At 48.2% G+C, this 57,572-nt stretch overlaps 1 protein-coding gene across 2 annotated transcripts; it reads right to left on the bottom strand.

Annotated features, from left to right (window-relative positions):
- Positions 1-20,398: 20,398 nt before the first annotated feature.
- SLC25A48 (solute carrier family 25 member 48) lies at positions 20,399-34,115 on the bottom strand (the record flags this gene model as incomplete). Of its 2 annotated transcripts, none has more annotated exons than XM_082490067.1 (7): positions 20,399-20,554; positions 24,805-24,938; positions 26,211-26,459; positions 27,656-27,944; positions 28,538-28,609; positions 32,071-32,114; positions 34,070-34,115. In XM_082490067.1, 7 exons carry the CDS (start codon positions 34,113-34,115, stop codon positions 20,399-20,401), a joined length of 990 nt encoding a protein of 329 aa, XP_082346193.1. The 2 variants fall into 2 exon arrangements, with proteins under 2 accessions (XP_082346193.1, XP_082346194.1); XM_082490068.1 differs by lacking the exon at positions 20,399-20,554 and adding an exon at positions 21,147-21,269 and having other exon boundaries at positions 27,692-27,944.
- Between the last annotated feature and the right edge of the window lie 23,457 nt (positions 34,116-57,572).

The raw sequence follows: 57,572 nt of genomic DNA, 5'->3' as shown, positions 1-57,572 counted from the left end.
TTAGCACAGCCAAGGTTGTTCCAAAACACAGGTATTTTCAAGTCACTGAATCACCTCTTGGGGACAGCAGGTGGCAAAGCTGGTCAGCACTGGTCAGGATCTTCTGGCCATCACTTCCCCGGAGGATTTTTGGACATTCTGTTGATATTACAGTCAGTCTGCTTGCCAAGAAGTTCAGTTACTTTGTTTGAGGCAGGAATTCTGTCTGTATTTTGACTCAGTACATTTTAAATGTCTCCATAAGGTATTTGTATTCAAGAGGATGACCTCTGCTAGGAACATGTCATTTTGATAAAATATCTCTAGTATCAAACAAGTATCAGACTAAGCTTCCGTAGGCCTCTGCCAACTCTACTTCCTGATGCAGCTCTCATGTATATGCTCAGACAGAGGTTTTTCCTCATTCATTTTTTCATAGTTCCTCTTCATTATATAAAAAAAGGAAATAAAAAGGGAGTAAGGTAGAATTCTCTGTTCATTTCTGTAGCTGGTATTGCGTTGGTCTCTGCAGCGGTAGTGCTGGCTGCAGAGCATTCCTGCTTCACCCACACTGCTCCACTTCCCTGGTGGTTTCCCCTCATGCAAGGGGATTTCTCCGTGTCATGGTTTAACCCCAATCAGCAACTAGGACCACGCAGCCTCTCTCCCTCACCCCTCCCTCCCAGAAGGGCAGAGAGAAGAGGGAGAAAAGGAGGGGAAAGGAAAAAAAAAAAAACACCTCATGGGTTGAGATAAAGATAGTTTAATAGAACAATAACAGAAAAGGAAAATTACACTAATAATAATAATGGTGAAAGAATATACAAGAGACAAATCATTCTCGCTGCCCGGTGAATTGGTTTCCCAGCCAGACCTGGGCAGAGATCATGGATCCTTCCCCCCCTCCCCAGCTAGCCCCCCATTTCTATACCAAGCATGACATCTATGGCATGGAATATTCCGTTGGCCATTCTACTGTTCTGTCTATTCTCCTTCTCAGCTTCTATGGGAAGCTGAAAAAAAGTCCTTGACTAGTATAAACATCACTTAGCAACAACTAAAACAATATGCTTTTTTGACATTCCTTTCATACCAAATCTGAAAACATGGCAACCACTAGAAGGAAAATTAACTCTGTCGCAGCTGAAACCAGGACACTCAGTTTACCACCTGGGAAACTCTGGTTCCCCCTATCCGGGTTGTTCCAATGCCCAAGCATTTTCTACCTTCTGGACCCCTCCAGGAGGCAATAAGCAGAGAAGAAAATTTTCATCGTATCTTCTGGTCTTTTAGTCTGTCCCAAGGTTTGATGCAAAGCTAAGCTGGTGCAGGGTGGCAAGAACATCTCCAACAGCAACACTGAGCAGCAGGTCCCACCGAACGCAAGAAGTCTGCTATGTTCCAGCCACTTTTTTTTCCCTCATCTTCCTGTCCCATGTAAACAGGAGCATTATATTGAAATATGCAGAATACGTGCTATATACACATAGCTTTTCCTAATTGCACATAGATCAGGAAGAGGATTATTGGAACGGTGAAAGCTGCAGAAAACTATCTTTTGCCTGCCCATCTCGTCCTCCATGGCCCATCAGTATCACAGAGGCTGCAAGGAGCAGGGAGACCGTACTTTAAAACACCTAAATTTCCCTTCCCCATTCCCCAAAACTGTTCCACAACTTTTGCTGCCTCAGTCAGCCACCAATGAAGGGGATCAGTGGGTCCTAAATGCCCGTTTTCTTAAATCACTGTGAGATGTGCTAAAGCAGCTAGTCCTCAGGGGTGCGTGCCTCTAAATAGCTGATGACCACCAAATGCATTTTTGCACTTTTCCTTCCTTGCAAAAATAGCCTTTGTTTCTCATTGCTCTATGTTGCTGAAAATACCCTGTGGGGATCTTTAAGTCTTCATGCTTTCCTTTCTGTCGTGTTTTAGTTAATAATTTGATGTCAGGTGTATGGGAGCACTGCAAAATGAGAGTGAGAAACTTTTTCTGCCACCGTGGAACAATCTTATATCTCAATGGCTGATTTATATCCTGCCTGAAGTCAGTGTCAGACAGAACATCTCTCTTCTCTCCCACAGGCTGCTTGCAAAGTCAGAAGTAGACTGATCGTTATCTGCATCTCTTAAGTCATGATTTCCCTCTTATTTTGCTTTTTTACAATTCCAATTTTGTGGGGAGTCAGGGGAAACTCCCCTCACTCCTGGGCTTTTTGTTGACCTATTACCCCTGGAAAATAGTTATTTAAGCTGAAAGTTATCAAATTAAAAACTAGCAATATGAACGCAATAAACAAATCAAGGGCATCTGTTTTCTTGTGAAGTCTCTTGATGATGCTGTTTCTGACACGAGTAAAAAGAAATCTCACTGATACTTTACAGGGAAAAATGTCTTTAGTTTCTTACTTACTGTCACTTTTTCTAGATTATAACCTGATACAAGCTTAGGATTGTTTCACATATTACTACACTACTAGATTGAAGATAGCAGAGACAATTCAGATGCATTGCTCATTTGTAAGCGTCTTTGATTTTTTAAAGCCAGTATGTGAATCAGGAAAAAAGCCACCGTGGCAATCTAGCTGTGTTAGCGAAGCATTTTGCCTTCTCTTTCCGGCCCTTTCACCCCTTTGGCTGCCTGAGCTGTGCTGCTGCTGAGCTATAATCCATTCCGCATCTCAGCAGGAAGAAGACAACATTTATCTTACATCTCCTAACAGCAGTGTGAACATTCAGGATTATTTACAGTTCATACAAGGCGACAAAAGGTTACTGTCTGAACTGGTGCTCGGGGTGCAACTTACACTACTGTGTCCGTGAAGATGCTCTAATTTGTAGATGACCGCGGGTGTTTCCATGAGAGATGCGCATAAAAGTGCTGGGAATTTTTAGCTCTAACTTTTGGACGTCTTCTAGTTGATTGAATCAAAAGTGGGAGACCAACAGAGAAGAAGAGAAGGGAGCTATGGGCAGGTATAGGCTTATCTGGAGGAGGAAGCAGACTGGAAATGGTAGTTACTTTGGCTGTGGCCTTCCCAGTAGCTCTGCCTGGTATTACGTGTGCCTCATTTGTGTCTTGGCCAAAAACTAGGACGGATGTTAAGCCCTGGTGTGTGTTGAGCTCTGCAAGCAAACGCTGTCGGTCTTCAAATAATTGTAAAATGCAGAGTGCTGGGGAGAAATGACTTTTCCATCTCATCAAGCTCTTGTTTCCTCACTTTTCTGTAAAACCAGAAGAGTGAGGCTTGTCCCTGTGCCTCAGGAGCGTGTTGTGAGGATTCGCCAGATAAGATCAGCTTTCTTACAGAAATATGTAAAACTGCTTTTAAATACCGCGTGTGATTTATGACTGGGAAGCATTTGAATGGCAGCCCAGGGCCTCTCCTTCCCATAGCGTGGCATATACCAGACTTTTCTTACGAGGGGGGTGCAAGAGACTCAGGAAAAAACAGGGACATACCAGATGCACCAGGGCAGTTATGGTCCCTCCAAAAATATCTTCTAAATCAGTGTTTGCCTATCCGTCATTGGAGACAGCTTCTTATAAGATCTTTGACATTGCTTAGGGCTTGGGCTTGTCCTGCAGCAGGTCATGGAGTTATGTAAAATGAGGGGTAGCGGGCTGGAGCACGGGAGCTTTGGCTCTGCTGCCGTTCTTCTGCCCTGATAAGTATCGTAGCAGAGACTCAAGTATATAAAGCTGTCCTAGTCAGGTATCCGAAGACAACACTAAAAGCTTTGTAATAGCCATGCTACTAAGTAGGTGCCCGAAGTAAGAAAATACTACTGCGGAACTGCAGATGTTGTGAATGGGTTTCTGGCTGAGCGCTGCCAGCAAATATCTTTCAAAGAAAGGGTTGTGTGCTGGCTGGCGTAGCAGGTTTGCGAGAATTCTTCCTCGCTGAAGAATAAAGTAGCTTCTCAAGTGTCTTTGGGTCACTTGTAACATACAATTTAACATTACTTCATGCTAATGTGGACAAATCATATGGTTGTGGTGATATGTGATATGGAATTGGCCTGCACGGTCCCAGCACTTGACTCGTGTGAGACAGACACTCCTGAAGAAAGAGGTGCTACGTACAGAGATAATGGCGTTGCTTTCTGGTTTGCAGAAAGCAGCCACTCCTGTCCTGCGTCTGCAGATATTGGGGGTTTCCGTCTCAGAAATCATAAAGCAAGCAGTGTTCAGAACCTGCTTTTCCTGACGTTAGTTGCAGAAACAAGGCAAGTGCGGAACTGTAACATTTGAAAACAAGCACGAGCCTTGCCATGAACACCTGGACAGGGTTGAGTGATTGGAAGAAGGGCTCTTTCCTAAAACCATGGTTGATTATTAATTCCCATTGGAAAGCTGTTCCACAATAAAATCTACTTGTGCAGACAAGTCATCTTGTATATCAAATTTCTGACCTTCTTCACCTCCTCTGTCCCCCCTGCCCTATGCCACATCCTCTCCATCAGAGAGCATAGTATGACACGTCCTGCTAGAGAGCTGCTAGAGAAAGATTATCTCGATTAGATAACAGAAAAAGGTATTTGTTACAGTAATTAACTAACTCAATGGATTAGTTTCGTCTGGCAGTTTCACAAACTTATTGCGAACCAAACTCAAGAGGAAGAGAAGGGACCTGGGGGCATCCGCGGGGTCCCGCATCTGCTCAGGGCTGGCCCAGGGCTGGCTGAAGGATGCTTGGTCCTGCCGAGAGACATCCAGCCCTGCCCACAGGGCTGCCCCGGGGCTTGCAAAACCTCGCAAAAACCCACGGAGAAGATCTGAATACGCCTGCGGGGAGGCAGGGGGCTAAACTACGCAAAGGTGGAGGACTGTCACGTTTCCTGGACTGCGGGTTGCAAGGGTTTGGGGGAGGTCACCAGTGCAAGCAAACGCTTGGCATCAGCTCACTGATGCAAGAGGTACGTCTACGATGACAGACGGCAGCGGAGGCACTTATTTCGGGTTGCACAATTCTGCACTGACTGCTTTTAGCACACAACGACCATTTCTGTCACACAGATTGCAAACCGAGGCATCAGATGAGGAGATATTTTGCAGATGCATCTTCTGCAGTATAGTAGGTTTGGCTGGTTTTTCAAATTCTCTGCAAGAGTTTCGTATTACTGTCTTGCAGAAGTGATTTGACTGGAAGCTGACGGACTACATCTGACTCTAGCCGGCTTATGTTGGGTACAACTGAATTTATGATGTGCATTTTGCTTGTGCTATGATTTCACAATTACTGTATCTATTTCATAAATCTAATGAAGTCGTTTGGGGAGTAAAAGTATTCGACAAAGAATTTTCTTTTTCCTTGCAGTTGCTGAAAGCACACAGTTCAGATCAGCTGTCTGCAGTCCTGGGAAATCTTTTGCTCGTCTATAAAAATGAATCAACGTATTTCAGATTTTACACTTGCTACAGATTATAACGAGACACAACGCGGGTGAACTGCACACATGAAGATATGAAAATCAAAGCATCGCGGAAACGCTGAGATAGCTTGGGCTTGCACTTGGAAAATATTAACAAGACTGAATATCAGTATTTTGTGAGGCAATATTTGGAAATTTGAGATCTGACATCATAGGTTCAATATGATCTATGGACTTTAATGAGCTTTTTTCTTCTGTCTAAGGCGAGGAGCACATGTAAGCGTTCTGCTGATTTGTCAGAAATGTGGATGATTTTTCTTCACGCTAGAATCCAAAAAGTGGTTATTTAGGAGAAAGCTGTCTGAGCTGAATTTGGAGTAGAAAACATAGGAAAATATCAAAATGTGAGAAAGATGAAATAGTTGTTTTATTGCTTGGTTTCATCTCCATAGGCATTACCACAGAAAATAGTCTTTTGTATTTTAGTATTTATTATCTTGTTATCATGTTTGAACCAGGTGGGAGAAACACACCAAGGAATGCATTTGATCGGATGTATATTACATAAGTTTGACTCCTTTTATATAGTTGTATATCAGATGCATTTTCTATAATCTAGTTCTCTCTATTCCCCTAAGTGTCTATTGCCATATGAATAGAAACCTTAAGAATAATAATGTAGTCGACGAGTATTTCCATCGCGCTTTTGATCCTAGAAACACATTCATCCCATCAATATCACACTTCATGCTGAAAAAAGAAAGGGAATTACATGCCTGTGCCTGTTCCTTGCAGTCTGAAAATTCCACCGTACTCCAGTAGAGGTGGTGAAGAAATGACATCGTTGGAGGTCTTTTAAGATCCTCCATCCAAAGGCCAGCCCTGTTACAACGCCTCATCTCTTTTGTTCCTCTCTGAGGCACAAAGAAGATGAAATGTGACCTTGTCTCACCAGGTTGGGATTTTCCCTTGTGTGAAGAGATCTAAGAAGCTACTGGTATGGCTGGAATAGGTGGCTGAGCTCAGCGTCTCCCCTTACATGGGTTTTTTCCCAGCAAAGCTCCCTTTTTGCCTCTTTTGTTTCTGTTGAGCTGAATGGAGAGGTGATAGAGAAGCATAGCTGAGCTCGTGGCGCTATAGACAGATCTTCAAAGCCAGTCTCAAGTACATCCCGAGGAAGAAACTTGTTCACAACATGTTCCAAATACACAGGCCCATTAAGTAATTTGTAATTAACCCTGGGTATGGTCTTGCTTTAGTATGTTAAGATGTTTGTGAATTCTCTACTACTGAATATTTAGAAGAAAAATAAAAAGTGGCTATGGGCAGGAAAATCTGCAGCCTCGCAAGAGAGAAGTGAAGTGACTTATGGTGTGTAGATATTATCAAAAAATAAAACCGATGCAGAAAGAAAACACAGAATTTCTGTTTGAATCTGAAGTCTACAAATATTTCTGGTGCTGTACGGTGGTTGTGGGGGGGGGCAGGTCAAGAAGAAGAGGTCAAGAAAATGTTAACCTATGGGAAAGAAAACCTTGGAGTCCTGTACCAACAATGTCCTGGGGACGGGAAGGGGAAGAGGCGCAAACTCAGGTTCGCAAGCACATGTGTGTTCTGCTGTGGCATCTCACGTGAGGGAAATTGTTGGACCAGAGCTTTGCAAAAACATTTTCACACCCACTGGTACAAACACAGGATGTTTCAAGCCTTTCAGCAAATATAAAACCTATGAAATGAAGACTCTTGAATACTTTTGGTGCTTATGTAAATTACAGTTTTATTGGTTTAGCAGTTGGTACTTCTACCATTTCTATTTCAGGTGGACAATAAATACAATAAATAACTTCTCTGTTCCCTCTTCTCATTGAAGAGTTTTGTTTTTTTAAAGCATTTTTAAATTTTTTGAGCTCTACGTTTATTGATTGCTTGATATGTTCTCAGGATTTTATTCAAAAATTCCTTCACGTTCCCCTTGGTCTTGTACTGGCATTCCTTCCCACGTGCCAGGCTCTGTGGTGCAAGAGAGAACAAAGGTTGGGTTACCAAAGATTTCATAAAAAAGAAATTATTTAGGTGAAACAGTTAAAATATACATTATTTGGAGCTAAGCAGGGATTTCAAAAACTATTCCTAAAGAACTGTTCCTTGAACAGTGAGTGTAAGGATGGCTTGTCATGGTGACTGAGGTGGTGACAGCTGGACTGTCATAAAGTATAGCTGAAGTAATTTAAAATAGGGGGTTTCAACGCAGGAAAGAGGGCGGACAGAGCAGTGTGAGAAGCTGGGTAAGAGGAGGGCAATGGCTCCGTTCGGTGTTGCAATGTCATTCTAACAATATTCCCCCTTGCAAGTTTGAAGCCAGCTTAAAGGAGGTCGAGAGACCGCCGCATCGGCATCCTCCGTGTCTCGTTGAGTTACACAACAGTTTTGCTCAGTACGTAAATAAAGGATGTTTCACTGCCTCAGAAAAGTCATCTGGGGATCCAGGAGCCTTCCTGAGCATCATCACAAGTCTGAAGATGCTGCAGGTCACAGCAGCATCTCATGCCCAAGTACCCTTGAAGAAAATGCAGCTTAGGTAGGATTAGGTCTCCTCTCCAGAGGAGAAGGATGCCTCTGCCCAGCCATGCTGCTTCTGCACCTCTGCTCTCTGGTTTTATGTCATTGCTATTTAGTGTAGAAGCACAGTTTGAGAAAGGAAAATAGAAAAGTGGTTTAAATAAGGCTCCTCTCCCAGACATCTGTGTTTACAGGTCCTCATGCTAAAGGGGTTTGGAGAGGTGAAAGGGCACAGGGGGGCAGGACCCATCTCCCTGCTTCTGCTCCCAAGGTTAATAGCTGTCCATTGCCTCACGCATGTTGCAGCTATCATATCTGGCTCCTGCACAAAACGAGTATTTAAAACAAACTTGAACTTAATCAAACACTTAGCTAGAAATATTTACATTACACGAAATCTTTTCTTTTGTAGAAGCTAGACAAAGATCTATAGAAAAGTAAGAAAAGTCTTACTTCACAGAGGTTTCTATCCCGTTGAGTCTGAAAGGTTAGATTAAGCCTCTCAATTACTGCTTTTGAAGATACGTTGTTTTTCAGCATGTGTTCGGTTCCTTCCACAAAGCATGCCAATTCGTGGCCAGGCTGTTAAACGAAGAAGGCATTAGAAAAAGCTAGAACGTGTTTTGTGTTTCTCTACAAAAAGAAGAAATACGTATTCCTCACCGTGGCAGCGTGTCACCATTACACATAGCATATTTTGCATTCTATTGAAAACTGATACAAGAACTAAGGGGGTGGAGGGTTGTAAAACACCGAATCATCGTGTATGCCATAATAACACCTGTCACATCTCTCAGAAAACCTCAAACCATAAAAGTAACCTCTTTCAAGTATAGATTCAGCTAATGCTGGGTGTCACCATATCTGTGGAGGCTTACAAAAATGAAATGGGTTTTGGATCCACCTAGAGCTGAGCGTGGGAGGCCGGACAACTCTGGCCCAGCTTCACTCGGTATCCAGGCACCTAACCATAGAACAAGGTCTCGCCGAGATTTTCAAAGGAGGAACCCGTATCTCTTGATTTGTAAGTCAAGCCCACAGAGGACTTTTGCCCGACTCTGGGCTTGGTTCTGATTGCACTGATAGCGGGAGGACTTCTCCTTCCCTCCCAACCGCTCTTCCTCACGGTCAGTTTTGCTGCTACTGGAGGATTAAAATCTTCCTCGTAACCGAAAGCAAAAGTTGCATAAGGAGCAAAGTGAACAAAGTTAAACTCAGTTAACACTGAACTTCTTTAACAACTACAGTAGCTTAAGTAAAAAATAGACTTACCTCAGCAATGGGAAGACACGAACATGACTGAAAATGAAAAGAGTGAGCATTAAAATCCAGCAGCGCGAGCACGCGACACACAAGCGCACTTCTCTTGAGTTTCATGACATTCTGAAAAGGATGTACTCACATTGCCAGCTGTCTCCCTACAGGGGCAACTTACAGAACTTTCCTCCTGAAAGAATAACAAGCGAGAAATGAGTATTTATTATCATCGACTTTACAAGCATGCAGTCTTACAGAATTAAGGTGCCAAACAGCCACTTACAAGGAGACGATTTGTATACCGGATAATTTCACGGACACTGCAATTCTGTGCTTGCACAGAGAGCAGCAAACAAGAGAAGAGTATGTATGACAGCATGCTGGCATTCGTGTGCAACTCGGTCTGATGGGTGACAGAAGAATAGGAGGACACTCCTTTTAATTGAGTCTTCACAAAATTCCCATTCTAATATGGAAAAACCCAATTATAAAACTGATACCAGGTGCCCACTATTTTTTCCCACTAGCTTGGACAGCATTTTAGAGAAATCAAACGTGGAATTGAGTCACCTACTGCAGTGACTTTTCTTTAGTACTGCGGAAATTCACAAATGCTCCTCAGAAGTGATTAATTTGAACATTATGATATCACACCCCAACAGGAAACAATGGTTAAAAATCTACGAAAGCATTTTTTTTTCAGATGTGGGTTTTGTCTCCTGTGCTTATGTAAATTACGGTTCCATGAAAGCGAAGAGACAATAATGTTCAGCATTGCCAAAGTTCCTGAGAAAGCGCACTGACAGGCTGCAAGCTGGTTTCCCCGTGGATTCACAGCAGGACCTTTCCCAAAGAAAGTCGGCGACGTCGCAGGGGTCGGTTGAGCAGACAGACAAACGGCCGGAGTTGTGGAGAGGTGCCTGGAGAAGTTGTCACGCCAAATTACCGCTGTTGCAGCCAGAGAGTGATCCCATAGTCTTCAATCCCACCTCTGCCCAGGGCAAGTGCACCAGGGTGCGGATAATGATCGGGCCCTCAGAGTGCCACCACTGACTGCAATGTCACATCCCACCCTCTCCCTTCTAAGCAGAAAGAAGTGGGTGCAAAAATAGTCCTAGGTGACCAAAAACGGTATTGGCTCAGAAATTCTCCCAGATGGACTCTCCAAATCAGGTTGAATGTCTGCTGCAGCTTTCTGTGGCCACAGAGGTTTCCTTTCTTCCAAGTTGCACACCTTGGCTGAGCAAGCAGTAGCCCTTCAGGTCTCCTTTAGATCCCCAGTGTTGCTTTTTAAGCTTCCCTCCTGTTATGCCTTAAATCCTGTTATGCCTCAAAAATCTTCTCCAAAAGATTGAGCTGGTCAGTCTGGCTGAAGGATGAGCACAATCTCTCTGGAAAATGTCCTGGAAAGAGAAAACATCGGGTTGCAATTTGCTGTTTTGCTTTTTTTCTCTATGGCATTTTCCCACTGGCGAGGGATTCATCTGGCCGAGCAGGGCTCCGCTGCCTGCCCGCACCCCCAGGGGAGCGGAGGAGGCTCTGCCCACTCCTCCTGCCCCTGCATCCTTGCATCCCTGCATCCTTGCACCCCTGCATCCCTGCGTCGCTGCGTCACGGCATCCCTGCATCCCTACATCCCCACACCCCTGCATCCCTACATCCCCGCACCCCTACATCCCCGCACCCCTGCATCCCTGCATCCCTGCACTCCTGCATCCCTGCATCCCTGCACCCCCGCATCCCTGCATCCCTGCATCCCTGCATCCCCGCATTCCCGCATTCCCGCATCCCTGCATCCCCGCCTGCACACCAAGCACCAGCTCCGGGCTGGGGCAGATGCTCCCTGCCTTTTCTTTGAAGTCTGTCCTTAGATGATTTAGTGTGGGAAGCGTACATCCCATTAGGCAGCTGCAGCTTTCGCCCAAGCCCCAGGGAATACCTAGAAAAAGCCAGAAGCCCTCCCTTGGCAAGCTAAAGCTGGGCAGCGGGCTACGCTATGGTCCACAGGCGCACAAAAGTGTATCACAGGGAGGGCTGGCGTTCATGAGCCGGGCGGTGGCATCTCTCGAGGCACTGGGCTTTTAGAGAAGGGCTAAAGTCATTGATTTGTGATCGAGAGCCTGTGATTCCTTGAAAAGCAGTAGAGAGGCTTCTGCGACAGGTACACCTCCCTTGAGGAAACAGCCTTTTGCTGAAGCAGAGCCATGGGCGTGCTGCGCTCTCTTTCTGCAGCCAGTAAAGCCCCACGGCAAGAGCTAGAACAATTAGTTCAAAGCATAAATCCCCAAAGGAAATAAACGATGTGCAATATTTGTGGGACACTCGGTTTCTTACATAGTTGAAAAAAGGATTTTACATGGTTTTAAAGGAAAGAATTCACAAGCGTCTTTGATTTAGCCAAGGTTGTGCAAGGAATATGGTAACAAGCCGTGAGGAGAGAGGGGCAAGCGGCTCTTCGTGACAGCCAGGAGTTTCTACTGCTTCTTGTTTTTAAGGAAAATATTTTCATTAGAAATCCCATTTTGCGCAGTAGCTGCTACGCGCTGTCTTTGCAAGGGTTTTACGGAATGGGATATACTTAGCAGGGTCTCTAGGGCCCCTTCGCCTAAGGAGTGATGTCTCGATGCGGCTGCCGTGCTCTGTAAGGGAAAGCGATTGGTGACATAAATTGTATGCAAAATACATAATTAGGACCTTTCCATTCATAAGATGTAATTACTTTCGCCAGACAGCGAGCAGATCAGATAACTTCTTCCCAGGCCAACTGCCCCAAAAGACAAGACCTTGATTTTCGTTACTCGCTGAAAATGAGAACGGCAGAGCTTCCAGAGCTGCTCCTGAGCTGCCCCCCGAGGCTGCGGGTCCCCCCCCGCAGTCTCTGTCTGCCAGCGGTGCCAGCGCTATCCCTACATCTTTGCATTTCTGTTTGGTTGCTCAGTGAGATCTCTTTCATGCTGTTCTTGCTCCAGGGCAAATAAGTCACCAGAAAAGCTCTGTTCAATTTACGGGGAATCTGCAATCACCAGAAGTCCAGCTGGCAGAGAAAGAACTTTCTGTGTATCGGTTAGAGCAGCAGTCAACTGGGCACACAAGCGCGTGGCACCAGTTACGACTTCTCTTTGGAGAGCTTAGGCTCTATTCTGGCATTTAGAGGCTGATTCAAAGACCGTAGAAATTAATATTTGCTGCCATCCCAGAAAAAAGACCACTTTTAAAATAAAATTTTTAAACATCAGTTTTGATATTTTAAAAGTTTTCATTTTGATGACCAGCTGTGGCAATGTATTTTCACAAATACGTTGTCACGTGTGTGTTAAATGCAATCAGCCGTTTATTTTTTGTTCTCGTGTCCAGGTATCTGATCTCCCTCTCTTCTGCTCCCTTAATCTCTTTTTGAGCAACACAGACCAAAATGCAGAGAGGAAATAGAGGTTTTTCTGACCAGTGCTCAAAAAAGCTGAAACAAGTTCATAATAAATTCAGTAGCCAAATTGCAGTAGGTTGGAAGGTGACGGCCTGAGTCAAACCCACAAGCCTCCAAAGGCTGGTTTTCAAAGTGGGGAGCCACCAGTGCTAAGTCTGGTCTTTCTGAAGCTTTTTCTTACGTTTTATGCTTTCTAGCTGGAAAAATCAGAACCAAAATGATGAACTGCAACCCAGGATTTTTAGGAAAGGTCACCGAGCCCAAGGGTACTGGGTTCATTAGCCCGTAGACACATCCCCTACGTTGCAATTGGGAAACCTGAGCGGGGAAACTCGCTGTGGTCAGCCTGGGGCAGGACGGCACGTTAGCAGATCACGTATCCCCACACTTCATATCGCTTCCCTACATCCTAAAGGATGCTGTGGACGAGCAGAGTAAGGAAGGGGCAGAGGGTACTGCCAGCAGCAGGGCGGCACCTCATCTGGGTGCTCCTGGTTCAAGGTCACAACTTCCCAGTAACGACTTCCCAGTAACGGGATTGTAAGATTTCAGCCCAGAACAGGTATTTGGAAAAGGTGAACACACAAAACTCTCCCAATATATTCTGTGCTGTCTTGCAGGCAGTTGCCTCTGGCTCCTTTGGGAATCCTCATCCCGTGTCCCGTTCATTTTTGGTTTATGTGTAAATACTTGGGGATATATTCTCTTTTAATCCACCTATTCTGATGAGATGTTGATTGACCAAAAATGCCGCACAAATGCCCAGTTTCCAAATAACTCTTTTAGCCTGATCAGCATGAACCTCCAGATCTTCTGGGTTCTCACAAGAGAACTTACATCCCACTGTAGTGTTTCCAAGAAACTCTGTACAGTCTGGGTTTTTTTAATGTAAAAAAAAGATTCCCTGTAGAAGAAAACCACTAAGATAACATACCAGCTTCTTTTGCATTTGCTGTGTACACTGATCAAGATGTGAGAGCTTGCAAAGATCGCAAATGCAAAGATGCTCTTGATAATTTCATTTTCCAGTGATAAGGTAGCTTGGAGTAATTTTTTTTTCCTTTCTTTTAGATAAAGATGACATATGCTCATGTAGAAATAGAGGAAAATAGGGTCATTCTAATTCCTCCACGAAAGGGTAAACCATTGCATAGTAATAGCAAGATTGCCTATGACAGAAAGGTGTAAAATCCAGATGAACTCGGGGAACGTTTCACGTGCTGGCTTGAAGAGGGCAGTGGCACCTCCTGATAGCTGCATGCTCTGCTCTGTCCTAGCAGCTGGACCACAGGACATCCCCAAACTTATGTCAGCTTCTGTAGATAATGGAGCCCCCGATACTTTCTGAATAGTTTTAAAAAATTTCAAACCATTTAAACTAACTCATCCAAACCAGTGGTGCTCAGGAGCTGTGAGATAGGGGAGCACACCTGAGAGCCAAAGCTTCCGAGCCGTGAGTCATCCTTGTTTCATGGAATAATACAGTCACCGGAGCTTTCCTGGGTTTTCTAGCAAGGGAGCCAAGCTTTCCATGCTGCAATGATGTTTAGCAAGAGCTTAGGGATCTTAAAAAAAAAAAAAAAAGCAAAAAGCCCTGGCAGCAACATGCCAGCCGTGCTGGGCATTGCATGTATTGCGAGTGCGCCTCACAACCGACAGCCGCCAGAAGTAAGCAGAGGACAACAGGAATTGTCCACAGAGGTCACCGGTTCTCTTGTATTTTAGGGTTTTGCTGATGCCATTGCTCTCACTTCAGCATCCCCTTCTGTGGGCCTGACCGCTTTCACACCAGGGAAGAAAACCATTGCAGAGCTCTCAGATCTTAAGTCCACTCACCCTTCCTTGCTCGTCCCACCGCGAGATGTCCCTGGGTGCTGGATGTCCCTCCCAGCGCAGCATGCAGAGGAAGGCTGAACATGTAGGACAGACAGACAGCACAAAACGTTCACCCCATGGCTGCCATACGCTGCATCGTAGCTCGCTTTCCGTGCTGGAAGCATTGAAAAACCACCTGCGGACTGCTCGATGGAAACACGGCGATCACAGTTTAATAACTAAATAAGCACAGATATTGGTTCACACCTATTTGCATGAGTAAGAACAGGCTGGCCCTCTTCCATAAGACTTGGCAGGATTTTCTATACTATGTGTGAAGTAGGCTATGTTAGTGCCAAAATGTTTTGAAACGGGGGGGGGGGGGGGAATAGCCCATGAGCCGATCCGATGGGTGGAGATGAGCTATGTAAGTGCTGGTGCTCTTACAGCAGGCGAGGCCATGGAGGTGCCAGTCTTCGAGCACCGAGCGTTGGCAGCAGAGCAGTCTCAGCCTGTGCATCCCCTGTTGCGAGTTTCTTGTTTCTCCAAGTCTTTCTCCCGGTGACTCAAGGTTACCCATTGCTTTCTCCAGCTCTCAAGAGGACCTTCTTATTCCTTTCGGAGACTTGGTGATCTACAGTCCAGCAGCCTTAGTATTTCACCTCTACTAAGAAAGGATTTCTTGACGTTTTCAGCATTTTCTGTCTTATAGGGAGACCTCATATGGGACCTCTGAGACTCCCTTAAAAAGATGTTCTCCTGCCGCATGTATGGCTCTTAGAAGGTTGGCTATTCCAGTAATACCTGACTGGAGCTGTCACGGGATCTACAGTTTAGGAAAACTGCTTTGACAATCAGTGTACTTAAATTCCCCCTATGGCTTCATTCCCTTTGGAGCCTATCTCGAAGAATAGTTTACATACAACTTATCTAAGTTGGCAGTGATCAGTCTATGCATCACTATAGGAGCATATATAGGCAGAAAAGGGCTGCAAAGAAAGGAAGCTGTTCTAATGTAATTTATATTCAGTTTAGCAACTTCAACTTCTTACTTCTCTCCTTGGATCTCACCATTTCTTCTGACTCTACACTCTGCCTTTGTCTTCACGGGTACCAGACAAGTGTTGACCTTCTTGGCTTGCATGAATGCAATCTCTAGGAGAGAAATCTCCACTCTAACAATCTCTACGACAAAACAAGGAACTTCAGATAAAACAAGGAGATATATATCTTCGTGTCTGCAAAGACATTACCTACTCCTCTGTCTTAGAGTACAACAGAAAAAGAGAAACTGAGACGGGGACTGTGATCTCGCCCTCCCGCGAGGTGTGGACGCGCCAGGCAGGGACTCACAAGGCGTGAGAAAATCTCAGCCTGGCCCGGAGCCACCAGAGGCAGGGCTTCAGCAGGCACTAAAATCGCTGGGGGCGAGCTCCTGTGCAGGACGTCAGCTGCACCCTGCTTGGGAGAAGCACACAAGGACATTATCGGTGCCCAGCAGCAGCAGGGATGCAGAAACAGGGAGGTGAGATGCCCCCCCCCGACCCTTGTACCACCTGGCTGATGGGCAGCCCCGGCGTGCTCCCTCCTCACGCCCCGTAGGCATCATGAAGCTTCTCCCAGCACCAAAGACCTTCCTCCAGGTCAGGGCTGTAGTCCAGTAAAATAGCTTTTCACTGGGAAATTGGGTCCCGGTGTGTGTTTTTTGGTTTTGGTTTGTTTTTCTTTCTTCTTACTGGGGAAATAAGCTGCTGTTACTTTTTTTTTTTTATCTTCCCTAGCACTAAACAGTGTATAAACTGGGAAAAACAGCTACGCAGCCAGCATCTCATTAAGTAATATGGGGTGTCGTAAGAGCTGGAACGCCATCAGTCACATGGAAGTCACGCAATTACAGACTCATTTGAGGCATGACAGGTCTGAGTATGCTTTCATGTTCCAGGCAAGAACAACACAGAAGTAGGTATCCCTGCTCCTTCTGCTCTCCTGTCTCATTTTTTACCAGTTTCAGGATTTACAGCATTTATCTTAGAAATGTGGGGCTCTGTGAACATCTATGAACAAGCTGTCGAGCAGATGGCGTCTCCCGCTCCACGTGCCACCGAGGGCAGGTCACTGCGGCCACGGCACTGACAGGGGAGCGGGTCCGTCTCCTGAATTCCGTTGTCACATGGGATTTTTCTTTTGTGTAATTCAGGGACAAAACCACCAACGTATGCAATCAGTGCCCCACGCAAAGGATTTGCGTCAGCTGTAGGTATGGCTGTTTGCCTGCCGGGCAGGGCACTGCTGTTTTAAATTCCCATCTGCAGGTCCCCGAAGAGGATTCCTTAGAGATCCTAATTTCTATCAATGGATAATGAGATTCATATTATCTCTAAAAATGAATGCATTTGATATGTCATAAAGAAAATCATTGACAAGACACAGACCTGTCAAGTCTCAGCATGCATGAATTGTAATTGCCATCCCTCGTCTTCGAGACATGGGACTGTCCCCCCCACGGTGTCGCTCAACCCCACCACCAGACATCTTCCCTTGGTGGCACAGCCAGGCACTCACTATGTCAAAAGCAAGACTAAATTATTTATTGGGCTCCCCTGTGTGCAGGGATCCACCGTAACCCATCACAGTGATGGGTACAAACGTACCGTGAAGTGCTGTGCCTCAAACGCTGCTTGTCCCAACCCTGCTGTGCCTGACCCATCTCCTGCCCAGTGGCCAGGGCTGCTGTCACCCTCAAACGCACAGACTCACAGCACCCCAGACTGGTGGGGGCTGGAAGGGCCCTCTGGAGCTCCCCCAGTGCCACCCCCCGCCAGAGCAGGGGCACCTCCAGCAGTGGCACAGGACACCTCCAGGCGGGTTTGGAATGGCTCCAGAGGGGGAGACTCCCCCCCCCTCTCTGGGCAGCTGTGCCAGTGCTCTGCCGCCCACACAGGAGAGAAGTCCCTCCTCAGGTTGAGATGTGACTTCCTATGTTTAAGTCTGTGCCCGTTCCCTCGTCCTGTCATGGGGCACCACTGAAAACAGACTGTTCCCATCCCCCCGGCACCCGCCCTTTAAGGATTTATAAGCAGTGATAAGATCCCCCCTCAGTCTTCTCCAGACTAAAAAGCCCCACATCCCTCAGCCTTTCCTCATGAGAGATGCTCCAGTCCCCTCATCATCTTTGTAGCCTTTTGCTGGACCCTCTCCAGCAGTTCCCTGTCCTTCTTGACCCGGGGACCCCTGACCTGAACACAGTGCTCCAGATGTGGCCTCACCAGGGCAGAGCATGGTGGTGTGGGGGGGATGACCTCCCTTGACATGCGAGCCACACTCTTCTTGATGCACCCGAGAATGCCATTGGCCTTCTTGGCCACCAGGGCACATTGCTGGCTCATGGGCATCCTGTTGTCCCCCAGGACTCCCAGGTCCCTTTCCACAGAGCTGCTCTCCAGCAGGTCAGCCCCCAACTTGTACTGTTGCGTGGGGTTATTCCTCCCCGGGTGCAGTACCCCACACTTGCCCTTGTTGAATTTCATTAGGTTCCTCTCCGCCCAACTCTCCAGGTCCGGGTCACACTGTATGGCGGCACAACCCTCATGCTCCAGCCCGGTGTTGCTTCGCCTGGCTCGTGGTTTGTCTGTGAACGCTAACGGGGTGATGCATTGATTAACCAGGGCTTGTTTCCCACGCTGCCGGGCTGGGGAAGCCATTGGGAGAGCAGGACCACCCCAAAAATCACCTGTGGGCTGCCTGGTGTGGGGCTGCCCTGTTGGGAAGGGACCGTGTGCTGTGCTGGCAGCAAACCTGGGCTCGGGGTTGGATGGAGGAAGGCAGAAAGGGATCGCCTGGCAGCTGGAGCAAGCAGTGCAGCGAGCGGCTCAGGGCCGTGCCCTACCAGGGGGGAGAATGCCATCATGTGGCCAAAGCCTTTTATTCACATCCCACTGGCTTTGCATATTTTTTTCGATTAAAAACTTTCCGCCCTCTGCTGCCTTTCAACGCCGGGTCGTCCGCAGTTCTCCCTGACAGCTCCTTCTAGCTGGTGTGTGTTCCGCGAGAGTTTTGTCCCAGTAAATCCCTCAAAATTGGTTTAATGGGATGAAGAATACCAGGGAAAATCACCGCGTGACTCCAACCTGGGTCTCAGGGCTTTATGCTTGGTGGGGGGGGCACTGAACACACCAAACCTGGGCACTGTGAGGGCAGGATCATTCAGATACACAGCTTGTTGTGAACCTCGTCAGTTTAATTAATTCATGGTCCATTTTACATAATGCGATCAGATAAGCAACCCATTTATTTGCACTGAAAAACCACTCTCCCCGAGTATTATACCTGGAGATGTATGATGTTACCCATCTAGAGAACATGTTTTAAGTATAGGCATTAAAATAGGCAACATGGAAAGGATGAATCCTTAAATGCAGCCAGCAACAAATACTTGTGTGAAGGCTCATCAATTTTATCCATATTGTTTATCAAAAACAGTTCCCCGTGTTTTTGCCAAGCTCGAAGACACCGTGAGCCTCCTCACCTGCAAGTCCTGAGATGAAGCAACACCAGCTGTTTCTCCCACTTTTTTAAGGCTGGTTTAGGGGAAAGCCACACTTCTGTTTTTAATTTGGGCCCCAGCGAAGAGGAGCCCAAGGATGGGGACCCCATTTCTGAGTACCACTCCAGACCTGAGGTTTTAGGCACTTTCTGCAGAGGTCTCCATGTCTTGTCACCAATTCCTCCATTCATCCAGGGAAGAAGACATAGGAGTTTCTCTTTCCTTCTCCTCCTTTTGTGGAGGAAAGCTGGACAGGTGCTCCAGGTTGTCTTCAGAAACCTTTATTGAGGGCATCTGCTAAAACTGCCATTGCTGGGCTTTTTCCTCAGAGCTCTTCTTCTCCAGAGGAAGATGCAGGGAACTGGACATTTCCCAGAGGACAGTGTTGTCCCAGACTGTTCCCCCATGCCGCATGTCCCTCTGCATGCGAGGCTCTTACCCCGCAGCCTCTCCTGCCAGTGCCAGCAGAGTCCTCGTGTCCCAACAAAGCTGGTTCTTCTTGGTTTTTGGCATCAGAAGCTCCATGCTTAGAAAATAAAGCATGGAGATACTTAACAGCAGTAGTCATGATGTAAAAGATCTTGGAATAATTGAAAGGCTGAGGTAGACCAAAGAGAGACCTGGGTCTGCGCCAGTCATCTCAGTGGGATTGCAGCAAAGAGCTGGAAGTCTGAAGTTGGCCCATGTATTTTAGAGAATAGTTTGGGATAAACTCTGCATCCCTTAAAGAGACTTCCTCTGGTGGTGGTCTCTCAAGGCTGCAAAGTGACGTCTGCAGGATTTGGCAGTTGGCAAGTTGGACTGTCACATCAGGGGAACCAGATAGACAAGATACCTCTAGCAGGTCCCTGGAGGGCTACACAAGGTGAGTTAGGTAAATTAGTAGGCAGCCATCTATATGAAATGCTGACTTGTTCTATTGTTTCCTGAAGAAAAAGAGCAGCTTAGTCTCTGAATTTAACATCCTCTTGTTTCCCAATTTAATTTATACTTTGGGTAACTGAAGTTGTTGAAGCCCTTCATATTTTTTTCATGATAATGTGTTAAATTGTCGCAAACTGGAGAGTTTGGTGATGTAAAACACGAGTATCCGTTTGTACGGGTGAAGTCACCCATTTCTTTGATCCAGAAAGCAAGCTAGGATTCGGTGACACAAAAAGCACTTGTGCACCCATCACAGCTCCCCCTTTCCTCGCTCACAAAAAAGACGAGCATTATCCCCAGTGTTGTACACAAGGCATCCCTCAGGGGATGTCGGTTGGGCTGGTTTTGGGTGTATCCCACTGGTGTGGGTAAGGGAAGTAGGTTGTTCTCTCGGCTCAATGGGAAAAATGGCATCGGTGAAAAGGCCCAAGACCAACATGGGAATTATTAAGGTGCTCTTAGACAACAGAGTGAAAGATTTGAGAAGAAAGCGGTCTTTGGATTTGATTGAGCTGGTGCAGTTTTCAGAGTCCTCCAGGGACTAAGTCCACGGCAGACAAGAAAGGAGATGGCACAGGTGCAGGACAGGAGTCTTCAGTGAGAGCAGCTGAGCCCTCACCAACACCATGCTGCTGATTTGGCTCGGGAAAGCAGGAGACACTCAGGTCTTCTTGGCAACACTTTTGAAATAAGAAAGAAGGGGGTTTATAACGTACGGCAGAAAACAGCAAAGACTGCGAAGAATAATCTTGAGTATTTAACTGCTAAAAAAGTTTCTGTAATCAGGTATTTTTAACGCTGCTCCTTTATGCAACCCTAGGTTTATGGGGGAAAGAGTGAAACTGTGAGTTGATAGTCAAGACATTTTGAAAGGGCTTAATTTCAGGTCTGTGCGGATGGAGCAAAGGAGGAAAGGATATTGTGCAGGGACTTCAGTGAGAATGATACTTCCAAACTTAGGCAATGTTAGAGAATGTTCTTCTTTCAGATTTTCTTTTCTGATTCACACTCATTAAAGCAATCACAGCAATCAGAATGGGTTGTAATGCAATTCCAGGAGATCTGGAATGAAACCAAAATCCATCGACACATCTATTGTCCGCTCTGAATCCCACAGACCCAAATTTGAAAAGCGTTCGACTATTCAAATGTAGGTGCACATGTAAGTTATGTGACTTGCAGAGGATCTATACAATTGCAACTCCATTTGTTTCAAAGATTAATTCTCTAGTTTTAATAAAGCTAGAGGGTCTTTATGCGCTGACCTGGAAGTTAAGGATTGGTCTCAGTTTGGTCTCTTTTCATTGCTTTGAGGGAAAGTTCATAGCCAAGAAACATGGCTGAACTCATTGGGAATCCTCGCACTGCATTGACCGTGGTGCCCCTAAAAAAGACCTGTTGGGGATGGAGAAAGGTTAGAGCATAGGAATATACTGGCTATTTTAAGAAGAAGAAGAAAACATTGAGCGAAGTCATGGTGGGATTCTGAAGAACCAAATCTTGGGTTTGCTCAGGAGATAAGCTCTCACTGCTGGTCTTTGCTGAAGACTGCGCTGGAGAACAGAAACGCAATGGCAAAAGTCACTGGTTTGGTATCATTGGGCTCCATGCTCCCTGTGGAACCCCTCTCTGTCCGCCAGCAGGAGCTACAAGAGGTAGAGGGTAAAAAATGACCTCATGCCACTGGTGTAGAGCAGAAAGCAGGAAACCTAAAACATCTTCCAATGTTGTCCTACTTAGCTACAGTCCCTCCTTCCCCTTACATACATAAGCACGCAGGGGTCATGCAAACCCCAAGGGTACAAGAAGAAAGCTGTTGCTTTCATGCAGCAAACACTCTGACTCCCGGGGCTGGGTCTTTGGGCACAGAAGGCGTTTGGGAAGCGGAGAGGGAGCGGTGTGGCTGGGAGCCAGCCCAGCCGATGCGGGTGCTGTGCCACGCAGACTACTTTGCAGCTTTCACCTTTGAGCATAGAAACAATTTCTCAAGCAGCAGAAAACGAGACTTACTCTGCACCTTGCTGAGAACCAGCTCTTGCCACTGGCTTTGGGAAAAATATTTGATAGAAGCTGATATTTTCACATGTGGGTTCCTAAGGTCAAGCTTAGTTTCCTAAGGTCATCCCAGTGTTTTCTTTCATTAAGATAATAAATATGAATATAAACAGCCAGACTTCCCCATTCTGCTCAATATATATATTTTTTGAAAGATACTGGCACTTACAAGACCCTGCGTTTTTTAAGTGCTTGAATCATGGAATCATAGAACGGTTTGGGTTGGAAGGGACCTTGAAGATTATCTCATTCCACCCCCCTGCCCTGGGCAGGGACACCTCCCCCCAGCCAGGTTGCTCCAAGCCCCGTCCAACCTGGCCTTGAACACATCCGGGGATGGGGCAGCCACAGCTTCTCGGGGCAACCTGCGCCAGGGGCTCACTGTCCTCACAGGGAAAAAATTCTTCCTCATGTCTAATCTAAATCTACCTTCTTCCAGTTTGAAGCCATTCACCCTCGTCCTACCACTCCATGCCCTTGTAAAGAGTCCCTCTCCATCTTTCCTGTAGGCCCTGTTTAGGTACTGGAAGGCCACTATAAGGTCTCCCCGGAGCCTTCTCTTCTCCAGGCTGAAGAACCTTAACTCTCTCAGCCTGTCCTCATGGGAGAGGCGCTCCAGCCCTCTCATCATCAGTGGTAAATGTGCTTTCTAGAAAGTGGAGAAGGGGCCCTTGTCACTCCTGGCGTTGCCTTGTCTCCTTTTGAAAATCCCCCTCGTTACAAACACTATTGCCTGGTAGGTGCAAGGGTGTGCACAAATCACTCACTCTGGGTGAGCCTGTTTACAAAAAGATGATCGCAGGGAGTATCTCTGCTCGCCTGTTTCTCACAAAACCACTCCGTCAAGCACCCAGGCTAATCGCTGCGGTCACTAATCTAAACACCAGAAGTTCAGAATAGACGTGAAAAGTAACATCAGCAAAGCAAGCCCCCTTCCAGGCTCGACAAAGGCAAAACTCCCACGGCTACTGTAAGGAAGCATGGAAGAAGGAAGAAGCCCATAAATATCTTACTAGTATTTCCCCGGACATACTGAGCTCTGCTAAACACAACAGTACCTTCTATCCAATAAATCCAGCGCATGGTGCTGACTTGTACCAGACAGAATCAAAACATCTTCACATCATTTAGGATAGAGTTTGCAACGGGAAATTGCAGTATTGGGATATTTTGGATATTACTCAATTTATTTGGATCTTTTATTTTGTTAAGAATGATAGAATTTTCTGGGAGGAAATTCAAATTTTTGCAGTATCCATAAAGTAACACAGGAGAGCCAAGATAAATAATAATGAAGATTTATGAAGAAAAGCCCAGAGGCATAATTTTTTCTCATCAGAATGAACACACCTGACTATGGAGAAAGACAAGGGCTATATTTACATTTTTTTGTGTGTGCCAGGCAATTATTTTCAACACTGTGAATGCTCTTCCTCTGTCTCAGAATGAAAATATCCAGACCCGAAAACGGGTTTGCCATTTATCAGTTCTGTGTCTCCTAACATATAGAAAGATTTTCCTTGTGAGAGAAGGATCTGGTCTTATCGTCAGCTATTACTCAATCCTATTGCCAGCTTTGGTCCGGGCATGAGAGCAGAAAAACTACAAGCAGCTCAGACCTCAACCAAAAAAAATTAAGTGCCTGAACTAGTTGTTAATATTCAGGTGGGATAAGGGTGGGAGAGGGTGAGGATGAGGATGGAGAGAGAAGGGAAAGCACATGGAAATTCCCTTTTCAGCCATCCTGTGTTTTACTGTGAAACTACGTGCCAAACTGAACGCGCAGGGCAGGCAGCCTGCGCGGAGCCTGGGGCACCCTGACCCTCCGCCGACCACCCGAGCACCGTCTTCAGCATCCCTCCCGCTACCTGTGCTTCATACGAGAGGGATTTTCTTCTCTCAATGGCAAAACCCAAACCAGACTGCCGGCTGCTGTCACAGCTGCTGTAATATGGTGGCATGTTGGCAAATATTTAAATCACATTGACTTGGGATTTTGCAGATTATTTTCCTTTTTGTAACTTGTTACTTTTCCCTGGGAATGTGAAAATTAACACTTTGGAGCTAAAAGCCCGCATGATGTTTTGATGACAACTTAAATACAGATTTATTTCAATATGAGAAGACATCGCTTCTCATAACCATGCATTGGGAGTGCAATAAAGCCGCAAACCCCACTTCTCTGCCACTCACACTCAACTGAGGCAAAGTTTGCAGGCAGAGCAAACAACTTTTATGACACTAATAGACAAAGTCAGAAAGAGGAGATAAGGGGGTTTTTTTTGGCATACAGCCCTTCTTCGCATTCGACGCCAAAGCAATTCTGATTTAAGAGCATTTTCAATCGATCGGCTCTATCTCGGAGGAAAATGAGGGTGAGCAGTGCGAACTGCAGCATCAGTTCCACCAAAGCGTTGCCCAAGGTGACCAAACGCATCTTGGGTGCCAGCGCGGTCCCGCTGGAATCAATTCCCACCGACGTCGGTGTCAATGGGAAACATTTGACCTCTGCATTTTGTCGAAGCAATCACAGAGGCAAGATTTTCTCCCTGGAATTTATGATAAATCAAATCACCTCCACAATTAAATGCACTCACACGAAGTGTCATTTGAAGTTAATTACAGCAGCAGACCGTGACCCCCAGTCATTCATTTTTCCATTGCTGTAAGGCGCATTGTTACTCTCACTATTATGATTCAGAAAGAATCCGCACTATAATCACCTACTGTCATTGTTATAATTTAGCAGTGTATTTAGTATACTTTAGCTTTAGCTGTCTCTCAACCCTGCAGATATAGGTTTGTAACAGCCATTGGATTTCCCAATTGACGATTAAATGCCTAATGCCCAGATTTTACTTCAAATATCACTTACTTTCAGGCCCTCGTTCTGGTAGCTCTGCAAGATACAGTCAAGGGTCCCTTTGTACTTGTTTAAATAAACTCCATCTGCCTGAAGTCGACTTTTCACAACATCCATTGGAGTAGCAGTCCCCCAGGAAATGGCTCCTAGAAAAATGCAGAAGTATTTGAACAATTTCTTCTCTCTATTTCCTTGACCGTAGGTCAGTGAACTCAGAAATTCACCTCTCCTCTACCACATCACGTTCACGGCATTTTCGTTTCAGGGCATTCACGCTGCTCAGGCACAGGAACGGTATTTCTGGGAGCGAAGTTCCCTGTTTCTGGAAGAAGCATTGAGATTTCGGGGGTTATGCTGGGAGTCACATGCAGATGGCCCAGGAGGTGCTCCCCCAGGAGCAAACACATCTTCTGCCGTGCCTCTGGTGGAGCGTGGACGTGCCGTGGGAAGAGCCCACACTGCAGGGAGCTGCTGGTTGGGGCAATTTCAGAAAAAAAAAAAAAAACAAAAAACAACAAACGGAGTCCTCAGATAATACTGTTGAAAAGCAAAGTTTGAGCTGAGAATGCAAATAAGAGGCTGGTCCATCTCATGTAACCAGGATTAGGCTCCACGCAGCTGAGGTACATCATCACTCCTGTAAAGAAACTATTTACATTGATTAGCCTGCAGCTGAGCGGGATGTTTTGCCTCTCAGAAAAGGTCAGCGTCTGACCGAAATACATGGCCCAGTTGGACAGACAAGAGCTTGTTTGGGCCTACGTGAGTGTGGGGGCATACCAGAGAAGCTGTTCAGATGGGCCAGGGCTCTGTTTATTTGCAGGAGAAACGGAGAGGGCATTTTGTAATCATTACCTGAGCTAAAGATTGAGCTGCGTTTAGGGGTCTGCGATTTAGAAGTGGCCAAGAAATGGGGAGAGGGTGTAGGGGTGACCTTACAGATGTAAGCGCGGTGGGGAATGCACGTGCCACCCTTACTGGAAGGTGTACACGGGGGAGAAAAAAAAAAAAAAATAAGGAAAAGATGAATAGCAGTCAACTCTGCTTCTGCTACGTGCCGGGAGGGGGCACACCCTCCTGGTGGGCAGCCAACAGGTTGAAGTCCTCTTCTGGAGGCATCTTGGCTGCTGTATGTCATTGGCAACGTGATACGCAGGCTGCCGTGGGACATCCGAAGAGATGAAGGCACCGGCTGTTTTCCCTCTTGCTGACACTGAGCCTGAGGAAGATCTGATAACGTGACTTCCATAAAGTCTGTCGAGTCATAAAGCGCAGCTGCGGTGCCAGGGGACCTGGCCCCAGGGGAGGAAGGTCGTTCAGCCCCATGTCCTCTCCTGGTGACCAGAAGGATGCGGAGCCACCCCCGGGAACCTTCCTGTCCTTGTTTTAGCAATGTTGTGGGAAAAATAGGGGCTTACCTGCTAAACCCCCCGCCAGCCAGATGGAGGAGGGACTAGGGGAAATGCCTCCATCAGAGGAAATCCAGCCACAGAAAAACGTGTACGGGATGAAATAGAGGCAGTACCCAGGAACATCCCTCAGCAGCATTGCTCCCACGCCTCGGTAGATTCCTGCTATCCCCTCTTTCTGTAGGACCGTCCTAAAGCAGTGAATCGGGCCTCGGTACACAGGAAATCCGGGAACCGTGGGCTTCACTTTAATGTTGGCTGCAAAAAAATATAACAACTGTTATAATAGCTATATTGCTACAAAACTCCTCTCAAAAGCCCACTGGCATCCAACAGAAACCGCTGCCACCCATTTTCTTTTGCTGGGATCAAGATGTAGCGTGGCAAGAAAGGTTTTTAGAAAGAAGACTTAGGTCCATTTTTAAAAGACATTTAGATACTTCAGGACTGATTTTTCGTAGATACTCTGCATGCTTCCCAATATGTGCCGAGTAGGATTTCCAAATGAACTTCCAAATGAAATCCATGCGCCCAAATTTCATGGATTTTTAACCACATCTGGTGCCAAGCTGCATCGTTGAAAGCCCTGACATCTTCAGAGTCTGGCCCTTCTGGTGCAGAGGACCGAGCTGCTTTTGGAAAGGGCATTAGGTTGCTAAGCTGCCTGGAAGCTTTTAAAAATGGACATAATGTTATTTTATCAGAGCAATACAGAAACGGCAATATTCCACAGTTAAACACCACAACTGTCATTATGAGAAAGGTGTTAGTGAAACTGCTGACATCCAAGCTATTGAGCTCTGAAGCTGCGCCGCCTCTTCCTCGGGCTGTGCGGGGGCTCTGGTGGGGTTCGCTCCCCGCTGGCAGCCTGCGATGAAACTCAGCCGCCGCCTCCAGCAGAAGCAGCTCCTTCTGCCTACATCTTCTGGAGAGGTTACAGCTGCCCACTGCCACCCTGCCGGTGTCCCCTCCTGACTCGCCTTGCCTGCGCCTGCGTACCTGTAACCCTGCCCCAAATAAGCCAGCGGTTTTCCAATGTGCATGTGAAATTTTGGGGGCTTATGAGCAAATATACGTGGGACTGAGCGTGCAGCAGCAGATGGGGAGCTGGCATTACCTCTGGCAGCTGTGGTGCTGCTGGTGGGATCTCCAGGGGACCCGACAGCCCGGGGACTCGCTGTTCCTGCCCCACGGCCGCGTAGGGAAGGCGGCTCCTGCGGCTCCTGGTCCCGAGCAGACCTGCCCCTGTGTTCATTATAGATCCCAATCAGCTGGAAATGCCAGCGGAGATCCGATCAATGTCATTGGTAAAAACCCTCCCCTTGAGCTGCGCAGGATGGGGTCCACCCTGAGGCTGAAGGAAGCACCTTTAGCTCAACGGCGGTGGCACAGGGCAGCAGAGAGCTGGGCCTTGAAGCAAAGTTGTCCTAAAGCTCTTGGTGAACACCGAGGACAGGCAGAGAAAGGAAAAAGAAACTCTTGCTTCCTACCTTCAATGTACGGCTCCGTTTGCATCTGCAGCCTGATCTTTACCAGGTCCACAGGAGTGCCGATGCCCACAGAGATGAACCCTGCCACCATGCTGGCCAGAGCCACGTCGGCGAGCACCGGCGCACGGGCCGGGTCTCCGTGGCGGAGCTGGCTGAGGAGCCGCTGCGTGTTGCTGAAGACGCCGAACACCACGGAGCTGTAGACGGCAATGCTGGCCAGCGGGAAGGACATGCCTTTGAAGAAGCCGGCCACCTACCCAGGGGAGGGAGCAGGAGTTAAGGGAGCAAACAGCACTGAGCAGCGTAAACCCCAACTTGTCCGTCCCGCCAGAAATGTCATTACGCGTCGCAGGTGTCTCCTGGAACCAACTGTTTGCACCTCAAACCAGGACAACACGCTAATTAATTCCTACTGCTAAAGGTTTGTAAAAATTGTGCAGAATCCGGGATATGCTGAAAGCACAGGAACCCAGGTGCAAGTCCCTCTCACGGCAGCTTCTGTCCTGGCATCACCAAAGTCAGCAAAATACCTCCAGCAGAGCTTTGCCAGTGGGTACGGGCAAAGCAGCCGCTGTGGACATAACACCCTGACGCTTGCGGAGACACGGGCAGTGTCATTTATCGCTCCCTGCCGGGGATCTGTCTTTTCCCTATGGGAGTAACCAAGAGAGTTACCTTAGAGTTAAGCAGGAGAAGGCTATAGGGATCTGCAGGCTCAACTGCACCAGCTTTATTGGTCTTCATATGTGCGGTGTCAACAGCGATTTTGTATAATCCTGTATGTATTTATCTATTTATCTATTTGCATTTTCTACCAGCGCATTTTAGGTGAGATAAAGTACTTACAGACTCATTTCTGTACACAGTGAGAACACAGTTGAGTGTGTTTCCATACCCTTGTCCCGCTTGCAAACGGGTCTGCAAAAGACATTCATAAAAGGCAATTAAAACCCGATGCTTCCAGCCCAGTGAAAGCTCTTGCTACGTAAACAATGTGTACTTGGCTTTGAGAACGGATCCTTCCTTAGTTGTAAAGAAAACAGAGCAATAAAACAAGATATATGTGCATCCACCCCCCTCGAACTTTGCCAGAAGCAGGGCTAAAGGGGATCTCAGAGGTCTGAAGCTTTTTTGCAACATCTGGAATCGATGACTATCAAATTGCTCTCGAATCCAGAGCAGCTACCCCGGCCCGCCACAGCGCTCGCATTGGCAAGGTCCTGATTCCTGTGGAAATCGGAGAGTGATGTGGTCTCCTCCATTTGGGGACTCTCAGTGGAGGTTGGGATGTGTCGCTGAAGGAGGAAGGAAGACATAGCCATGCTAAATGGAGCCAAAAGAATTGAGTTCCGTCTCAGAAATTCTCCATGCTTCACTCAAAATTACGTTTTTTGCATCATGTCCAACAAAGACATTTTGTTTCTGGAAAGCAATGGTTACACGCCTTCCAAAAAATGCCTACAACAGCTGTAAGAAACGGCGTGTAAATCACGACAAAGCTGTATGATTCAACACGCTTTCCCCTTCTCACACACATATATATAGGCACACATATATTTAGATCATCTTTCATTCAAACTGCTGACAAGTTTGCAATAAAAAAAGTCCTAAAAAGTGATGGATTTGGGGGGCTTAGAGGTGTGTGAGGAAATGGAAACCCTGTTTGGTTCGCAGGACCTGGGGCTTCAGCAATTAGTCTTGGCTGAGGCTGGAGCTCATTTTTTATAGGAAGACGCTCACATGTGCTCTATGGGGGACATTTTTAGGGAATGGGGACATTTCTGGTCAGAACCAGATCCAGATCCAGATCCAGATCCAGATCCAGATCCATTGCCGCTAGCAGGAATGACAAAACAAAGCCTGGAGGGAACAGTGCCAGCCTGTGCTGGAGGGACAGTGCCCGGTCCCCTCCAGTGGCTCAGCCCTGACTTACACCAGGGTGAAGTGGGAACGTTATTTGGGAATTTAAAGCCCAAAGGAATGAGTGTCCTCTGGAGTTCGTGCCTGGGGAGACCTTCTGGACAGCAAAGAGCAGGGTTGAAGGACACCATCGCTTGGCCTGGAGCCCCGCAAGAGCCTCCCCGGTGGGGTGCCACGGCGGAACCCTGTCCGGGGAGAGAGAAGGAACGAAGCCGGGGCTCTCCCCTCGCCCCGGGGCTGCTCCGTGCAGCCGTCTGCCCGCGGGCGCCGCTCCGCGCCTGGCCAGAGGCCACCAAGAAGGCGGCAGCGAAAGCCGAACGAATATTTACCGAGCCCTTATAAACAAGCCGGTACATGAAGATGATGGCTGCGGCTCATGCAGGACACGTTGCGCAACGCGGGCAGGCCGGGGCCGGGGGCGCAGACCTGTGTGTGCTGTGACTCACGCCGGGGGTAGCAGGGACGGGGAGATGGGGGGACCAGCTGCACCCTGGGCAGCTCGGGACAGGGTGACCGCGGTGCACAGCCCTGCGTTCCCTCCTGGCTTCGCTTGCACGCTTAGTCCAGACATTTCCATTTCACCTCCGTGGGCTTGTTTTTTTTTCTTTTACACAGTAACCAGGTGTTTAGAAGTTCAAGTTAATACATTTTTTGAGTAACTGAGGGCAACTGGGTGTCCCCACGCGCTGCTCCTCAGACATATGCCCCTTAGCTAAGCTGTTAACGCCCAGTGCTGAAATCCCTGCTGGCATCTCTGTCAAACGCAGCTGGGAGCAGTATGGATATTCCTCAGGAAACCTCCTTTCTGTTACATTTTAATTAGACGGGGTCCTTAGGTGACACCCAGAAACTGAAGAAAGTCCTGGGGAAATGAATGCAGTGTGGAGGCTGACAAGTGAGTAAATGTAAAACTCTCTACAGTTTTGCAAGTCTGTGGAAAAACAGCTGCTTGGGTTTGATGGAAGCTGTGATGCTGGGAAGGGCCCAGCTGAAGGAGGAGACCTGCTCGATGGCAACCACGGTGCAGATACCACAGACCCCATCCAACCTTTCCTTCAAGTCTTGGCCTCTCCTCCAGGTGGGGAAGGACCCGCCGTCCCCCAAAGGCTGCGAATGCCGCTGAGCTTAGTGCCATGTAAAAACTCTCCTTTCCGCTTTCCCTTCCGCTAAATTTGGAAAGATAACAAGTCTGCCTACTTGGTATTCCCAGGCCACGTCCAAAGCCAAGGGCAACAGAGGGGTCAGCCTGACAGTTGTCTTTCTTAGCACCGAAGGATGGGCTCGCTCCTTCTTGGCACCCAGAAACTCAATGCTTCCCAGCAGGATCCTCTCTCAGTTGTTGCTAAACTCCCCCAAACCTGGCAACGATGCCCTGACGGCCAGCCTGAGATGGGGATTGCCTTGGCAACCCTGGGCAGATCCTGCCTGCGCTGTCCCTGCCCATCGCTGGGGTGGTGCGGGCAGCACCCATCTCTGGGTTGGGTCCACACCCATCCTCACACGGCGATGCTCCTGGCGCTGATCTCACCCAAGCAGCTCCCTAAGGATAAGGCGGGCAGGCCGTCTCCTGATCCCAGGAGAGCCGGCTGTGGGCAAGGGGATGGCTGTGATGGCTGGGGAAGGGATGCGACGTTGGCCACGCTGGACCCTGCCTCCTCCCCATCGCCCTCCAAGGGTCTCTAAGGTGCAAAGAAGACCACTGGCTCTTGGGTCAGTCTCATCTGACAGCCCCACCTGACTGAACCCTGGCTTGAACCACGTCAGAGGACATGGGCCGAGCAGTCGAAGCAATGAAAGCTGCCCAGGGATGCCTCACATGCTGTACGAAAGGAGAAAGGCAAAAGAACAGGATCTTCCTCTGTATCTCTGCATTAGTAGGGATGGTCGGCTCGGCTGGGTCAGGCTGTGTTGGTGTGTGCATGGGCTTGTCTGCATCACACTAGCAAATATCTTCTTACATCTCTAAATCCTTCCCTCTGCCGAGTAATTGTCTTGCGGGAATAGTAAATATCGCGTCTCATAGCCCTGGGATAACCATTTCAGCACTCTGCCCTTCCAGCATTGCCGACACTAGGAAAACACGTAAAAATATGCCTGCAGCAAAACAAATACAGTTCCCCCGTTGCCCTTTGAATACTTGTCTGTGGCAAAGTTCAATAAAACATTGGCAGAACTGTTTGGTAAAGCACACATTAAGTAAGGCCAGGTTTAATTTTCAGCATTAATCCTCACTGGAGGAACTCACACGTATCAGCCAGTTCTTTTAGTTTCTCGTTCGAAATGAGCGTTGGAGAGGAACAAAGGCTAAAGTCTACGAAAACATTTCTACCCAGGCTAAATTCCCCCTTGGGGTGGCGGGGGAAGTGAAGGTCTTTTGAAGCGTCATCTCGAGAGAAGCCACCTCCCCGTTGGTGGCATTTTTGGGTGGTGACGTGAGAGCATGGTTCAAAGTGTTTTACCTTGATCGTGTCCAGGGGGTGGCCCACAACCACGCTGGCAGCTCCTGGGGATGAAAGCAAAGTATTACATGATACATTGAAGAAGCTTTTGTGACGGGACAGGAAGCGATGGTTTTATAGGGGAGGAGGAGATATTTCCACCAAAACAGCCATACTGGGCCAGAGCAGCGCCCAGCGCAGTGCCCTCTCTCTGACAACAGGCAAAAGCTGGGCAGAAACACTCGCGCATATTCCCCCAAATACTCTGCTGGACTCTATCAACTTTACATCTCAAAGGCATCCAAGCAAGAGGAGGAGGTGGGGAATTCGTATGTCCTGTCCATGAACATCCCCCCTCGCACTCTTGTAAGCTCATGCAAATATTTAGCTTCAAAACGGTGAGATTCAGGTTAGACACGAGGAAACGCTTTCTGCTGGCTCGGATAGCAAGCCAACTGCTGATGGGGACTGCAAACTCTTGTCCTTAACTGTTTTAAGAGCAGTTTATAGAATTATCTGTCAGGGATGATTCATGTATCAATTTCTACAGTCCCATCCAGCCTCATTCCCCATGGTTCTCCAGGAGAAACTGGCCCATTCCCACACGCTGTCCTGCCCACCTCCCCATGCCGCTCACTGCCAGGAGCCCCCACGGTGGGGCAGAGCACAGCTTGGTGTCCCCCTTCTCTGGGAGGACGGAGCAACCCATGTGCCATGGCCAGGATATGGGTTTGTGTGCTCATAGCAAACAGCACTGGCAGTTTTCAGGGTGTTTGTGGAGATGGTGGGTAGTTTGTGCTGCTTCCACATCTGCAAGTCTCCATGTAAATCAGTGTCCCCAAGCGCTGTAGAGACCACATGAAATTTCTCACTCGTAATGGATGGGGACTGAAAAGAGCATCACATCCTTGGTCAACCCATGATGACTTTACTCAAAAATGCATTATAAAATGTCCTCTCTCCTCCTGGACCTTAACCTGAGATCACCCATGGTCTAGTGCTATGCATGAAAACTGGCCGCTGCCACCGACACTGGGAGCTGGTGGTCGCTCACCCCCTCCACGTCCTGTCCCACTCCTGTCCCACCGCACGTCCTGCCCACCCTGTGCGGCAATAGCAGCGGGACAGATTGTGTGCTGCACGGCCTCTGCAGGCTGCAAACATCCAAAAATCAGCTGCATGCATAACCTTTTGGCAGAGGTTCTGGGTTTTTTTAAGAGTCAGCCAACCTATTAACCTCAGCTGGCCGGTTCGGATCCGTGAGCCATCTCACATCCGTATCCTGAGCCTGGTAGCTCTGGTCTGTGGTGGCCGGTGCTGCAATTGTCCCTCTGCCCGGCCGCTCCTGCAGCCCGTCCGGGGAGCGGGGCAGCTTAGCCGTGCCCCTTATCAGCTGTTAAACCCAGTGGGAACTTCCAGTTCTGGATGACATCCTACATTACGGGCGCCTCTATAGATCCTCGCGTTTCCTTTTCTTTCTGTTATCTGTTTTCCCGGTGTTTGCCCTCAGCATTTCCAGCGGGCGGGATCGATACCCCTGTCTGCCAGCACCGCCGCCCTCTTCGCCGTATCGCGATCGAAGAGGGGTCAAAGCCAGGCGGTGCCTCCCCCCCCGGGGGTGTGTGGCGGCTGGGCGACCCCGGGTTGGCTACTGCCAGCCCCGGCTGCTCGCCCCCGAGCCCGGCGGCGCTTCCAGCCCCGAGAGCCGGCGGGGACCGGGGGCGTAGGGGGTGGCTGTGGCAGCCGCCCCCTCCCCACCTCCCCGGGCGCGGGGCAGCATCACACGTACTGACATTTCAATTTTAAGTATCCCGCCCCGTGGAAATGGGATTAAACTGCACTTCTGAGCTAAAGCAAAGCAAAGCGCAGCACGAACCCTCTGGTACGAGCGCGCCGGTCGGAGGCACAGACCGTGGGTGACACGGGGGATTTTATTCCCACGCACGCTCCTGTCCCTGTCCCTGTCCCCGCTTCCCCTGTCTTCCACCCCCCACACCCCCGAGCCCACGGCGCCACTTACCGCCCACCCAGCCCGCCGCGAAGTCCTGCAGCTGGAAGCTGCCCATTCTGCGCCGCCGAGCCCGGCCCGCCGGCGGGGTGAGGGGTCCCCGCCGGGAAGGGGGTCCCCTCCGGGCAGGGGGTCACTCCGCACAGGGGTCCTCACCGGGAAGGGGGTCCCCTCCGGGCACGGCGTCTCCGCCGCACAGGGTGTCCCACCGGACAGGGAATCCCCACCGGCCACAGGGGGTCCCCGCCGGCCACAGGGGGTCCCCTCCGGACAGGGGGTCCCCAGCGGCCACAGGGGGTCCCCTCCGGTCCGCGGTCCCCGCGGCAGCCCGGCGCGCGCCGCCGAGTGTCTCCCAGCCGGAGTGACATCACGCGCCGGGCCTTAAAGGCGCCGCACCGGGTCCGGCGGTGGGGAGACACCCCGGGGGGGGGGGGGGGGGAGGCGGTGGCGGTGTTTCTGATGATTCCGACCGTCAGGTAACGGGGGTCGGGCCGTGCTCCTTTTTGCGCTGGGGCTGGTGGCAGCGAGGAGACGGAAAAGCAGCATCGGGGGTTTCCGTAGGATGGGGGAAAATCAGGGATTATTGGGGAAGTATGCTGTAAATTCTTAAATTGAAGATATAAATCCAGAGATAAAAAGCGTAACTCGCACAGCCTTACTCAACTGGAAAACATCTCTGTTTGCTTCACAGAAATCACACTGCCTTGTCTCTTCAGGAAATACTCCCAACGATTATCTTTTCAGGAGATACCCCCAATATCTGTATTATCTTTTCAGGAGAAGTCCCAATTTTCTGTATTTTGGCAAGCAGTGAACAATTGCTCCCTACCCCCTTCCTTCTCTGTAGCATTCACAATTTTCTCATACCTCTGTCACCTGCTTCTCCCTCAGCCCTGCCTTTCCCAGAGTCAAGAGCCCGGCTCGATTTAATTCCCCTTTCATGCAAGATACTCCTTTTCACCCTCCTCTGTCATTTATTTTAAAAGTCTTTGAACTGGGCAGCCAGAGCCACAAGTGATAGGAACAAATCAGGCATTCAGCAGCGTAAAGGCATTTTCTGTTTTGATCCCAAACCTTTTTTTCTGGCAATTCCTAACATGCCTTTCTGATTGATGCCAAAGACTGGGCTCTCTTTGCCGAATGGTAAATACCTGATTTTGAGCTCAGCCTGGCTGTTGTGCCTCCTGTGTGGCACTTTCAATTAGCAAAATCTAATGTTTCGCCCCTGAATGCCATGCGGGCATGCAACAGCAGGACATCCTTCTGGTCCTCAAGCAGATCACTGATACCCTCGTGCTCACCGACTCCATCACAAAACTCCTCTTGAGCTTCAGGGGCACAACTTTGCTCTGCAGAAGATGCTTTGGCCCTTCACAACTGATCGCATACGTCTGTCACATCTGGCTGTGGTTTACTGCAGCCCAAAGTGAATTTTGTTCCACAGAGGTCAGATTTCTGCAGATAGCAGTTCCTTGGATCAGTTTTGGAGGCTTTCTAAAAAGATTGGCACCAGGTTTGTGCTGCATTGCCTTCCTGGAATACCAGATTGGGGTTTGTTGAAATGTATTTTATCTGTATATTCTGGTAACTACAGAAAATGTTGATAGTTCATAAACAAGAAATCCTGAACACCAAAATACTGGCTGAAAATATAAATATTTAAAAGTTTTTTCTTAATCAGTATTTTAATTTCCATTGATGAATTAATATTTTCCACAAAAAGAGACATAATTATTCAAGCTGACCTTAAAACAATGTCCCCTTATGTGCATGCACATATACACAAGAAACCTTATCGCTGAGTTGGCTGAAGGGAGCTTTTGTCTAGAAACTGCTTATAGAAATGTGATATTAGGTGCATAGTTATCAGTTCCGATAATCTACACCTGAAACTTTAGATTTTTCAATGTATATAACAACGCATGTTCTGCATGAGGAGGATTTTCCTCAAGCACCAGGTCTCAAATGGTGCAGAGTGGGTGTCAGGGGTCTGTGGTCCTGGATAAATGTTGTAGACAACATGTAGGGCACAAGCACTGTGGAAACCTGTCGGTTATTTGTTTGCTCAAATAAATTTGGTTTCTTCGTTTTAGAAGAAATGTGATTCCATGTATACAGTAATACAGAAAGAGCAATACAGAAATATGCATCTTTCATGCACATATTCTTGCAAAGCCAGAAGAAAAAGCTGGCTGAATGAGGTAATTATTCAGATAACAGCCTTAATCATAGGAATTCTCTTTAACTGTGAGTAACACATTTCCACGCCAAATTCAGAACATCTGCTGACTCGGGGAGAACACTGGAAATGGTCTTTGTGTAATGTTGAACCAAGAGTTCAACAGGTTATGGAGCCTTTATTGTAAACAACTCCTAGCCTAGAAGAGGAAGGTAGAGACGCTGGGATGGACGCAGAAGGTGAACCGAGATGCTCTTGCCGCCGTACCTGTGGACACACTCACCCCAGCAGCGGGCAGGGGTGCAGGACGCTTACGGCTCTTGCCCCCGGCTGCTGTTAGCGATACCCACGACAAATCAGCCCCAGACCTGTGCGCAGGCGCGGAGGGGTTAATATTCGCGTGGCCCCTCAGTGCCCTGCTGCTCTCTGGTGGGTGAGGGGGTGTTTTGCCCCTAAAGAGAAGTGGCCGCAACTCAGAAGGAGAGTTTATCATAACTGTCAGCTACGGATGGCGAGGAGAGGAGCCGTCCCCACGCAGACTGCGGCACCTCTCGGCGGTTTGTGCACAAGTAATCCCGTGCCGCCGCTGGTCCGTCTGCTGGCGTTTTGCCAAGCGGCTCTTAACGCTGGAGTGAACTGGGACCGCTTAAAGCTAAGCAGAACTCCCCTGCTTTGGACGGTGGCGCGAGCTGGGGCATCTTTGCACTCAAACAGACTTTCCAGCCTGCTGCTGAGTCCTGCCGGCGGGCTGAGAAGCTCGTGGCTCTTATCTTCAGCCAGCAGCATGGGATACGCTGCTGTTTGTTGAGACCTGCGCATACACCTCCGTCTCCCAGCTGACGGAGGATCTCCTTTTACTGATAACAGGCAGCAGTGCCGTACGGAGAACCGGGAAGGCATCTATCCATTCTGCCGCTCTGAATCCCACCCTGGGCTTGTGGCCGCTCACAACAAGCGCTGGTCGGCGGGAGCTGAGCGTGGTTTAGATTAGGGATGAGGAATCCTCTTCCTCCTGCCAAGAGGGGGAACAGGGAGATTGTGTCATCCTCAGCACTCCTGATTCGCCTCCTCCTCAACTACAAACCCATGGTTTTTCCACCGTACCGCACTCTTTTGACCAGCTTTCATTCTTTCCACAACAGTTTATAATGCTACTGATAAAAGGGAAGAAGTTTCCCACCCCCTTACCAGGGGCCGGGTATTTTCTCTGGGCGAGCACTGCAAGGCAGGGACTGGGGCAGACTCGGTAACTCGTGGTAGATTCACACTTAACGGCTCTGGGAACTAAAGAAACGACTCAACAGGGACAGAGTATGTTAGAGGTGAAAGGGGATTATACATTTCTTGTCCAACCGTGAAAGATTTCTGGGCTATGATGCATTTCACTGGAAATACAGCTGATCCAGGGATGAATCCCCTTTAAATATTAACCTATTAATAACATATAATGGCTTAAACTGCTGAGCAATGTACAAGTAAAATAACATTAAACCTCACTGCTGCGTCCAAAGTCACTGGTCATCAGCGTCTCGTGCTTGGTGTCTCTTTGAGGGGCTCGGTCCCATGAGCAGAGGCCAGAAAATGAAAAAGCCTGAAGCAATGTGCGAGCAGTGATAAGAAGACAACTTCCCGGGCTCCAGCAATCAGACAGATCCAGGCAGCTGGAAGACATCTCAAAGGCCACAGAGTAGAACTAGTTATCCCCTCCAGGAGCTACCGAACAAGCTCCTTTCTGTGGGCAGCGAGACGTGAGTGATTTCTCTGCAGAAATGTGCGTGGGAGATGGATTAGGGACTATGAAGACACCAGAAAGAAGCATGGAGGGACCCGCTATCAATGGCTGCAAAGCTTTTCTCTGCCCTTCCTTGCCCTGGAGCTGGGTAGGATTCACTGGAGAAATAGCGTTCCAGGAAGGAATTGGCAGTGAGGGGAATCCTCCGGTCTTTCCATCAGCCATTTGCTTATGCTATTATGTAGGGAACACCTCTGACAAAGCTGAAGTAGCTGATGTCCCATGAGAAGATGTGTCTGCAGACCTACAGGCAAGACTCCGCTGATGAAATGCTGGAGCAGACCTCCTGGGACAGGCTGCCCTCAGCCTAGAGGGACCAGGAGATTTCCCAGTTACATCCAACGCATCTTTCCAGTTCACAGCCTGGCTGAGCACCAGCCAGCGGTCAGGGCAATGTCCTACGAGCAGCTCCCTAGCACCATCCAACATCTTCACTTGACGGCCGCAGACAGCCCTCTCTGACGTTTCTGAGGTCTTCCTCTGCCACAATTTCTGGAGAGCAAGAGAAGCAGCAGCATCTGGAGCCTGGCGGGCTGCAGCCACCCCCCCAGCCGGGCAAGGCTGACGCTCCCACAAGCCGAGGAGGATCTGGCTGAGATGAGCCGGCTCGGAAAGGACGTGCTTGAAGCTGAGAGCAGAGCAATGCTGCAACGGGCGGCTACAGTATGGAAGAAAAGGCATTTTTCTCTGTCCTGTTGGGAGGAGACAGCCAGCTGTGACTCACGCTCCCTGCTCCCATCCCCCAGGTTCATTTTCCACACAGCAGCCATTGATAAGACCGTGAAAGAGCAGGAAGTTTCTCTGGCAGAGGCGGCTGGACGGGCAACGTGTGGTTATACTGCTAATGAGCCTAAGTGGAGCACTTTGCTCAAAGGCATGAACGAGTTTCCAGGCTTTGACTGTATCATCAACAGCCGCTCGCTGGCGGTGCTCGAACTCAGCCCCACCACACTTCATGGTACTTTCACCCGCACCACCATTATATTGACAGAGAAGAGAGCGAGCTGCCGAAGAGGAGATCAAGGGACGGGTTGATGTTCAACCAGAGCAGAATTTTACAGCGCAGGCTGTGCTGCGTGCAGTAGCAACGTGACGGTCGTGGGAAAAATACTTTCCCAGGTCTCTCTAGGAAACGTTGACTCCCGTGACTTGCTCTCCTACACGTCAGACCCTCCACGCTCTCACGGAGGGAACTGGAGCACGTAGAAAGAGGGGTTGAGCAGGGAGGAGTTTTTCTCCAAGGTTAGAGACAGGAATGTCTCTGGAGGTGACAAGCAAGTTGGAAGCTTGGGGAGCTTCATGCTCCATCAGCCAAGCGTCTGCAACAGCCACCCCAAAGTACTTTCACTGCAAATAGCTGTAGGAGAGATCATGCATTCGCTGCCCTCCGGCCTGCCGGTGGCTGCGAGGCAAAGTCCCGCCCAGGCTGCCCAAACTCTCTTTCTAAACCCCAAAATACTTCAAATGTGACCATGACATGCTACCCCCCTGACAGTGAGCTCCTGATGGACAAAAGTCCCTGTAAAATGCCCTTGGAAGTTCACCAGGCTCTCTATGTTTTCATTTCTTGGATGAGGGTTAATGTTTCAAGCAGAAAGAACAAGTAATTTTGCTCAAACACATGAATGAGAAAATCTGAGCCTCGGCCAGTTTTTATTGGAAAACAACAGCAGAAACATGGAAGAAAGCTTTGAAAGAAGTGTGTGGCCTTAAGAGGTGTTTGTCAGTTTTGATGGTTGTCCTGTCCTCTCTGACGGTGGAGGGGAGCTGAGAGGACTGGAGCCAAAGCAGAGCCTGTGCGAGCGGGCAGGAGCAGAAGCGAAGGGGAAGAAGAGGAGATGGAGGCAGGCACAGGTCTGCAGGGCTGAGAAGGTCCCGGAGAAAGGGATGGTGGTGGAGAGGAATCTTCTCAACATTTGGGACAGGATTTGTCCCTTTGAACTTTACGTTTCCCTCCTGCAGTTGTCTGCCTGAGGTGGGCATCTCAGCAGCCTTTAGGCATCTAAGATGAGCTGTGGCTTGTGATCCAGTGGGAACCTAAGCTCAGGTGTACACATTTCCACTACAGAAATCCACATTTAGGTAAAATAATTCCCCCTCTTGGCTTTCAGGTCTTGCGTCAAGTCAGACACCAGAGGCTCAGCAGATGAGAGGAGCTCCGTTTGAGCTCCAACTTCATGCAATCAAACCCCCCCTGCTTATATGCATATGCTGAATCGCATGTCTGTAACAGCAGCACATGTCTACGCAGTTCCTCACACAAACCCCACTGGCAATTGCAAATTAGAAGAAAAACATTCTTTTCAGCTTGTGGGAGCTGGATATCTAACTCTCCAGAAACATAAATGGCAGTTTGGAGCCCCGCTTTTGTAAATTGCCTTGAAAACCTCAGTAACTGTCAGTAATTAAACTACTTAGTCCTAAAATTTAGTTTAAATGAGGTTTTGTGTGTCCGTGTCTGGTTGTCTCCAGCTAAATAGTTTCCTCCATGTTTACCCCTCCAAATATCTTTCCACCCTTTTTTCTATTATTCTCGTGCAGGAAAGGGATTTTGTTATGTTGCCAGGCGCCGCTGGGATGGGGTAGAAGCTCATCGTCCTCGGGGAAAGAGGGACGGCCTAATTTCAGAAGGTGAACACTCCTATTCGAATGGAAACATCTCTGCAATCAATATCAGGAAGAATAATGGCAAACAAGACAGTTAAATTGAGATCTTCGAAGTTGCATATACTAATCAGAGCGCTTGAAAGCTGCAGGAAAATTTACGTGAGAGAAGCAAGCACCACTTCTTTGTGGGCACCGATTTGATTAAACAAGCACAGTGAGACAGTTTCTCATTTGTGTTAGCGGAGAAACATCCTTTGTTCGTGTTCAGTCCCACTGACTCCCTGCTCACAATGTCCTATTTAAGCTCCATTAATTCACTGTGGAGTCTATAGGAAGAATTCGCCTTCATCCTTGCTGGAAGGACTCGCAGCATCACTGCTAGTGAAAGGAAAAAAATCAAGACAGCAGCTGGGAAGGGCTCGGCTATGAAAAATGCAGCAGAGTGAAAATTGGAAAATGAGGAGCGGAGCCTGGAGTCTGCTGGAGAAATCCTGGTGGTTGTGCCTGAGCCAGAAATTCACTCTTTGTGAACCTCTTCGTGACAATTATGTGACTTTTTAAGTCAGGACTCCAAGAAGGTCCCTCTGGAGGTTCCTCAAAGGCTAGTAAGGCAGGGAAGACTATTGCGCCTTTCGCTGGGACTGGATGCATCCTTGTGCATTTTGGCTCCAAGATGAGAAACGCCTTAAACACTAACTCCTGCCTGTGACCCCTTCCCTGCGGCCACGCGTGGGACCTGCCCCGGTGCTCGGTGGCAGGCTGTGGGACTAAGTAAGAGCTGCCCATCTCCAGCTGCCTGGAGAAACAGGGGAAGCAAATACGCTGGAGCAAAGAGCCGACCCTTCTGCTGAGCGTTAACAAAGTGAAGCTACAACAAGTATTTCAAAGAAAAAACCAAAGTCAAGGTAATGCTGGCAAATCCAATTGCTCATTGCCTATGGTCACATTTGCATCCAGGCAGGTGGGTCTCAGCAGCCTGAAGGGGACCATGAAGGGTCACCTCCCCGTGCGACAGCATCTCACACTGCTTTTTGGTGTTGCCGTGGGACGTGGGGCTGTCCCAGCACTTGTCTCCCCACGCTGGGGTCCACATGTGTCAGGTCGATGGGCTTTGTGTGGATGCTTTTCCCTCTGGAAGTGCATGGTTCAGAGCCCAGATGTGGTCCAAATAGTGCTTTTGCGGCATCTGTCCAAAGCTCAAGGAAATGCTCATTCTTCAAAATGCATTATTGTTGCAAACGGCTCATTACTGTGAATCCTTGCTGTCATTCCAGAGTCCCCATCGGTGTGACCGCTACCAAAAGAAAGTTATACACAAAAATCTTCAGGTCCAGCCTGGACCAGCATTAAGAGTTTCTCTCCAGTTTGCCCAGCGGATATGTATCGCTGTTGCAATGCTGACTAAATAGCTAATTGCGTGGATCGACACCTTTCCTCCAAAACCTGGGGAAGCAACAGAAACAATTTACTGCAGCGTGTGTCCCCCAGCGGCAAGAGCTGCGGCTTTGTACCTGGAGGAAGCCAGACCCAAAGGAGGAATTTCCACCTGAAACAGCAGCTGATGATTTGATAATATTTGGGCAGACAGTGCCACCAAAAGGAAACGTGATAAATTACCCAGCCAAAAAAAAAAAAAAAAAGCCATTTGTCGGTGCTTTTTGAGCAGTTGCTATGACTACCCTCCCTCCACAGAGCCCTGCTTTGGTGCCCCATCAGCTCCTCAGACGGTGCTTTGGTGCATCCATCGGAAACACAGGCAGCCCTCCTAAGGCTCCGGGGTTGAGAAATTAATGGTTTTGGTCGTTCAAACTAAGGGAGAGTGTCTTTTTAGCATAGCAGCTAAAGGGTTTTCCAGCCCTACGCAGCACAATCTTATAAAATTCCTCAAATACTAAATTGCAACACACGGAGCAATCTTCTTCTTTGTTAGTTTTTAGATAACATATTCCCCTATATCCTACAAAACAACACTTCTGCTGCTGCTGATTAACTGGAATACTTTTCTCATTTTTATTTTTATTTTTTTCAAAGCAGGCACTACCAAAAAGGAATTAAACATGTTAGAGTTTGTCTGGATCGTTAAAGTACGTGTTGCCATAGCTGACTTTGTTCTGGGATCCGACTATGGCCACAGCCGCTGGAGCATCGCAGTCTCATCACGGATGAGACCCAGCCCGGACCTGCCGGACAGGGACGGGGGACTCCACATCTGATGCGCTTTACGCCAAGCTGATATCTTAACTGCGAGTTTCTCCTAAGTTAATGAGAAGCCAAAATAACGGTCTCCATTTATAAGGGAAGATGGATTAAAACGCTTCTCCCAGGCGGGGTTCTCCCGGCTTTCGCTGGTGTGGCGTGGCTGCAGAGGGTGCTGTTAACCTGCGTACACCAGCACTGAGCCGGGGTCTCCACCGAGCGGGACAGACCCCGCGGGCTGCTGCAGGTGGTGTGTGCATTCAGGGGGAATATTAAAGAATTTTCCTGTTTGGATGTCAATTCAGGCTCTGCACAGACCTGTCTGCTACAACCCCACCTGAAGACTTTAATTTAATATGACAGAGAAAGGCTGGGTCCTGTTGGCACGTCCCATCCAGCTGCTTTGAGTTTGTATCTTGGAAAAAAAATCATTTTTCCTCTGCTTTGATAAAATTAGCATAGCAAGATCTTGCAGTTCCCCGCTGGGTCTCGGCACGCCCCGGGTGTCCAACGCTGCGTTTGAGGGGGACAAAGCCAGTGAAGGGGGTTCGGTGAGACCAGGCTCATTGCTTGGAGCCGAGCAGAAAGCATCAATGAGCTTCGCACAAGTTGTATTCTCTCTGCTGGTGGGGGAGGGCATATATCCACATTTCTTTTTAACCTAATGATGAGAAAACCACGGCTTGGCCTCCCTGAACTGCTGAAGTATAAAAATAGTCCTTTACCACCATCCGAAGGGTCCTTGTCCCTTCCCAACATTTGAAATTCATTACCAATGACAACGCAGTTGGTATTTATTTTACCCATCTGAAAATGCCCCGTCTGCTCGCGGGGGACGAGCTGGGCACAGTTGGGCTGCGTCAGTCCTGTCCTCGGGGCTGAGAGTCAGAGCTTTCCTACAGCATCACATCTCAGGAGGCAGTAAAAAGTATTTCACTCCGTCGGTATGATCCAAAGCTTCATTTTCTGTTTTTAAAGGCAGCATCTTGCCCTAACTAATGATAAAACCAGGCTGTGCTGCCACTGCCAAACACTGCCTTCTGCCCTTTCCTTTGATATTCCCTAATTCGGAGGAGACTGCCGCTGGGAGGAGAGCGTGCTGCAGGTTTCGCTGTGGTGCTTGCGGGACGGACAGGGATGGGGACATGGATAAGGGAGGCAGGTGATGGTGGGGGCTGCGAGCACTCTCCGGCCACCAAACGTCCTGCAGGAGCTTTCGCAGGACTCGGCATCTGAGATCATTTTTTCATGATGGCTTTTAAATCCATTTCATTTCAACGTTAAATGCATATGCCTCGCTCATCATCAGCTACGCAATGGTTTAAAAAGCTGGTTTTCTCTCTTAAAAACCCTGCCATGCTTTTGCTCCTGGCTGCTCTTGGGTTTCCTCTGATCCTGCGGCTCTAGCGAAGGTGGCTGTGTCTCTCCCATGCCTCCGCTCTGATGCGGACCACCCTGAGGACCATGATTTTCAGCATTTGGCTCACCACCTATGCAATTATTTTCCATTCAGTGAGTACAGGCAGGTGCCAGCTAGCAGATGCAGCCGACAGACTGGTCTTAACGAGCCAAGGGTGGCGAGTACCCTTTCGAGTTGGGACTGTGACATTTTTACATATGGAATATTGTTACCTTCTCTCAGGTTTTGTTTTGTTTGGTTTGTTGTGGTTTTTTTGTTTGGTTTTTGGTTTTGTTTTTTTTTTTTTAATAATAGTTTCAGCATCATTTCTCTGGCTTTCTGCCTATCTCAGTCAGGAATAGCAATATCAGAGGAGGCTGTCCAAAGCTGAGTGAATTTTTGTTATTGCTGCTGCGTGAGGATGGGGAGAGGAATAGGCACCGAGAGTGAGGATCCTGCCAAGGGCAGGCTGGGGCTGTGCTGTTTCCAGCCTCAGCATCCCTCAGACAGGGCACGTGGTACCCAGCCCGCTCAGCCCTGCCTCTCAAACCCCAGGCATCTGGATTTTAAAAAGGCAGAGAAGAAAGGCAAGAAGGGAAAAAAATGCTCCCAGTGAGGGACTTACACAAAACATCAGAAGAGGAGTTCCTAAATTATCCCAAGATCATCCCACTCCATCCACTATTGCTGCTCAGTGGAAAAACGGTGAAAAATCATACAAAAAATACTAGTCCAGAACTGCTGCACATGAGGGCAAACAGAAACTTTCAGCTTGTTTTATTACCCCATCGCCGCTTGCTGCTGCACGATGTTTTCTTTAGGCTGCGGGACCCAAACCTCAAAGCTGCACCTGTAGGCACCGTGTCTGGGTGTGCTTTGCCTTCATCCCTGTCACTCCTGAGGTGTCCCGGCTCCATCAGCAGAGCTACTCCGGCAGCAAAGGACCTGGGGAGCCTGGAGGGAAATAACTGCAAGCCCCGAAGCTGCTCAGGTCCACTTATAACACAGTTAAATGCAATTAGTGCAATTAGCAGCATTAATGCCATTAGCTCACACACAGGCTGGGGCTGGGATTGAGCCACCCGAGCTGCTGCTGCTCCCCACCAGCTCACCTCCAGCATGGACCTGCAGCCGCGCTCCCTGCCTGGGTTATCGCCTTTCCTTTTCCTTGGTTGTTTTGTTTTGGTTTGGTTTTTTTTTTTTTTATATTTTATTAAACTTTAGAGTTCCTTGATGGTCCCTAAGTAGCGTCATCCTAGTTTCTGTCCCTTCATTCCCCCATGAGACAGCAGCAGTGATTGCTGAAAAACCCCCAAACATTTATGGTTTTCTACCCAACTCTTTCCTTACTGGTGATTCAAGAGCGCTGTGGTTTCCCTTTGGCTCCTCTTGAGTTTTCAGTAGTTCCTTCTCCTGTCCGTTTTCTGTGATAACTCAGTCTGAGAAACATCTGCACCCCGTAAGGAGCAGCTTTGGGTACATAAAGCAGAATACAAAGGGTAAAAAAAAATGTTTGATGGCCGAGTCACGCTCTCCTCCAGGAAGCAATCTGGCAATCGGCACAGGGTCCCCGGGGCATCCAAGCTGAAAAACAGGCTCGACCCTTATTTCTAGCACACCACTGAAGCTACTCACTCTGTTTAAATACTAGAGCTGCCATGAATCGTACCTCGAGCGTGAAGAAGCTGATGTCTTCTGTGTCACCTGGCAGCGCCACCTTCCTTTTTAGTAAAAATGACCCGGTGCAGCGCTGTTGTAGTGTCACCACCCGGAGAGAGGGGCTTTGTACCCACTTTCTGGCTGCTACAGCAATCGGCTTTGCTTGATGTTTTCTCAAAAGCCGGAACAAGGAGACGCTGGAAATCTGACTCACCGTCAAGGGCCTTCAGGTAGATGTGATTTTGGTAAATTGGGGGCTATTTGGCAAATTACCCATCAGACAGCAGTGATTTGCCAGCTGTGCTTCATGGTTAATGTTGGTCTTATATCTGAAGTCAGCACGGTGCTTTTCAGGGACTGCAAGCTCAGTGCGGGACTGGTGGGCCATATCTGCATTGGACTTGGGTCTTGAGTTGCCCCAGAGCCAACCACGTCCCATGGGTGACTTTCCATCCCACCTCCCTGCTGTGGTCATTTAAGCATGCTGTTTGCAATCTTCTCTCAGGAAATTCAGTATACCCTCAATTTTGGTGGGCTTCAAGTTTTTGTGCTACCTGCTGATGCCCCGTGGCCCTGTTCTTCTCCAGATGGCCAGCACACTCCTCGAGAGTTCACCTCCCCTTTCTGCCGCCCCGTTTGCTCTTAAAGCATTTCTGATTTTCCTCCTCTTTCTGGGAACAAGCAGAGATAAAGGTGTTTAATGGCCATTTGAAGATTTAATTTTCCATTTGCAATCTTCTCTGTTGAGGCCATTTTGACTGCTAAGGTCCTTCCATGCCCATCGCTGTCCCCAGCAGACCTGTTGCTGGTTGCTGCAGATCCTGGGGGGGGCGGGGGGGAACTCAGGTGTCCTTCTCACCCTTCCCATGGCTGGATGTGGTTAGCCACATTTTCCCAGACACTGGGGCATTTCCATCAATTCCTGAAGAAAACTCACAACTGTGCATGGAGCTTTTTTTTTTTTTCTAACATACAACCTGTTCATGCTTTCTCTGTGCCCACATGGTTTAAGAACTTATTTTGGAAGGTCTGACTCTAAGGTTGAAGTCTTTGCAGGTTGAGGAATGTTTCAGGCACAAAAGCCGTCCATATTTTACATCCTCAACTGCTGATTTTCTTAGTCTTCATGCATGGATGTAATCACAAGATTCATGTTCCTACTTTCAAGTGAGAGCACAATCAAAGAACTCGTATCCATCCATCCAGGGTTCAGGCATGTCTCGGGAGGGTAATAAAATATTTTAAAAAAATGGAAAATGTTTTTCATGCTGCCTATTGCTGCAGCTGACTGTGCCTTGCTGAGAGCCGGGAGGAGATTCCTCCAAATTTAATAGCCAGGACTTAGATGGATAACTAGAAATAAATCAAGACAAGCATAGACCAGAGCCAAATGGTTTGCTACAGCATGTAGAGAGAGGATCGTGGCTTGGGAAGCACAGTGATTAATTTGTTTTCGTAGAGTAATTACCAATTAATCATTTGGCTAATGATGCTGTATTATGAATTAGTTATAAACAGGCTTCAGCCCAATTATAAGGACTCAACTAGATCATTTAATTGAATGTTTATTCTTCCAAAAGTGCTGCACAAGACTTTTTTTTAGCAGCTGAACACATACATCTAACTGGAAAATGGCACACGTTTAAAATCACTGGCTGCTAAAGATGCCTTAAATTACACCCTGTCTTAATTAGGAGGCTCAGTGGTGCATCCACGGCTGAGGTTGACCTCTGTGATAATGCCACTTGTTTAAGCGTGTAATCATTCTTTTACATCAGATCCTTTTTCCTGAAAATGTTGGTATTTAAGGGGTGGGTTTTTTTTTTTTTACTTCATCAGACGAGGGGGCCTAAAATAAACATTCTTCTCTAGGCTGACACGTGACAGCATTAACAATGAGTTGAAAATAAAATTGCACATAATATGCTGTTCAGAAGAATGTCCTCAAAGTTGCTGCAGAAAATACCAGCTGTACAGAGCAGACTAATACTTAGCAATTCAAGTTCCCCCTTGGGGGTACATCTGCCAGATATAAATATTAATGAAAGGCAAATTGTGACAGGAAGATTAAGATTCATTCATCATTATTATTATCCAGCATCAGGTGCTAACGGGGCAGCTGCTTGGAGTGAGACTCCGTCACCTTGACCTCGCGCACGTATTCGTGAGGATGCCGTAGGAGAACGAGGTCTTCAAAGGAAGCAATAAACACATATAATAAGCACGATGAGACGAATTTAGGGAGCAAATCCAAAGTTCGGTGGCTGTGGGCGTGCCTCGGGTCCCCGGGAGGTTGTGGTGGGACAGGAGAGGACCTGGGGCACAACTTCTGGTTTAAGCAGGCGGCACCGCAGCCGCTGTGCCTGCACAGCCGGGGTGATTCCCTCTGCTTTCCCCTCTGCTCACCCCACACGCTGCCGGTAACTCCGCTCTCCAGGGAAAATACAGTCAGAGAAACCAGGAAAAGCTGCAGCTCCCATGCTCCGGTGGGATATAGAAGATTTCACAAAACTTTCCCATCTGACGCGTTGTTCAAACACTCTGCAGCTGTCAGACCCCTATTGTTCAGGTTTGTACCGTGTTGGGGTTTTTGATGTCTCAGCCATTGCAGAGCTTTCGAGTGGGAAAGAGAGGCCACAGCCTCCTCTGTGCTGATCCTCCCGTCCCAGCCAGGTTGGTGTCTATTTTCACAGCCCTCTGTTCGGCCCGGCAAGCTTAACTCCTCGCTCTCCACCACGCTCCCGTTGCATTACACCCATTGCCCATTGCCTTCCAACCTCGCGTTTGGTAACTTTGTGCCGTACTGACCATCACGGAGTGTGCTCGCTCCTGGGTGCAATCGCAACAGAAGCAGTTCGGTGCCACCTCCAGCCTTTGGCATCATTTTTATATTTTTTTTTTTTTTTTCCTCATCTACTAGCAGGGGAAGGTGCCCCAGTTTGACCCCGGACGGCAGGCAGCGGCGGTGCCGGTTGCTGTGCCCTGTGCAATAACCGATGCGCAAGAACACCGCGCACAGGAGGGAGGTGCTGGAAAAGCACAACCACAGGTGTTCCCCTGCACAACGTATAGATTGCAAACGTTAGCTTGGAGGAGTCCCACGGCCCAGGCGATCCCGTTGTAAGGCTGTCCCGGGGAATTCATTTCTCCGTTTATCTTTATCAGTAGCAGAAACTAGCCCAGGGACACCAGCCTTGATAAAAGACCGCTAACTAAAATACGTAGCACACGCATTTTTCCATGTGGGAAACTAATGATTGCTGCAGAAGTCAAAATAAAGACTACATAACTTGGCTCAGGCGCTAACGTTTCTGCCTCACCCGCACCTGCAAATCCCATCGGCTTGTGTTCCTGGGAAAGGCGAAGGCGCCCCCAGCAGCCTGGGCGCCTGGAGGGAGGTAATGAGAACTGGTAGCGCTGGGGTAGGGGCAGATAGATTTATGGGGGCTTATGTAGGTCAGTGGGCTATTTGCTCTTTCGTCATCTGTTCCCACCTGTATCGTTAACCCAGAAGGGATTACAGACAGCTCCAGCCTGCGCCTTCATCCCGGCACAGCTTTTCTCTTTGTGTTTTGGGGAACAATTGCTCTGGGCAAAGACCTCACCTGGATCACACACACATTCGTTCTGGTGGGAACAAAGATGTAGCTCTACAGAGATACAGATACAGATAGAGATAGAGATAGAGATATAGAGACAGAGACAGAGACAGAGACAGAGATAGAGATAGAGATAGAGATAGAGATAGAGATAGAGATAGAGATAGAGATAGAGATAGAGATAGATAGAGATATCTATGTCAATACAGTAGGTATAGATGTCAGGATAGACTAATCAAATCTGTTTGAAGGTCCAGATGTGACGGGGAGCACAGCTGCTTCCCCTCCTGATGCACCAGCTTCCACATGGACCACTGGAGCTTGCATCCCTCGCTTCTTCATGCCTTTGTATTTCCACTTATTCCTGCTGATGATTAGCGTTCAGCACAGCCCTCAGGCACTACCTTCGACTTATTCCTGTCCAGCAAAATGTCTGATGTAGTTCTGATGTGGTTCCTGATTCGCACAGGGAGTTGCAAATTGCAAAGCAAAGCAGCCCGGGTTGGAGTGTCTCGGCAGGAGGGCTGTATGGTCCCCCAGTCAGTGGGCTTAACCGGTGATGCGCTTGTGCCGGTGTTGGGATGGGAGGTGTATATTCAAGGTACCCTCTGATCACTCACCGCAAATCCGGTTCTGAATGGAAGCCAGGTTGTTTCATATTAACGAATCGCTGCCATTCCTCCCTGTCACGTTGTTGGGAAGGGACCTGCTTAAGCTTCTTTGTTTAACGCTGGGTTCTGCTCCTCTGCGATAAGTGCAACTTGCCAAAAGCTTCGTTTCTAACGGAGTTCAAAGTAAAGTTATTAAGTCATATACGTTGACGTAGTCAGGATTTGGGAGAGAAAGGAGAGCTTAGCTAATCACAGTCCTTGGGGCAGGATGCACAGCGACACAGTCGAGCTAATTTTCCCCCTGAAGCAGCATTTGGTGGGTTTATAAAGGGAACGTTCCAGCGTGCTGCTCTGCGCCCGATGGGGGGGCTGGCGGCCCACGCCCCGCCTGGCTGAGGCTGAGGGAGTTTTCTTACTGATTTTAGGATGCTTTGGGTCTAGGTCTTAAGGCCTGGAGTACTTTCTTAAAGAAAGGCTCTCGTACCCGATTTCAGAGAGAAATTCCTGCGATGTCTGCGTGAACCTTTTTGGCGACTTTGAAGGAGGTTTTTCCCTAGGGGTACACAGATTAACAAATATTGTGACTAAGTCCTTTCCCCCCTTTCCAAATGAAATCTAACATCAGCTCCTAAGAAAGAAGAACCTGCGTGGTGAGAAATCCCCAAAGACAGTGATGGTCATCACCATGTTTGTTATTAAAGGGCATATTTTGCCATGGTTTGTTTGGTTTGTTTTATGAATTAAGTTTGTGAATTCATGAGATTAAAAGCTTAAATGGGATCAATGAAGACTACACAGCATGCATCAAAGTAATTGCGGATTGTTTTTCAAACTCCAGAAAACCACTAGTATTGAAGTACTAAGGGTTTAGAGCAATAATTATGAATTTTTCAAACAGGGAGATGAAAGGAAATACATTATCAGTACACGGGGCTGAACGGAACTGTTTGTTTTTTCCAGCTGACTCGGACCTCTCTTGGGGTAAAGGTACATGATGTCCTCTCTAAGGTAGCATCTGATCCACGGAGCAGTTTGAGAAAAATCATTTGCTCTCTGTGTACAGGATGTTAACTATGTGGAAAAGTAATAAAGCAGCGTAAGCCTTCGAGAGAGACTCAGAAGCTTCCAACTCTGCCCTCCATCCTTTCCTTTTCACCTCTGAGCAAGACTGTATGGAAAATATATTAAAATCCTGAGATTTGTTCAGCTCCAGTTTCCAGATGGCAACATATGATATTTGTTGGTTTTTGGTTAAAATTAGGCTTTTCTCATCCAGAAGAGTAAAGTTTGTAATATTCTCATCTCCCAAATCCTTGATTTCTGATGGTGATGTTCCCATAAATCATCAAGCACAGCCAATAGAAAGCAGCTAATTTCTATCGAGTGGAAGTCAGGCAGATCTGTAGATTTGATATGACGTAGTTTAAATTATTTTAATATGCCGAATTTATGGAAATGTTGAATTTAATATTCTCAGAACAAATCACACCTGATTTTCAGACAGATTTCCCTCCCTCCTCTGCCCAATCCCTTGAGTTTAGATAATCCCACTCTATTTTCCATGGCTTGCTTTCAACGTACCCAAGACGTAGGCCGCCTTCGTGCTTAAAACCAGAAACTATTTCATACAGCCTGACTCAGTTCAACCGGAGTCTGATTGGTCTTGTTTTTCAGTGAGGAGGTGGCAGAATGATCCTGAGGTGCCTACAGGGATGCAGGGATGTCGGGCAGGGAAAGCAATGCCGGCTCCTCTAGTCATGTTCCCCTTTCCAGCCAGGGCAACTGCACATGGATATTGGGGTGAATTTTCACCAGTTTGGCTGACCCCAAGTCTCCTGAAACAGCACCAAGGTCTCATCTGCTGTGGGACACAGGCAGCTACTGCTTCGGGGTGGTGCATCACCTCATCCTGAGCAGTCCCTAGCAGAAGGACCAGGCTTGAAGCTCCTGTCCTCTGCTGCGTCCCAGCATCCAGCCAGAAACCCTTCCCTGCCTGTCGAAAACACTTAAGTGCAGCGTGGGTAGGAATTATTATCCAAATCATCATGTACCTTACAAGGCTGTTGCCTTCCTGGTCATAGCGTCACACTTATCCAGAGGGAAATCTGGTCCATGGAGATGTGAAATAGCTAAACATGATGTGTTTTGCTTCTTCGATTACTAAGAGAAAATAGGTACCACAGGTATATTTAGCTGCAGGCTGCCAATACCAATGCGTCATCTTTGAGTGCTTCTGTAATGATTAACTAATTGGTTGGAGTAAAAACATCTATTTTGAAGAGAAAGTGTCTATGCACATAGCAGGAATGGGAAAGAGCCGTGTTTCAACTTGTGTGGTGTCTCAAAGAGGTGACATAGCTGGCAGTAAGAGGGGTATGTTGCAAGATTTCACAATTGCAAAGGAAACACCGTGCTGACCTTTATTTTGGTCAGATCCTCATCTGGTATAAATCGGTCAAGATTCACCAAAGCCAAGTTGTTCCTGGATGCTGTTGCCCAGTTTTCCAGAGTCAAAACTGATGTTTTATAGAAGCTCGTAGTTGCACATATTAAAGTAATCAGGAGTATTCTCATTACTGACTGTGCAAGTGAAATGAAGACAGACATAATGGAAATGTGTTCAAAAAATTTTATTGACAAAGAATTTAAATAAAAATGTTTTTTTTCTCCTGTGTATGACTGTTGTGCACAGTAACCAGGTCTAACAGATGCCATTAATACAATGGAAGGATTGTAGTGGAGAGGAGAGGAAATGTATTTCCCAATCCCTACTGGAAATTATGTCTCTGCTTAATTCCTCCAAGCAGCTTAGATTTAAATAATTCTAATTTTTTTTTCCCATTGGCCATTTCCCATAGCTGCACATCCCTCAAGTGAACATCTAGTCTTTGGCGTTAGCCACAGAAAAACACAGTTCTCTTCCTCACCCTCCGCCTTCAGGATGTTTTCTAGAGCAAGTTTATCTGGTTTCCCCCAAATCAGTCACTTCCCTCTTTGCTGCTTTTTGCTGTCATTACACACTTTGGGTTATCACTTGTTTTGTTTGAGGGGAGGAGTATTTTTACTCCATATTACAGAATCACATTTTCATGTTTTAGGTTTCAAGAGCTTCTCATTCGCGTCTGCGTTGACTCAGTCTTGCTGACAAAGACAAACCGCCTGCTTTGTTCTCAGCACACCGTGCAGCTGGCACAGAGACTCCAAATACCCATTTCTTCCCCTTGTCCTCCCTCTGTGTTCTCCAAACCTTCTGTCCCCGTGCAGAACCCGTCACCCAGAGCTGGCTCAGGACACAGCTCTCCCTCTGACCTGTAGTATGGAAAGTGCCCGCCGGAGGGAAAGGGCTGATTCAGAGCCGGCAGCCCGCTGAGGAAGGTGATGGTTGATGGGCAGTGTTCAGAGGTGCTGTCTCTTAGGAACTGGTGGCCTGGTGGCTCTTCATCGGCCATAGAGGAAAGCACCCTCTTGTCTGACTCCAAACTTGGTGGGATGGTCTGAAAGAAACACGTACAAGACCAAAAGCTCAGGTCTCTAATGGACGAAAAAGCAGGGAAACACACTGGAAACCACGCTGCCTTTGGGGACACAGCAGTCCCCCGCAGCAATGCAACAAATCTCCTCCAGAGCCAACAGTGTCCCCAAACAGCAGGAGTCTGGGGTCCATGGGCTTGTTTCAAGGGACAGGGACCTTGCCAGGGCTGTCGTAGGTATCTCCTCCTTGCAGATAGCTCTATTCCCGCATTATGTTTTCAGAGCACAATTCATCATTGTGCTCTTAAGGGTCTAATTTTGGGGAACAGTATGTGCCCACCTCTCTTCCTCCCTTCCTACCCCTTTCAGAAACATTAAAGGTTTCACCTCACCTAATTGAACCCAATTTAACCATGTAGACTCTGAAACAGTCCGTGCAGGGTGACAAACACTCCTAAGAGGCAGCTCATGTGTGACAGAGGGAGCCGGGGTGCCTCTCTCAGACCGGGGGGACATCACCACACACACCTGCAGGCAGCTGCAAGGGGTTTGGGGGTTGGACTAGATGATCTCCAGAGGTCCCTTCCAACCCTGACCATTCTGTGACTCTGTGAAGGGCTCCCACTCTCACCTTTGGCTTATTTTGTTTGGTTTTTTTTCCCAGTTATGTCTCTTCCTGCCCTGAAAGTATGTGCTCCTGCAAAGGCCCCGCCTGCACAAATTCTGCGTGTCTTTGTGCATGACCTCGACTAAAGGGCAGTGCAGTAGCACTACTTGGGCAAAGCCCGTCTCCACGTCCAATGCAGCTGCAACACTGGTGCCATCGGAAAGGCCAGTGCAGCCCTGGGGCAAGCGGGAGGCATCGCGGCTGGTGGGGTCAGTGCTCCCACTCGTGGAGGACAGAGCATTCCCTGACTTTGCAATCTTGGGGAGCAATTTAGCAATTGCCCTTGCAGCTTACTTTCTCAGCATCTCCAGCATCCTGTGCACATCCACCTTCGCTTTCATCTTTGCCATCGTGATCAGGCTTTCCTTCCTCTGTATTTAATCCATGCCCCTCTACTCCACTCTCATGAGACCCCACCTGGAGTACTGCATCCAGCTCTGGAGTCCCCAACATAAGAAGGACATGGACCTGCTGGAACGTGTCCAGAGGAGAGCCACAAGGATGATCCGAGGGCTGGAGCACCTCTCCTATGAGAGGCTGAAAGAGTTGGGGCTGTTCAGCCTGGAGAAGAGAAGGCTCCAGGGAGATCTTATTGCGGTCTTCCAGGACCTAAAGGGGGCCTACAGGAGAGCTGGGGAAGGACTTTTTACTGGGGCATGTAGTGATAGGACGAGGGGGAATGGCTTTAAACTGGAAGAGGGCAGGTTCAGATTGAACATTAGGAAGAAGTTTTTCCCTGTGAGGGTGGTGCAGCACTGGCCCAGGTTGCCCCGAGAGGCTGTTGAGGCCCCATCCCTGGAGGGGTTCAAGGCCAGGCTGGACGTAGCCTTGGGCAACCTGGGCTGGGGGGAGGTGTCCCTGCCTATGGCAGGGGGGTTGGAACTCGATGATCTTCAAGGTCCTTTCCAACCTAAACCATTCTATGATTCTATGATATGTGAGTGGCTGGCCAAGCAGCTCTTCATATGTTCTGTAACATGGAAAATATCCTGTGGAAACAGCTGAATAACTCACACTCTCATCCTGCTTAGCGTTAGCCCTGCCATCGTTGGAGCTTTCTTCTGTTTCTGTGCTGATGTGCGATGCAGCAAGGGAAGATGAGCTGATAAAGATGTAAGACGTTCTATAGTAGGGCAGGCACACAAGAGCAGACACCGGGTATTCTGGGACTGAATGGTCATTGCAAAGGGAGAGTTTGGTATTCAAGTCTTCAGGACTGTCCCTGGTCAGCAGGACGTGCTCCAAGTCTCCTGGGCTGGATGGTGGCAGAGTGTTTTCATCCCTTGTCTCCACATCTCCTGGAAGCTCCTGGAAGAACCACAGCATCCCAGACTGGTGGGGGTTGGAAGGGCCCTCTGGAGCTCCCCCAGTGCCACCCCCCGCCAGAGCAGAGGCACCTCCAGCAGTGGCACAGGACACCTCCAGGCAGGTTTGGAATGGCTCCAGAGTGGGGACTCCCCCCCCCTCTCTGGGCAGCTGTGCCAGTGCTCTGCCGCCCGCACAGGAGAGAAGTCCCTCCTCAGGTTGAGATGGAACTTCCTATGTTCCAGTTTGTGCCTGTTACCTCTTGTCCTGTCATGGGGCACCACTGAAAAAAAGACTGTTCCCATCCCCCCGGCACCCGCCCTTTAAGTATTGATAAGCATTGATAAGATTTCCCCTCAGTCTTGGCTTCTCCAGACTGAAAAGCCCCAATTCCCTCAGCCTTTCCTCATAAGTAAGATGCTCCAATCCCCTCATCATCTTCGTAGCCCTTTGCTGAACCAAGAAATTTGTATTTGATCAAATATACCAAAACGATGCTATCAATGGGCAAGAGCCATTAGCGAAACCAATCACCAGCGTTAATCGGTTCTGCTGACAACCCAGGGGTGGCACATCGGCCGCTGCAAAGAGATAACGAGACCGATCGGATGATTGAGGATTGTAAGGATTTGGCTGATTATCTTTCAGCTCTTTAAGTCTTGAAATGGTTTCTCATATAGGGTTTTCAGTTAAATACCAAGTTAGCTCCTACACTCCCAAACAGCCTTCAGTAGTTCACACAGGAAAAATATGACATTTCCTGTTTTCCCTGTGTTGATGAAGAGCGGCAATAACCAGGCTTCAGAAATAAAAACCCAGTCTCCACCCGCCGCCACCTGATTTTTTACAGACTACTGTTTGGCACTGTACGAAACCACAGCCCACAGAGACAATGTTTGTACCTGATTTGAGGTTAAACTTACATCTGATTTCATGAGCTGCCTTGGCAGACTCCAAGCCAACAAAATGGGACTCCCACGGGCTTGGGCTATTTAGGGTGATTTATGGCTTCCTGAAAATCTCCGTAGAGTGGCGGTGTTTGTGAGCATTCTGGAAATGTAAGAACATTATAATTTGGGTAAAGCCTGAAAAAAAAACCAACCCTGTACAACCTTCTTCTCCTCCAGATATTTTTTTTTTTTTTTAATTTTTCATGCAATCAAACCGAGCACATGCAATTCAAGGCTTTGAAAGAGTTTGGACTTGATGTTTCAATTCAACTCCAGTTTTATCTCTCCTTATTTGAAAAGCCTATTTAAACCACTATTATATGACACTACTTCAAAAAAAAAGGTAAGAGGTCATCTTACTGTTATAGATAAACACACAGAAATAGTTTGCTACTAGAAAAATTGTCTACCCCTTAGCTGTTTGCTGCTCTGGTGCTGTTAATTCCCCATCCACACTGACTTTCTGCTGCTTTTTTCTTATCAAAAGATCTGCCTCCAGACTTTTTTGCATTTTAAGGGTATCTTACAAATACCCCATTCAAATGGGCCTGCATCTATACATTTGGGTAACATAACTGCAACCCATCTGTTCACAAGGGTGAGAGAAAGGGTATTTTGACAGTTACCAGGTACCCAGGAAGCATCCAAGAAGGGAAAGCCAGCGGGGAGAGCATCACCCTGCGGCCACCTGGCTGCCTTGGTGATGGGGTTCCAAGGCAGCATCACAAATGGGGGGGGGGGGGGGGGGGGGCACCCCACCCACCAACCGCCTGCTCCATGAGCTGCCCCCTCACTCCTTCCCAGTACTTTTTTGTGGATATCCTGGTTTTACTGGGATGCTCACAGATAGCCTGGCTTCCTTCTAAAGGAGCATCAGTTGCTTTTATCCCTGTCAGTGAGATAACGAACTACTGAGATTAAGTCCTAATGAACCAACTCGTCCCAGCTGGGGTGCTGGTCCTCGTTGGGGTGTTTCAGTGAAGCCCAGAGAGGAGGGGCTCCTCCACCCTGTTCTCCTGGTGCAGGAGAGCTTGCTTGATGGACTCCCAACCAAGGAACCAGCAGCCCAAGTGACATATT

This window comes from Vanellus vanellus (genome assembly GCF_965231255.1).
Source record: "Vanellus vanellus genome assembly, chromosome: 13".
Taxonomy (NCBI): Eukaryota; Metazoa; Chordata; class Aves; order Charadriiformes; family Charadriidae; genus Vanellus; species Vanellus vanellus.
This window is presented reverse-complemented; position numbering and strand designations above follow the sequence as displayed.